This window comes from Cricetulus griseus, chromosome 2 (assembly GCF_003668045.3).
Source record: "Cricetulus griseus strain 17A/GY chromosome 2, alternate assembly CriGri-PICRH-1.0, whole genome shotgun sequence".
Taxonomy (NCBI): domain Eukaryota; kingdom Metazoa; phylum Chordata; class Mammalia; order Rodentia; family Cricetidae; genus Cricetulus; species Cricetulus griseus.
Window position 1 is genome coordinate 410,725,814 of NC_048595.1, and position 72,089 is coordinate 410,797,902.

Genomic DNA, 72,089 nt, shown 5'->3' on the forward strand with positions numbered 1-72,089 from the left:
GTTGGTTGTTCATTCTTACATAATTGCAAGGGAGTGTAATCATTCTAAATAAACATTTTTCAATAACACTGGTTAGCTATATTGTAATGTATTATTGTAGTGTGTTATGTAATGAAATACTAGGCAGCCATAAACATACAAGCATACTCATACAGAATAACCTCCCAAATATGTTTAAAATACAAAAGGAAACTAAAGAAATGGTACTTATCATATATTACCTACAGGTTAAAAAATTAAGGAAGCAAATATATTCTTTGGTAGGTATAGAATAGTTCTAGTATGCTACTCAAAATTTGGGAGAACTAACTGTTGCTTGCTCAGGGGAGGTAGGGTTTAACACTGTCTAGTAGTACTTATTTACCTGCTTATAGTCATTTGTACCCGTAGAACTGATGCCATATATATGTTTTCAAAAAAAACAGCCTAAAGAAGAATTATCATGTTTGGATAGATGGTTCAAAAGCTAAGAGAATTATTCCTTTTTCAGAGGACTGGAAATTTGATTACCAGTACCCACAAGAAGGTGCACACAACCTCATGTAACTCTATCTCCAGAGGATCTAATGCTCTCTATTGGCCTCTGTGGGCACTGCACACACACATACATACATACATACATACATACATACATACATACATACATACACACATAAACACAACATTTTTAAGATTAGATTATCTGTAAAATATGTAAATACAACTAAGGATTAGATGATTTCTGCTTTGGAGTTGGGTAAAGTTACTTGACATGGCCTCAAAGATTGGGAAGAAAATGGTGTGTGTATCTGAGAAAGACTGAATGAGGGAAACAAGGGATACTATGCTTAGATAGATCAAGCAATTTAGCCAGGCTTTGCTGCTGGCCCACAGGGCAAATAGACTGAAAAAGCAGAGCAAAGGTCATTTTGTGTACCCTGTGGGACCTTGTAGGCGATTCTTGGAGCAGCTTGACTTTTTCTTGACTTCAAAAACATCTTTGAAATACCCATGTTCTTAGGATTTTTTGGATGAAAGCTGTATGTTGGAAGGATTAGCAGAGTTACTTTATGCCATCGGCTAACATCTCTTGCAAGTTATCTGCCTTCTAATTGCATGAATGTCTTCTATGAACAATTTGGTTTTCATTAGAATTTATGTTCTTAAGCTTCATATATATATATATATATACATATATATATATATATATATATATTTTATCCTGATGACAGAAGTAATATATGATTCTTAGAGATAGTTTTGTAAATTATTTGGAAATACAAATATTTGGCTCATAATTCATTACTTAAAAGATTTTTTAAAAAAATTTAAGTGGGCTGGCATGATAGTTCAATAGACAAAAGAGCTTGCCATGCAGACCTGATAGCATGAGTTCAATGTATCCTCTGACTGCCACTGAATTCTTAGCTTGATTTTACTCTTTCAAATATAAGGATAGAATACCAGTGGTTCTTTGTAGGGAGTCACCCTAGCCCTGCCCAATAGTCCTGGGGCAGGTACCAGGTGGATCCAGGGACTCTCCCAGAAGGGCGTGGTGAAGGAAAGCCTGGGTGAAGTAAGGGAGCTTCTTAAGAGGCTGCACGTGGGGACCCTGGGCCCTTTTGTTCTGGCCGCGCTGGCTGGGTTCTATAACCTAGCTCTGGCCTGTGTTTTACCTTGGTGTCTTCTGGAATAAAGAGACATTAATCCTACAGTTCTTGGAATCAGGAGAAGGAGAATCAATCCCATAATAACTGGAGGCCTATTAGACAGCCACAGGCAACCACGTCACCTGCAATAGATATCACTGTATGTTTATTCTCTGATCTCATTGTGTGAGCAAATTGACTTGCTCCAAATCCCTCAAGTTAAAAATTCTGATATACTAACCAAGCATGTACATAAATTTGTCTCTTCTAAGAGGTTCATTGTGGCTGGATTTATGTTGAGGACTTTGATCCATTTGGACTTAAGTTTTGTGCATGGCAATAGATATGGATCTATCTTCATTCTTATACATGCCAGCATCTAGTTATGCCAGCACCATTTGTTGAAGATGCTTTCTTTTTTCATTGTATAATTTTAGCTTCTTTGTAAAAAATCAGGTATTCCTAGCTGTGTGGGCCCTTATCAGGGTTTTCAACTCCATTGGTCTACCTGCCTATTTTTATGCCAATACCAAGCTGTTTTCAGGGACTATAACTCTATAATTAAGGTTGAAGTCAGGGATGGTAATGTCTCTTTTATTGTACAGGGTTGTGCTGGCTATCCTGGGTCTTTTGTTTTTCCATATAAAGTTGAGAATTGTTCTTTCAAGGTCTGTGAAGAATTTTGCTGGAATTTTGATGGGGATTGCATTGAATCTGTCTATAGATTTCTTTTGGCAAGATTGCCAATTTTACTATGTTTATCCTACCTATCCAAGAGCATGGGAGATCTTTCCATTTTATGGTATCTTCTTTAATTTCTTTCTTTAGAGATGCAAAGTCCTTGCTATACAGGTCTTTCACTTATTTGATTAGCATTACCCCAAGGTATTTTATGTTGTTTGTGGCAATTGTAAAGGGTGATGTTTCTTTGATTTCTTTCTCAGTCCATTTTTCCTCTCTATATAGTAGGGCTTCTGATTTTTTTGAGTTAATCTTGTATCCTGCCAATTTGGTAAAGGTGTTTATCACCTGTAGGAGTTTCCTGGTAGAGTTTTTCGGGTCACTAATGTAGACTATCATATCATCTGCAAATAGTGAAAGTTTGACTTCTTCTTTTCTAATTTGTATCCCTTTGATCTCCTTTTGTTGTCTAATTGTTTTTGCTAGAACTTCAGGTACAATATTGAAGATATATGGAAAGAGTGGACAGCCTTGTCTTGTTCCTGATTTTAGAAGAATCACGTTGAGTTTCTCTCCATTAAGTTTGATGTTGGCTGTTGGTTTTTTGTATACTGCTTTTATTATGTTTAGGTATGTTCCTGTTATCCTTGATATGTCTAAGACCTTTGTCATGAAGGGGTGTTGGATTTTGTCAAAGGCTTTTTCAGCATCTAATGAGATGATCATGTGATTTTTCGTTCTCAGTTTTGTTTACATGGTAGCACAAACACTGAGACTGACTATTAATAAATTGTACCTCCTGAAACTGAGATGCTTCTGTAAGGCTATGGACACAGTCAACAAGACAAAATGGCAGCCCACAGAATGGGAAAAGATATTAACCAACCCCACATCTGAAGGAAGGCTGATTCCCAAAATATACAAAGAACTCAAGAAGCTAGTCACCAAAACACTAAATAATCCAATTAAAAAGTGGGGTACAGAACTACATAAAAAATTCTCAATAGAGGAATCTAAAGTGGCTGAAAGACTCATAAGAAAGTGCTCAACATCTTTAGCCATCAGGGAAATGCAAATCAAAACAACTCTGAGATATAATATTGTTCTTGTCAGAATGGCTAAAATCAAAAGCACCAATGACAGTTTATACTAGAGAGGATGTGGAGAAAGGGGAACACTCCTCCACTTCTGGTGGGAGTGCAAACTCGTGCACCCACTTTGGAAATCATATATGGTGGTTCCTCGGGAAAATGGGAATTAGTCTACCACAAGATTCAGCAATTCAACTCTTAGGCATATACCTAAAAGATGCACATCCACACAACAAGGACATCTATTCAACCACATTCATAGCAACATTATTTGCAATAGCCAGAACCTGGAAGCAACCTAGATGCTCCTCAACTGAAGAATGGATACAGAAAATGTGGTAAATTTACACAATGGAGTACTACTCAGCAGAAAAAAACAATGGAATCTTGAAATTCGCAGGCAAATAAATGGAACTAGAAGAAACCATTCTGAGAGAGGTAACCCAGTCACTAAAAGACAAATATGATATGTACTCACTCACCTACAATTACTAGACTACAATCCACACTGCCAGAGAAGCTAGGAAACAAGAAGAACCCTAAGATAGACATACATGTTCCCCTGGAGAAGCAGAAAGGGACAAGATCTCCTGAGCTTGTTGGGAGCATGTCAGGAGAGGAATTTAGGAGAAAGAGAAGGGGAGCAGAGGAGGGGAGAGGAAGACATGAGAGAGCAGGAAGATTGGATCAGGGGAAGAATAGAGGAGATCAAGAAAAGAGGTGCTATACATAATAGAGGGAGCCATTATCGGTTTGGTTCTTTTGATTTTGTTTTTGTTTTTTGTTTGTTTGTTTGTCTGTTTTGTTTTTTGAGACAGGATTTCTCTGTGGCTTTGGAGGATGTCCTGGAACTAGCTCTTGTAGACTATGGTGGTCTGGAAATCACAGAGATCTACCTGTCTGTGTCTCCTGAGTGCTGGGATTAAAGGCATGTGCCACCACCTTCTGGGGCCATTATAGGTTTAAAGAGAAATCTGACACTAGGAAATGTCCAAAGATCTACAAGGTTAATCCCCAACTAACAAGCTAACTAACCGTCAAGAGGCTACCTTAAATACTTTTCTCTGTTAATGAGATTACTGACTACCTTATACGCCATCCTAGAGCCATCATCCAGTAGCTGATGGAAGCAGAAGCAGACACCACAGCTAAACACTGAGCTGAACTCTGGAATCCAGTTGCAGAGAGGGAGGAGTGATGAGCAAGGGCTTAAGTTCAGGTTGGAGAAACCCATAGAAACAGCTGATATGAACAAGGGGGAGCTCATGGACCTCTGTTAGTGGATATTTATCCCGAGTACACAAATGGACTTTGGGAGCCCAGTCCATATAGAGGGATGCTCTCTCAGCCTAGACACATGGGGGTGGAAAGAGGGTCTAGGCTCTGCTCCAAATGATATGATAGACTTTGATGATCCCCCAATGAAGGCCTCACCTTCCCTGGGGAGCAGGAGGAGGATGGGGTGGGGGGCAGGAGGGGGAAGGGAGGAGGGGAGGGAAAGGGAACTGGGGTTGACACAAAAAGCAAGCTTGTTTTTTAATTTAAATCAAAAAAGGGAAAAATAATTAAAGCCAACTCTCATTTTCATCATATATATATATGTTTTACAGCATGGGAGATTTATGTTGGGACTTTAGCCTTATAGAAAAGTGACCAGGATGGAAAGGTTGAGTCAACATTAGACTTTTCTAAAATTGCTCAACTGGACCTTTCTCCCTGGAACTCTATCCTCCATACAAAGTCTCCCAGGGAGGGCAGGCTTTCTCGATTTCTGCTTCTATAGAACTGTAGGCACAGCTGAATCAAGTGAACATGCCTCTGGACTTTCTGAGTCCCATTTCCTTCCCCCTTCAGGTCCTATCCTGAAACTGGCATTTACTGAAGATTAACAGCATCATGAGCCTCTAGAGACATATAACCCTGGTGCTACCTCACATTCAGTGAAATTATTGCTGAGTCTTGTTCTGTGTGAGTGTGGACTCTTTTGTTTTTTACTTTTATAAGATAAGTTCTGCTCTTGAGACATTCTGGGTTTTGTCATCTGATAACGCCACGGGAGGCAGTTGAGACAGCTTGCAGAACTTACTGAAAGTGGAATTTTGTTTGTTTTAGTAAAAGAAAAAAAATCCTGAAAGTTCTTCTTACCAAATCAATGGCAATGTCAAGGACAAAACAACATCTGTGAGCCTAATGCATAAAATTAGGACTTGAAAGCCATATATCCAAAGGCAGAGTCATTACTTAAGTGCCATGGAGATTGTATGCTAGGACTGAAGTAAATAAGCCATCGTCAGTGAGTTAAGGAGTCAAGATTGTTTTCTCTGGGGAGAAACTTTGCCTGCTGCCATAGTCCTCCAAGCAGTTTAAAAGAAAAAGTGGTTTAAAACACACAAACAAAATGCACAATATGATATACATCGTAGAAATAGATGGGAAATGAAGTAATTTTAGTATTCACTAAGAAATAAGGTCTATGTAGATACCACTGTTACTGCATATGAAAGCCTGTTTCCACTTGGATTACCCTTGATATCCTGTGGGAATTATCTGAGCCTGGAGCTGATCACATTGCCTATGAATGGTGCAGAGCAGACTAGCACATACACCTCATGCTACAGTTGAAGTTGCAAAGAGTTTAGAGAACTCTGCAAGGCAAGCCCCAAGGGCTGGGAGGGAAGTTATGTTCCTAGGAGGGAAGATTGAAATAATCAATGCTAGCCTAATGGATTGAAATATTGGTGTATTAATATTTCCCTTGCTGTTATCGAAAATCTTTGAGTGGAAGGAATCTTTTTATTTCTCTCCATCAGCTAAAAACTTTCATCCACAGACAACATGCAACATTTGGGGGGAAGGTTGCCTATTGGATCCTCAGTATATCCCAGGCAGTCAAGTCTGCTTGAAGTCTAGGAGCTAAAAGACCACTCCACTGTGCTGTGTAACTGCTGTGTACTCACAGAAACAAATTCTTCGGACTGATGCCCGTGCTCTGCTGTCATGAGCAAACAGGTGATAGCACTCTGGTATTTGTCATCCCAGATCAACAGTGACAGTCATGCTGTCTGTGTTAGGATGCTTTCAGACACATTACAGTAGGAGGAAATGTGATTGTGGAAACGTCTGCTCAGTCATTTCATCTTTCTCTTCTCTTCTAGAACATACCATGTAAGGAGAGTAGCATCGTTCTAAGATCAATTAATCAGTAAAAAATCGTTCTCAGGCAAGGAAGCCTTCACAGGGGAAAATGATAATGGACACATAGCTATTTCAGGGAAGCAATGTATTCTGAAATGCACAATAAAAAAAATAAAATCTGCACCAGTCAAATTGATCATTGCTGGAATTTTTCTGTTAGTTTTAGTAAAATAATAATAATTAAGAAAAACAGAGTCCAATTGAGAAAAAGTACATATTTCTGTCATGCAGAGAACCATTTAGTTCAGATTATCACACTGAGAGTATCACCATAATTTCCATTTCAAATGTTGAGAATATATGCATTTTAATCTTATTTTTAAGTTCTGTTCATTTTTTGTTCTCTTCACATTGTCCAATGCATGATGTCTTTAAATTCTAAACCCATGTCATTAAAGAAAACCTGAACATCCATAAGGCTAATTTAAACACGGGAGAGATGTTAGTAATGGAGAGCTCTGAGTGGCTATATTTGATTTATAAATAGGTTGTCCTAGATAAAAAGGAGCCAGGAATCAATGTGCCAGATAAAAGAGACCAGATGCTAAGGAAAGTAGCCCTATTTTCTAGAAAAACTTCTTCAGTAGGGACACTGTGAGGGGAACAGAATTGAGTCTTGAGGGTCTATTTCAATCAATTTCCTGGTAAATAACTGGTAAAAATCAAATGTCCTGCTGACATGTTTTGGTGTTGGTCAAGGTTTCCATAATTTATGCTTAAACTCTTTCATGAATAAATATAAAAGTGCCTACATTTCCAATAGCATTTCTAAATTCATGCATACATTTGGAATTTGTTTTTTAAAAGGAAAAGTTGTTCCAAAAAGGTGCAGAATGGCAAAGTCAGTGAGTTGAAACATTTGCAAGAATGGAGCTCAGTGAATATCTTAAAGAAAATCCCTTCAAAAGTCTAGCTCAAGTTACACATTACAAATCACTTTGAAAGACTTTTTTTTTCTTTCCCTTATGGTATTCAGTCTCTTGATTATTAGGGATGATGAGCCCTAGCTTGAAAGCAGAAACTTAAATCAGTGACTCTATTTTTATTGCCAAGCAGAGATCTGAATTCATATAATAAGAGAGCAGTGGAGATGAGATATGACAGAATTCATTAATGTGCCAAGGATGTGGCCAACTTGTCTACAACTAGTTAAAAGGCAAATACACAGATTGATCATTTTTCTTTCCAGGACTGTACGTCACAATACACATGGCCTGTTTCCTAAAACCTTCTGTCTAATGTTTAATAGATTGATGGAACTTCAAAAACAGCACTGCCGACAATCCTGCTAGACAAGAGGGGCCATGAAGACGCAGTAGGTTAGAAGAGGGACTGTTTGCAATCTGAGCTCAGAAGAATGCCAGTCTCTACTCCACATTTGCCCCTTTAAACCAAGACGAAACTTTGGGTTCAAAAGAAGTAAAGACTTGAATCTGAGATTTGTATTTAAAAAAAAAAAGACTGACCTAAACCATTTTTAGATATATTTTCAGTTTTCTGTGCAGTAGACATTGCTAGATTCATCAAGCAGGTATGCATGGCAACTTTATACACCACCATCTTCAAGAAGCAGCATAGATTAGTGGTTAGAACTGAAAGTCCCCTGTCTCAAACCTACTGTGTCTACAGGATTAGTTAAAAATGGACGCCTGTGTGTAAGCCAGGGGTATTAAGGGAGGCTGCATTGCTTACCATAAGTTCCCTGAAGAGACAAATGAGACCTGCGTAGGTGAATTTTGGAAATAAGAATTATTCTAAGGCATCATGCTACCTTGCAAGTTCAAGTGGGATTTTTTTAGAAACTACACAAAATGTCATGCCTTCTATTCTCAGGAATCTCTGAAAGAAATGTCCTTTGTTATTTGAATGGAGAGTCAATAGATTCTGGGTTAGCCTCTGCTTGTCCCTCTCTCATTTGATGTGGGTCTCTGTGCCATTTTCCTATCCATTTTCAATCACTTAATTTTCTGTGTTCTGTGTTTGTGTGCTTCATTTTCTCCTGTTTTCAGTGTATTAAAGATTCTCACTGCAGAAACCAACAGTTCAAGAGCTCTAGAGTAAGACCTGTTTCACTCACAGCTCATGAACTTTCTCAATTCCCCTTTTCTTAAACAAATTCACAGAAACTGATAGACGGGAGAATCCACAGTTTTCTCTACAAAGTCAATTTTTAATAGTCTAATATTCAGCAAAAATGAATGTTTAAACATATCCTAACTTCTGGAGATGTCCTGAACCACCCAGTCCTTATCTTCTATTGCCTGGTTTTTCTGCTGAGGGAAGCTAATTGTCATGACCTCTCTCATTCCACCAAATGGTGAGCCTCCTACAGCCCAGCTTCTGTATTCTGTTTGCTTGGTACAATGTGTAGTTACACTCATACTATCCTGGATTTTAAATTACTTATATTCTTAAAATGTTCCATCATGTGCCTGTGTTTACATGTATTAGCACATATGATTTTGCAATGACTCTCTATGTCAGGAAACTTCCCAAGGCTTCCATCTTAAGCATGGAGAATCTGCTTTTCACAAGTCAGACAACTCACATGGGTCATCAAAGACAGAAGAAGCCTGGGGCCCTGTCTCCTGACTGCTGACTTGGCACTCGAGCAGTCATATGAGTCCCACCTTTATTTTCCCTCTGTCTGTTCATTTACTCGTGCAGGTTATTCTCCAACAGCACATCGGGGAAAGCCCAGATTCCTGCTTCAGAATAAGTTGCAATAGCTTTGGTACCTCAGTTGCTTTGTGTATAGATTTGGAAGAGCTAGATTAGATATCTTCCAAGTGGAAAGAGAATAAACAAGCCCAAGAATTACACAGAGCCTAAGTGCTGATCTTCCTTCCTGGCTGTAGAAATTGTGAGAAATTGCTGGGCGTTGGTGGCACACGCCTTTAATCCCAGCACTCGGGAGACAGAGGCAGGCAGATCTCTTTGAGTTCGAGGCCAGCCTGGTTTCCAGAGCGAGTGCCAGGATAGGCTCCAAAGCTACACAGAGAAACCCTGTCTCGAAAAACCAAAAAAAAAAAAAAAAAAAAAAAAAGTAATTGTGAGAAATTATATAAACATTCATTTGGGTGTCCTGGGGATGGAATCCAGAGCCTGCTATAGCAGAGTTAGAGCTCTGTCCCTAAGCTGTACCTCCACCCCTCCTTTTATCTAGTGTTTTGAGATAGTGTCTCACTAAGTTGTCTAGGCTCTCCTTCAACTCATTCTCCAGCTCAGGCTGGACTTGGATTTCAGAATTGCTCTGAGGGTAGCTGGGACCTGTACTCCAGGCCTGATCAAATTATATAGACTTTACAGTTATCAGCTTTCTCATATGTAAAGCCAAAGATGGTAACATTAATTTGAAGCAATCTTTTAAAAAGTCAGTAAAAGAGTATATGTAAAAACAGTTTGCCAAATGGCAAGTACTCAATAAATGTCAATTATTTCTTTTAGTGTTAACATTTATCATAAGACATATATATTATTTTAATAGCAGTTTTATCATTATAATATCGGTAAATGAATTTTACCATTACTAACCTCAAAGGAAATGCTTTAAATACACTAAGCATCTTAATGATCAAAATGGATATATGAAACACAATATTTTATTTTTTATCTAACAGCATTGATATGTGTCCTCAGAATTTCACCCAATAGAAGACTTATGAATCCTTTTTCTTTGTCTTCAGTAATGGAAATTGGATGTATGCTAAACAGGCAACCCAATCTAAAATGGAGCCTCACCCTCAGCCAGGACTTGAGGTTGAATGTTAGGGATGTGAGCATATCTTAATATGCTCGTCATCTCTCTCTAATAGGAATATGAAAATTAATAGAAAAATTCTACCTCTCAGAGAAGACAGAACTTTCCTGCATAGGCTCATTCTTCACACTGGCAAGTAGCAAGAAGCAAGTCCACGTGGGAAAGAAACAGCAATGGCCTTTGAAAAGATAGAGCCTGACAGTGGGTTTAAATGACTCTGTACAAATGTTTCATTAACATGGGACAGAGAACCATGTAGTTTATTCATAAAGTGATTTATTAAACTCTAGCTTTGGGAAATTGAACTACAATCGTTATCAAAGAAAGATGTATGAAATCACATAGCTACATCACCAAAAAACAAAAAAGCTACTCACCAAGTGCAGTGAGTAGGAAGGTTTTAATGGGTTTCTGGCAGGGCTAAGTTGGGTAGCAGAGAGAAATCACTCAGAAAAAAAATCATACATAAAAAGCTTTCACTTTTCATCTCTCTTGTTATAAACCAAGAAACATTTGGGTAGCTTTTTTAAATTTTAAATTTTTATTTTTAACATATATTAATTTGAAGCCTCATTTCAGGTCCAGGTGCCATGTGGAAAATGATTGATGTTCCAGGGATGGGAGAAGGATGAAAACTGGGAACCGTCCAAGTCGTAAGCATCCAGAAACCAAGGGAAAATACCTACTTCCTCTAAGGGTAGGTCCACACTGGGAGTCTAATTCTATTTTTGTTTGTTTGTTGCTTCATACATCCAAAGTAATATTATAAGTAGTTTTCAAGTAAACATAATTAATCTTTGACCCTATCAAAATGACTACCCAATTAGCTTATCTATATTTTTGTTTACTAAAGGAATAAAAGCCATGTTTAATGTATGTGGTTCAATACTGTTTATGTTTGAAACATGTCCTAATTCAATACAAAAGGAAGTTTGAATTTTTTTTTATTTTGCTCCTATGAAAAGTAAAGTAAAGCACTGTACCTTGGAAAATATTAGAAACTAAGCTTTAAATAAGGAGTACATTTTCATACATTTCATTTTTACTTCCAAAAGTCAATATACAGTTCTTAGTATGGTGATTTGAAAATTGCATGAAATCTGATGTTTTCAACCCAATATAAATTAAAGTGAGTTAAATGGTAAATATAATTGAAGATATTAAAATAACTATTAAATTTTCACATTTTCAAAAAGCCACAATCTTGATAAAAATTGTGGAAGTACAAGTAATTGTCAAATTCCTGAGAAAATAATTCAGCCACAAAATAGTTATAATATCTACCTACATATATTTATAGCACTTGAGGTTTGTGCTAGGAAAAAAGGGTCAACTTTAAAAAAAAATTACTATAGAGCCCCACTTGTAAAATACTACAATTCTCAAGGTTTCTATATGCCTGCTTTACAGCAAGCTTCCTTGGTGAAGTTCTACTTTAGTTCAGGATTGAAATGGCCCAGAATTGGACCTAAAGATGCAAAATTGTATAATAGTAGTAATGAAATCTTACTTAGCAATACACAGTTCATGTGAGCAGTCATGTCATAGACTTCAGTTCTTCTTGACCAAATTTCTCAAGAAATAATATTCCAGAACATGTTGAATGCATGTTAGGGTACTGTTTCCAATGTACTGTTCCCATTGAAATTAACACCAGATACTCAAAATACAAACTGCAAGACTCCTGATAAGTCCGATGATCTTTACTTAGAATTACTCAAATCATATCAGAGATAAGAGGAAAGTGGGGGGTGAAGAGGGTTGATGGTCTAACACTTGAGATGTTCCAAGAATAATCTTGATCTCAGTTATCTCCATCAAGATAAGCAATATGACTATGTCACAACTTAAAGATGCCATGTGAGCCATATACTTACTGCTCATGCTTATTTTATCATCTGTTGATCATTGATTAAAAATTAGGTCCATGGAGTTTAGTTAGTTCAGAGATAATGTCATTTTCAGTCTTTAGTAACAGATTAGCTGTGTTCTGTGTATTAAAATAGCACAGGCTGAAGGTACTTTTGAAAAACATCTTCAAGGACATGTCATTGGCCTCAGAAAAACAGCTGAATGAATCTAAGTCTCTCATCAGTAATGATCAGCACTGGAAAATAATCCTCATGCTGTCTAGGTTTTGAGTCAATGGTATCACTTTGGGTATCATTCAACACATATTAGGTCATTTATAGGAAAAGGACAATTAGATATCTAAATTTAAAATATAGATTTATATTAAGTTTATATGGCTCTTTAATGTCATTATGTGTTTTAGGCTTCTATGCATTTTAGCAAATTCTACTGGAAAATATACCATCATATGCAAATTGCCACTTATCTTCCACAGAACTATGTATGGACATTTTTCACTCCTATTGTTCAGTTCAGACTCTAAATGATTCAATGAAACTCATACTCTCAAATAACTCAAAAGAGTGTTAGAAAATATTTACTATCCAAATCATTTCCAATTTTGCTCATTCATTTATTGAGTGCCTCCTATGTGGCTGGAGTTTTCTATATATCTCTAAGAGGCTGTATTCAAACCAAGGCAATTTATACTAAATCAATCCCCACCTAAACAAATGCAGTGTTATTTTATTCTACTTAAAAAGGAAGGAAAACCTTTCTTGAGCTGAATTGTCTCTAGGAAGCTATATCATGTTATTCAGAGACTGAGACTGAACCTTACACACTACACTCCAGAGCTGACAATAGCTGTTAAAAAGAAAAAGTCTCTAGTTACCCAGCTCTGGCTCCTGTTCACTCTGTGATTGTTATTATAAGTCAAAAGTCTATAGCAATAAAAATGACATCAACAGGAACAACAATAACCATAATATGCACCAAATATTGTCTACAACCACATTAACAGTGCATATTCATTGCAGCAGGCTGGGTGGGAAGACTTGGGGACGAGCTGACTCAATAAAAGACCAATGAGGAACAAATCATGGTAGGTGTCCGACTTCCATAAAGTCACATGGCATATAGAAGAGGAATTCAAATCTGCTTTATGGCCTAAACATATAAGCTCCAAGTCATGGTTAAGAAGATTAGTCAACATCACATTGTAGGAAAATTAAAAAAAAAATAAAATCCCTTAGGTCATAAAGAGATCATGGTATTTTACAATCTGAACAACAAAAGAAGTATTTTTGCTCAACTAGGCAGCATGTTAGGCCAATAAAGAAATGGTACAAGATACGGAATGTCTTTGAGCAATGAACATTCTGTTGTCCTCTGAGGAAGGAAATAATACAAAAAGAAAAATAATAATGGAGTTTTGAATATAGCTTATGAAAGAATCTTCATTATATTTCTTTATAGTTGTGAGCTTTCTCAGTAATCATCAAATATCACTGAAACATGGTTTTCTTGTTTTATCTGCCACTGTCAAACTTTCTATACAACTGTAAAAAGGCTAAGTTTGAACACTCACAGAATATATTAGATATGTTCATATCTATCCCTGCCCATATTCAAAGGCACAGTTACTATATTACACATCAACCAATACATATATGAAACATGAATATGTAACAGTATACAAACATATAATGGATGGCATGCTGTTAAGGCATTTTTTTTTAGTTCTAGCAGCTGTATATAACTGTTAACATATAGTAATGTTCCTTTCCTTTTCTGGGAAAGGTGATCTTTTTCTTGCCCTAGATTACAGGCACCTCACTTCAGAAACCATTTTGTAGAATAAAAATTGCATGAAAGCAAAGCCATGGTCAGAAGGAACAGCAAGTATTGATCTGAAGAAAATTGAATTAACAATGTTTTAAAACAATAAGTAGAAGACATTGCTGCAAATAGATGAATAGAAAGATCCCATGTAGTTGCCAACCCATGCTAACACTACTGGTAAAATGCGCACCATTAAGAAAGATTGAAAAGACTACATGTATGTTTGCAAACAACACTGATATATTGGCAATGCAAAACACCTGAAGGTAAGTTTCTTGGCACTCATGTGTCATCTCTCTTTAGGGACAGTAAAACCTTTTAATATAAATTCTTAAAATTCTGAGAATTAGAACTAGGGTCTATTAACATTCACCTTCCTTATCCTCTCTTGTTAGATAATATTTATAGAAGTAATCAGAAGATTGTGTTCAAGAATCAAGTAAACACCTATTAATATTTCAGAAGTACTTGTTACCTAGCAAGCATGCATTACTGAAGCAGTGGTTTGTACTGATGAAAGCACAAACTCCCCTTTTCCAGATGAACTGGATGCATTGTGTAACCGGGGAGAAAACACACACACACACACACACACACACACACACACACACACACACACACACACATATATATATATTCCTAATTGCCATCTTTCTCCATGCTTCCCATCTTATTTGAAATAATGGCTTGTCCCTTATTAAAATATTACCAGCATGTGTATCAGGATGATTCTGCATGTTTCAACCACCAATGATTTATTTCACAAAATATTTGGCTACCAGCAAAAAGGGTAAAAAGGTTAAAAAGATGTATTTTAAATATCAACTCATTATTGGCAACGAAGTATCACCTAGAGCCACACTCTCCCCCATAAATGGCTTTGTTTTATAAGAACTCTGCCAAGGGATGAAATGGAAGCAAGATTATCACATATCTCATGAGACTAAGGCCATTTGAAGTTATACAAAACTCTATGAAGCAAATGCATCAGAGAGAAACTGTGCATCCTATAATTACAAGTATTTGATCTTTAAAAAGAAATGCAGCCAATTGTCGTATGGCCTGAGATTAATGCAAAAATATTATGGACTGAGATTTTAAACCAAATTGGTTGTGTATGCATTTACTTATCACCCAGTAGGCATGGCAGAACTCCATCTTATTATGTTTAAAAGTATAAATCTCAAATTTGTACGTCATATGGATGGAACATAGCCAGCAATAAATATGCAGTTTAGAGGAACCTTTGCGGTGCTGGAGAATAATTTGGACAGCTGGTGTTATTGGTTGATCTACAAGGTTTTTGGTGTTCTTATCAATCTGCTCTTTTACACTTAATTTAAATTTAGTATAAATATTCACTGTCAAAAACATTAAATTGGGGGAGAATAATCTCACATTTTAAAGTCAGGATACAAAACCAGAATATTAGTAGTACACATATAGGTGAGTCTTCATGGTTGTCATGTGTACAGAGACAAAGAAAGTGGGGAGTTGCTTTTGTTTGAGCAGACTTTGGTGAAGGTCAGAAATGATAAGGAGGAATATTCTAGTTCTTAGTCTTGTGGCATACATGCTCATTTTATTAGAAAAGCATTAAATTACTAATAACATACACCATTTGTTGAGTGTGTTCTACTTTCCAAAGCATTTACATATCTGTTATCTCATAACAGCTTTGGGAGATTAGAAATAAATGTAGCAAAAGGCAATTATGGCAGATAATTTGACATGCTACAAACTGGCCTTGGATTGATAGAGGTACAGAAGAAAGTCTTTAATCCTTACCACTCATGTTCTCCAGTACAGGCACACTGCAGCATGTCAACATATGTACTTACATAATGAATGCTAGGAGAATGGTTTTCTTTTGTGTTCCCTAGATATTATGGTAGTGACAGTGGTGTGGTTTCTGCAGAATGAAGGAACTGTTTGCATGAAGGTAAGTCATACTATTTCTCTTTGTTCTACCCACAGCATCAGTGCCCATCTGCATGGTATGGTCATTTCAAATTTAACCCTACTACCTTCAACACTAACTTAAATGTATAGAGAGAGCAAGTCTAAAACCCTCATAAAGTGACCAGGAATTGATAGGTTGAGAACAAAAGATCAAGGCAGATACATTTTTGCATGCTTTCCTTCTGTCAAATTCAGAGAAATATCACATTTGGCCACTTGGAACACAGAAACAATCATATCAATGTGTAAAGTGGACAGCCAACAAGAAGCAGCCACCCTGAGGCAGGTGGAGGCAGGAAGTCAGCTCCCATCCCAGGAGCCAGGTAGTGATGTAGAAAAATTTTAAGTTTTCTTCAGAGGTAAAATTAATTTTGTATTGACTTTCAAATCTACAAAAGGTGAAACTCCTTCAGTCAGGGAAAAACATGGGACTATAGAAATAGAATAGCAGAATCAACTCACCCTCCAATATAAACATATTGGTAGCTCTTTTCCAAGGTTTGATAATACCTATCACCAACACATCATTTCGTTAAACTGAGATAGTGTGTCACCATAGTATCAATGCAGAATCTTTAATGAGAATTCAAACTCCACTGGGACATGGAGGGCTGCATGCATGGTTTATACAAAGGAGTCATGAGGCCAACACATAATAGATTACTCAAACAAGAGCTGAAAAGTTAGTGTTGACAACAGAACATTCAAGAATGTGACAACTCAAAGGAAACAGCCAATATTACAACACAGCACAGTGGCCCTTAGCCTTGTTCAAGCATACAGAGTTTGTGTTTTTAATTCTAATCTTTTTATTTGAAGGATTCAGCATTTGGAGGAGGTTTAATCAAATGACAGTTACTCCTGGTTTCAGTTCTAATAAAATTAAGTGGCATCGATCTGAACTGCTGATGATAAAGATTGGAAAAAGCATTGAACAAAGACCATGCCCTGGAAGGCTGGGGACATCAAAGCATGCAATATGGCCTGGCAGGATATCTTAATGTGTGAAGGCATTGGCAGCCAAGCCTGATGATCTGACTTCAATACCCAGAACTTATATACTTAATAAATAAATAGATGATGGATAGATAGATGATAGATGATAGATAGATAGATAGATAGATAGATAGATAGATAGATAGCAAAAAATTAAACACTATACAATCCATATGACAAAGGAACTGGGAATTCTGGGAAAGAAAAAATATTGGAAGAGTGATTAACCATCCAATGTTTTGCCGGAAAATACTATCATATTTTATATGAATATAGCGAAAAGCATCTTAATATATACCCCCATTGGTATAACTCTGTAGAGCTTATTTTTAATTTAAAGAACTAACTTTATGTAATGTTTTTATTCTATCTTCTAATTCTCCTCAATTTTAACTTTGTATAATGTGTCTCTTGCCTGACCAGATGGCAGTGAATCAGCCAATAATCATGGAAGGCACACCGTAATACATTAACATCCTAATGACTTATTGCAGATCTGTTTCCAAAAATTATAGTCAATAATCTGGAAGCAAGATTGCAAGACCAAGAAAGATACTGATAAGGCATTCTCACTGCCCATATCTAGGAGACATTCTACTTGTCTGTATACTTGCCTTAATCAAATACCCCCAACAGAACTTCAAATGGTTTTAAAATGTCAGTTCTCTAATATATAACCCAAGCGACCTGAAGGAAGCTGTTTCAATCTTCATTCTAAAAGTAAGGATGATTGCTGTGATGACAGTCGCCTTGACAACAGTGGGTTTAGGAGTGTTCAGATAACCCATATGATCACCAAGACTACTGGCAACTTCAGGAAGAGTTATTCCCCCCCTCTCCAGTGTGTGTGTGTGTGTGTGTGTGTGTGTGTGTGTGTGTGTGTGTGTTTCCCTTCCTCCCTCACTATCTTTTCCCTTCCTCTTTTTTCTCTTTCTCTGCCTCTGAATCAAAAGTAAACAATCTTGAAGTGGCTGTGGTTGCTCTTAGTAGCTATCTACTCCAGGATCTTAGGATGAAGACAAAGCCAAGGAGACAGAAATGTGGTGTGTGGGAGTAGGAGTTTGCCATGCTGTGTGTGTGTGTGTGTGTGTGTGTGTGTGTGTGTGTGTGTATGTAAACAGATAAATCAGTTTACAGCCTCCCCACAACCGAAACATCCCTTTACATGTAGACATGTATTGATGATTTTATCTAAGACACTCATAATGGAATTTTCTGGTAATCAGAAATAAATTCAAATGCCACTTCTTCAAAAAATTAAAGTTTACAAGTTCAAAATAATCTCAATTTTATTTATTTTATCTTATGTACAATTTTAGAATTTGTGGTTCAATAAAATAATGATCAGTACCACTCCTTGTATTGTGCAGACAGATGCACACACAGTCTTGTGTTCTAGTGTATGTGGTTGCAGATTGTAAGGATATAAAGTGCTCAGAACTGAGGGTGAATGTCCTGGGGACTATATGGTTTTCAGGGAAAGCACTGTGAATGACAAAGTGCCAGGGAGGTGATAGACATAGAGAGGAAGTGGGTTGGCTACAGACTTGGAACGCACAGCTTAGGCACAATGTAAGCACACTATGGATACTTTTATCTGTCACAATTACCCATTTTAAGGTGGCAGAAAATTTTACAAAAAATGTGAACATTTACAATCTATTTAGTTTTTAAATTTTTCATATTCTCTCTTTTCTGAAAGAATAACTCAGCTTGAAAGATAGATAATGTTACAATATTTGTTATCAAGAGTTGTTCTTGATGCTTTTATGCCATTTAATCTCTAGAGGCAGCCATTTTTATTTCTTTATTTGAATGTTTTCTCAAACTATTTCAGTTTTTAAGTATCTCCTTGTTATATATTCTGTCTTGACTTTTCATTGTGAAAGTTTAGATTTGAGCCTATCACATACTACACATTTGCCACTTTATCATCTCAGCACGTCATTTTCCCAAGAAAAGGAGATTATAGATTGTAATTTTGAGCCCATACTTAGGGATTACATTCTTCCTGCTAAAATCTTAAACCACACTGGAATCGTGTGCTGATCAGCTATCTGGAGAGAAAAATCAAGTCTTGGTTTATATGTTTTAATGATTTCCATGATCTTAATACTCTTGCTTGGTCAATTTCAGAATACAGAGGCCACTAAATTTAGAATTCAGAAGAGATGGACACAGTTGGTTTTGAGCTGTTTCTTGATAGATGTCTAGTAGCCATGCTTGTATTTGCCTGTCCCATTTACTGCACAATAAGAACAATGAATAGCAACACTTCCAGACTTAAACTCTGCCCCATGTGTACAAATGTGCTAGACATTCTCTATTATTTTAGAAATACTACTTCCCTCACACTGTGTCCTACTTACTTTCTGTTCCTGCATACCACTTCCCCGAGATTCTCCTGTACCTTATTGTTGGAAGTGGCTTTCCCACCTGGCTCTGGGATTCTCTGGATCCCAGAGATCCCAGGATTTTTATTTGTTGTTTCATCCTAGCAGAGCACTTCCTCTAGAAGCTGCCAAGGAAGATCTTAGAAGTCTGCAGCCTATCTGGAAATACCTTTATTCCACTGTCACACTTGCTGAAGTGATTCTGTAACTGCAGCTTGTAAAGGGACTTCTCTTGAGAGGTCACAGGCTCTCAATGTGAGTGTGAAGAAGTATAACGACATTTTGACTGCTGTTGTTTGCATGTAATCTGCTTTTCTTTCTTGGAACTTTAAGGAGTTGGAAAAATATTTACTTTGTGAAGATCAGAATGCATTCAAATTATCATACTAATAATTTTCCTAGGAATTTCACAAACAATCCAATATTGCTTGTGAATAGAAGGAAATAGCATGAGATGATATATGCCCTATAAAACCCTATGACCATTTCACCATATATCCAAATGTATAATATATATATATGAATCTTGCATTGCAACAGGAAAACAACAGAAGTCTCAGAGGAGTTGACAAGGGTATTCCTTAGTTCTATACAGTGGTAAAAGAGGACGATTAAAGAGAAAACTACAGCCATTTGTAATTTTAAAAGAGGGAAACAATGTTTTTGCTTGAGTGCAAGAAAAATGAATTCTTTAAAAATGTTAATAGGTTTCTATCATAGAAAAATAAAAAATATAATACTATATCAGTGATAAATTTCTATTTAAATTTTACTTAAAATGAAAGTAATATATGGACTACAAAAGACATTTCAAGTGGTCACAGAATTATTATGAAAACCATATTCTTCTCTAATGTACTTTCCTATGACTCATAGGCTGTAATTTATATCCTAGAAGGTTAATAGTGTATTAAAATATTTAAAAATTAGCAGTGTTAGAATGGCATAATAAGATTCTGCCCCTTCTCTTGATAAACAATACAATCTGCATTAGTTCATGCAGGACTTCCTCATTCTCCATAATGGCAGCTTGGCACTACATTGCATTAAACAGGGATTAACAAATGATACTTAGAGTAAAATCTAACCCACTGCTTATTTTCATGAGTTTAAGACAGCTTTCATTGTATAAAATTATTGAGAAAAAAATGAAAAGAAATTTGATGGTTTTGCAACATAAGAAGCAAAATTCAAATTTCAGAGCTGAGGCTGTAACTGCATGAAAACAAGCTGGCATGCATGAGGCTGTAGGCTTGATCCTTGGCACTGAAAATCAATTTCAGTGTCCATACACTGAGTCTTCTTAGAGCACAGCCCGGTGTATTCTTTTTTGGGTTGGCTATTGTTGCCCTAAAAGAGCAGGAATAGATATGACAGATGTGTATAGTCTGCAAATCCTAAATATATACTACATGGCCTTTTTCATGACTTTTGATACAGACTACATAATAAAGTTACATTGAAGTAAGAATTCAGTGATTTTTCAGTTCTGGAAATGAATAGTGATATGCACAGGACTTCCGTTAAAGGTGGTGGATGATGCAATGTGAATTTCAGTAGGAGATGAGAAGGAGAGTCAGGCTGTGACATGTGCCATCATCTTAAAACAGTGAAAATCCTGCCTTTCATCTGGAAGGAAATTGGGAACTGTTGAAGGTTGTGAGCCTGGAATAGTGGCATGACCAGGGCTGTTAGTCTGGTTGTTCAGTATGGAATTATTGTTAACTGACAGGAAAACCATGTATGGGACAATTTTAGTAACTTCTGCTATGGATTGTGGGTTCCAGTGAAGTCACAAATTTTATACTATAAACATAACATTGAAGTAGAAGCTACAGTTCTGAAACTCAAAGAAAGTCTGTGACATGTTGCTTAAATCCCTTACAGTTGCTTATTTTTGTACACTAACATCAAAGGAATGATCTATGTTCCCATTGAAGTGTTGGTTCACTTTCAGTCCACCCAACTATGAAGACATAAGAACAACGAAAGAACGTGACTGACTCATATAATAGCTGATGAATTAAGCTGGTATAGCATTTGACCACTTGATTAATTCTTAATGTATTACTTGTAAACGTCAGGTTCCAAATGCTGCAATGAAAGATGTACAGGGTTGTCTGTTATTTCAAAGGAACAATGTGAAGTGCACATTATAATCTGCTTAAAAATCCTAAATAACAAGAATGCTGGTGTCCCAGACGGAGTAATTCTAATTAACCTTATAAAAATGAGATTTGTACCGTATGTAGAAAATTAAGGACAAAAACAACCATTAAAAGAAAAGCCTAATCACATTATTATAATTATGTTCAAGGAACACAATAGGCCACAGTCACATAACAGTACCATATTTTAAATTACATCATAAATAATAGGAAATGGAAATGTTTATACCATGTTATTATTTCAAATAATATTTGAAATTACCCATTTACATGATCAAGCAAGTTGTTCTATTAATATGGGCATCTGAATGTAGATCCTGTAGATGTGTAAGTAAAAGGACAGCTTGGACATTAAGTCAAGTTGTATTCAGATATGAAGATATAAAGTAAAAATAAGTGAACATTTGGAGACGGGTTTTGCATAAATATCAATACATCTTAGATTTGGAGTAAGGACAGGAGCAAGAAAGAAATTCAGTTCAGTTCCGCACAGCAGAAGTTTCTCTTCCTCCCTGCTCCCCCTCCTGCTCTTCTTCCTAGTTCATAACTGGCCATTTCAGTGTAGAAGTGTGTGGGGATATTGAATTTAGGCCCTGGAGACCGAAAGATTTGTGTTCCTGTGTGACTCCTGAAAGTTCCTCCTCTGCCTTCAGTCTCAGATTCATCATACACTAAAATGGTACTTCCAACTCCGAGCACAAAGGTCTCTTGATAGTGGATTGAGCTAGGCATTTGGGGAGAGGTACTTATTATTTGCATTATAATTGTTACTGCCTGTCTTAAACTGTATCCTCAGAAAAACCAAGTGGCCATCTAAGAATAAAAATAATGGAAGACAAAGAATTGAAAATAAAGAGTAATTAGAGAATTAGCATTTCGTATCCCTTTCCCACATACCCACTCAAATGTTGGCTTAGAAGAATATTAACATGTGTCGGTTGTTACTGTGACTTTTATGAACATGTAGTGAGAGTGTGTAAAGGGTGTCATTGAGATACCAACCAAAAGTTGTCAGAAGCTCCATGCCTATACTTTTATGAACTCCCATAGGTATTTGGCTTTGAAATCCCAAAGAAAGCTTTCTCCTCACTGAAAACCCTTCTGAGGATGGCATCTTCAGACACATCTGCCATCATGTCCTTCTTTCCTACTGTGCTGCTACATTGAGAGGGGTCTATTTATAAGTCTAAGGTGCTATGTCTTTGAAACACTGTGGTTCCATTAATGCAAAATGGGGACAGAAGTAACTGTACTTCTGTTACTGTGTCACACCTGAGACACAGTTTTTGACAACACTAGCCTCAACTTCATATTTTGATTAATTGATTTACCAGAATATGATTTTAAAGTCATATTATGATACTATGGTAACTGTGGTCATATATTTTTGAATCTCACATGGAAAGTGAGTGGTTGGTTAAAAAAAACGTTGCAAGTTATAGGTATTGAAGACAAATAAATACATGAAATTTAAAATGAATGCCTCAATTCTTAGCACATTTGGTGAGTGGTCACGGAATTATCTACTGCAGATGGGATGATCTTCTTTGTCCTCAGTAATATAATGTGCTTCACAGATTTGTGGACAAGAATGAGTCTCCAACCATTGAAGCAACCTACCCCTAGCCAACTCCTGTACTCTTTATCTCAACATGGCCTTATTTCTCTATTCTGGCATCAAGTGTGTTAGAAATTGTCATAATCTGATAAAAATATATGCCTTTAAATAAGTTAACCGACTTCTCAGGTTTTGTGCTAGAGAGAGAAGTAAAGAGGAAGTTAAAATTAATATATAAATTAGAGTAGATTGTTAAATTCCATGAAAACTTTCCATTTGCTTATAATGTGCAAACAAAAAGAAAAATTTGAATGAAGAATTAACTGTAATTGGCACAATGCACTGTCAAACATGGGCTAACAATTTACATAGGTGAAAGTTCATTGAATGTGGTTTATATATATTCACAGAATAATTACAACTCCAAGTGAATAAGTGATTAAGAGAAGAGATCAGGGGCCTGGTGTAATGGCTCAGTGGATGAAGTATTTAAACTTGATGCCCATATAGATCCATAGTGCCTACATTAAAAAAGAAGAAATCCAGAAGTTTGTCTATTATGAGCACTAGGAAGACAAAAGCAAAAGATCCCTAGAATCTACTGGCTAGTCAGTCTTGCTGAATTTATGAATCCCAGATATAATGGGAAACATTGTCTCAAGCATAATTTAGAGATGCAACTGAGGAAGACAGCTGACATTAACTGGCTTCTGCACAAGCAGGCATGGGCCAGTGCACTAACGTGAACACTACACTCACAGAGTGGGGATCAGGTGGCTATAAATTAAAACAAGAAAAACTATACTAATACTTTTCAAATTCATCTTTACATCAAGGGAAGCTAGCATAGATATACTTTGAGGACTCCATGGAAGGTGTCTGTAGTTTTTGAACAAATTTGATGTTAACAGTAGCAACATCATTACTAGCCCTATTGTTATAGAAAGATGTGAGAAGTGAAAACTCAGTGTAAGGTAAAATGTCTCAAAAGCAGATGAAATGGATTAAAAATACTAAAAAGCATTCAAGAGTGTTCACACATAACAATGAGAAGTCTAGGTCACATTCAGCTAACCCAGAAAACATAACTGGGAACTTGATGACAGCATAGCAAACTTCCAGATGAAGTTGCATTTTTTCTATTGTAATTCCAGGACACTGAGGTACAAGAAAATATTTTATTGGCTCTACAGAGTCCATCAAATATAAATAGGATGGGGGCAAGGGAAGCTGCATTGCTTCTAATGAATCTGGTGCTTAGCAGAATTCATAAATTCCCTGTACTTCAAAGCCTCAGCCAATGGGCTTTACAAAAGTCAAGAAGCTATTGTATTTATCTTCATATGCATTTGCCATATTTCATTGAAATATTTCGATTGGCTCTCAGATGGTGAATAGCTTATATTTAATTGATTTCAAACTTCAGCTCTAAATACATTTAGTAAAAATTCTTATCACTCTTATTCAACCTGGAGAAGTTAAGGATAATTCTCCTCAGTAGATGCCCATTAAATTTTAAGTCAAGTTAAAATATCCTGTGACAGCATACACTGCTGTCATTGATCTTACAATTTCAGTCACTGCTAATAGTTAAAACATATTATAGAAGCACATTCTAGAGGCTCCTCATTTAGTTTTTAAAGGCAGAGTACAGGGGTGTTCAGTGTGTCCCTGATCTCCATTCACAGGCTCCTTAATAACTAGGCTGCAATAGCATAAAATGGAGTCTGTTGTCAAGGGAGACAGTTGTAGGATATGAGATCTACAGATTCAATTGCATAATGCACATTTGTTACATAAGATGTGTTACTAAAACTGTGCATGAATAAAAAACAATCCTATGGAGTGGGATATATGCATTGAGAATGTTGAGTAAATGTATTTTATAGTTTTCAAAAATGTGCATCTCACCATAGATCTTGCTAGTTTCTAATGTTTTGTTTATATATTATTTATTTATTTGCCTCTGTGTGGTTTTCCCAAAAAGTGTCTATGCAATGGTAAATACATTCACTTCTTTTTTTCAAGATTCTTCCTAAATGGCACAAATGACCCAGTAATAAACATTTTAATGCAAAAAATGTTTCCATAGTAACATATGAGGATGTTGTTCTTTGTGGTGAATAGAATATAAAAGTGCACAGTTGAAGGCTACTTGAAATCTAGCAGTTAGACATGAATAGGGATAATTGGGACATGTTAAGAGTTGACCAGAAATTGATCTTTAGAAAATGCCTCTTAATCCTCCCTGGTGCTCTACTGTTTGTGAGACTTCAGCTCAGAAGTTTTCTTGCGTTGCAAAGGTAGGAGGGAGGCTGAAACACCTCCAGAGTCATCAATGAGTATCTTTTATTGTTTTCTTCTCTGGGATTCTGCATTTTATGGCATGTGGTCAGGTTGTCAGAAGGGCTTCAAATGACTCAAGCCAGCATGTTGTTTTGTGAGTGCATCTAACCAACATCATAAGAAAGGTAGTGATTTCAACTGGGTTAGGGCAGAGCTGCTTTGCCTGCTTTTGTGACTGCCCCTTCTCAAGCCCTCACTTCTGATCATCTAACACACATAATAGTGACATACTGTGACATCCACTACACATAATAGTGACAGCCACCACACATCATAGTGGCATACACTATGCATCTCTTTCAACCTGAGGCTAAGTCAAGGGTCAGACAGAGAGAATGTGGCTCAGATTCTGGTTTCCAGCAATAATATGGCTCATACAGAAAATAAATTATTTCTGTCTGCTAGCAAGAAACAACTGTGAGATGAAATAACATTGATTTAAATCATGTAAAATGAAGTAAACTGACAGACACATATTCAAGACTTTAGATACTCAAATCCGCAAAACATAATATATATATATATATATATATATATATATATATATATATATATCAGTAATCCTAGGCTGAGAGATGAATATTGTTGAGGTGTAGTTTATTTTAAGATGTTGTGTGATTTTTTTTTTGGCTCCCTGCTCATAATAATTGTACTATAATGATACCAGGTTTTGCATTAGGGGCAGTTCAATTAAAATATTTATATATGGTACTTTGTCATCTTGCACATTTTCTGAGGCTTTACATTATTTCAAAATGAAACAATTTTCAACCTTCCATCAAAGTTGATTAACAGATTATGACACAGTAGCACCTATGTAGATAGAGTGGAAACTAAAACTGACTCCAAAGCTGATACAAAAAGACAAAGGATTTAAATATGCAAAGTAACACATAGAAAAGAGACGCAATGGAGTGTTTACCTACCTGGTTCTTGGGCTTGCTGCAAAGGGGAGCAACACGGGGCACCACTACAGTCGACAAACAGCAGTAAAGAAGAAAGAGAACACAAAAATAGATCCGTGTCGATAATTGTTATTTTATGTGGAGGGCACCAGAAAGGTGAAGTGTTGTGTTGTGAGCAAATAGCAATGAAATTCCTGCAACTGATGAGGCAACAGCCTCAGTTCTGATCTTATGTTATCCACACAAAGAATTTCAGCCAGAATGCAGAACTAAAACTAAAACCCAAAACCCCTAAATTTCTAAACAAAAGTGGTGGGGTAGATTTTTTGGGACTTGGGAGAAAACAAAATAATAATAATAATAATAATAATAATAATAATAATAATAATAACTATAAAGACTTGACTAATTGATTTTTATTTTATAAAACTTTCAAAAGCCATCCCTGTGCAGTAAATGTCATCATCAAACATCAAGGAAGCATACAGAAAAATCAATAAATTGGGAGGAAATAGTCACTATATACATGTGTATGACAAAATAATAGTATGTGGGAAAAGATAACCCAAAATGAAAATAGACAAAATAAATAGATAAGGCATTTGTACAAATATGCAAGTGGCTAATAAGCCCTTTTAAAACCACTATGCATTGTTAATCAACAATGGCATGTACACCAGACTACCTTAAAACATCAACATAGAATATACTGGCATATCCTAGAATAGCCAAATTCAATGACAGTGAGGATGAAGAACAACTAAAACCCTCATTCTTTACAGACAACAATCAGTGACTATTAAGGAACTGGGGGTTGTCCCATAGTTAAAAACTAAATGCACACATACCCTGTGATCAGCCATTTAACTCCCATGCATTTCCCCAGAGAAACTAGAATATTAGCAAAGAACTTGTACACCTGTGTTCATAGCAACCTTCTTTGTAAACAAAGACTGGATATCAATAAAACATGGCATATCAAGTTGCAGTAAGACTAAGCACCTCCCCATGTATCAAGGTTAGGCAAGGCGACCCAGTATGAGAAGTAGGGTCCCAAAGCCAGTAAAAGAGTCAGAGACAGCCTCTGCTCCAACTGTTAGGAGTTCCACAAGAGGACCAAGTGATATAACTGGAACATATATGCAGAGTGCCTAGGTCAGTCCCATGCAGCCTAGTTGTCAGTTCACTCTCTGTGAGCCCCTGTGAGCCCAGGTTAGTTGAGTCTGTGTTTTTTTTTTGTGGTGTCCTTGACCCCATTGGCTCCTACAATCCGTTCTCCCCCTCTTCTGAAAGATTCCTCAAACTCCACCTAATGTTTGGCTAGGGGTCTGCATCTGTTTCCACCAACTGCAGGATGATGTCTCTCTGATGACAGTTGGGCTAGTCACAAATTTAGTCATAGGAGATGGCCAGTTCAGGCTGCATATCAGCTATTGCTAGGAGTCTTATTGGGGTCATCCTTGTAGACTCCTTTGAGACATGTTTTCACCTTACCCAGAAATTCTGTCTTTTCTTGTAGTCTCTCTCAATACTCCCCCCTTCCATCCCCCACCATCTATCTGATCACTCAAGGTCCATGTCCACCCACCCTCAGTTCATTATAAAATCTTCTCTATTTCCTCTTCCCAGGAGCATCTCCCCATGAACCCTCCTTGTTACTTAGTCTCTCTGGGTCTGTGGTAGTCTTTCTGGGTCTGTGGATTGTAGCACAGTTATCCTTTATTTAAAGCTAATATCCTCTTATAAGTGAGTATATGCCATATTTGTCTTTCTTGATCTGGGTTATCTCACTCAATATTATTTTTTTCTAGTTCCATGCAGTTTCCTTCAATTTTTTTGGTGTCCTTTATCTTTTTTACAGCTGAGTAGTAGTCTGTTGTGTAAATGTACCACATTTTCCTTATCTATTGCTTGGCGGAGGGGCATCTAGGTTGCTTGCAGGTTCTGGCTATTACAAATAAGCCACCATGGACATAGTTGAGCAAGTGTCCTTGTGGTTTGATTGAGCATTCTTTGAGTATATGCTAAAGAGTTATATAGCTGGGTCTGTGGTACGTTGATTCCAACTTTTGTGAGAAACTGCAACACTGGCTTCCAAAATGGCCATACAAGTTTCACCATCAATGGAGTAGTGGTCTCCTTGCTCCAAATCCTCTCCAATATGAGCTGTCACTTGTGTTTTTGATCTTAGCCTTTCTAATAGGTATAAAATGGAATCTCAGAGTCATTTTGATTTGCATTTCCCTGATGGCTATTAAGTGTTACTTGGCCATTTGATATTCTTCTGTTAAGAATTCTCTCTTTAGATATGTATCCCATTTTTAATTGGATTATTTAGTTTGTTGATATCTAATTTCTTGAGTTCTTTATATATTTTGGAAATCAGCCTCTGACAGATGTGGAGCTGGTGATGATCCTTACCCATTCTGTATTCTGCTGTTTTGTCTTAGTGAAGGTATCCTTTGACTTACAGAAACTTTTAGTTTCTTGAGGTGCCATTTATTAAGTTTTGATCTTAGTGTCTGCACAATTTGATGTCCTGTTGATGAAGTGGTCTCCTGTGCCAATGCTCTGTAGGTCGTTTTCAACTCTCTCTTCTATCAGATTCAGTATATCTGGGTTGACTTAGACATTGAGTTTTGAGCAGGGTGATAGATGTGGATCTATTTGCATTCTTCTGTATACAACATCTAGTTAGATCAGCACCATTTGTTGAAGATGCTTTCTTTTTTTCTGTTGTATATTTTGGCTTCTTTGTCAAAAATCTGGTTTCCATAGGTATGTGTATTTACATCTGGGTGTTCAATTGGATTCCATTGATCAACCTGCCAATTTTTATGCCACTACCATGCAGTTTTTATTACTACAGCTCTGTAGTAGAGCTTGAAATCAATGATGATGATACCTCTGGAAGTTCTTTTATCGTACAGGATTGTTTTAGCTATTCTGGTTTTTTGTTGTTGTTGTTTTGTTCTTCCATAGGAAGTTGAATTTGTTCTTTTAACATCTGTAAAGAATTGTATTGGGATTTTTTTTCCTTTTTATTTTTCTTTCCTATTTTATTTTATTTTGCATATTCATGTTTTGTTACGTCCCTTATTTTTCCTCTTTTTATTTCATTTTACATTCCAACCATAGTTTTCCCTCCCACCCTGCTTTCTGCCCACCTCAACCTCCTTCCAACCACCCTCACCTCCCCCGTAGTCCATCCCGAGTCCACTCCTCCTCTTCAGTAAGGGCTCCCATGAGGGGTCAACATAGTCTAGCACAATTGGTTGGGACAGGTCCAGACCCTCTCCCATGCATCAAGACTGAGAATGGCATCCCACCATGGAGAGAGGACTCAAACAAGCTAGCTCATGTACTGGGATAATGTTGAGCATGCCATTCCCATCTAAGGAATGAGCTCCAAAAAGCTAGCTCATGTACCAGATTTGTATTGTGGTTCTACTGCCAGGGGCCCCTAAGCCAGTCCAAGCTTCACAAGTGTCTCCCACATATGAAGAGCCTAGTTCAGTTCCCTGGAGTCTCCACAATTGTAGGTCTTGAGTTCATGAGTTTCCACAAGCTTGGTTCAGCTGTTTCTGTAGATTTCTCCATCATGATCTTGACCTAGTATGCTCATATATTCCCTCCCTCCTCTCTTCCACTGGATTCTGGACTTCAACCTGGTTCTTGGTTGTGGGTCTCTGTGTCTTGTTCCATCAATTACTGGATAAGGAATCTATGATGATAGTTGGGATATTCATCAATCTGAATTCAGGGATAATCCAGTTCAGGCATCTCATCTATTATTGCTAGGAGTCTTAGCTGGTGTCCTCTTTATGGATTCTTGGGAGTAACCCTTGCACCAGATTTCTCCCTAAGTCCATGGTGGCTATCTCGATTAAGATATCTCTGTCATTGCTCTTCCACTACATCGCTTCCCGACTCAGCCATCTCATTCCCTCCTATTCTCATCGCCCCTCTCCTCCCCCTTATGGCACCCTCAACCCCAGTTTGCCCCATAGATCTCATCTAATTTCCCTTCTTAGTGTCTTCCTTGTTACCTAGCTTCTCTGGAGTTGTGGATTGTGGGTTGGGATTTTAATGGGGATTGTATTGAATCTGTAGATTGCTTTTAGTAAGATGGACATTTTTACTATGTTAATCTTACCTATCAATGAGCATGAGAGACATTTTAATCTTCTGACATCTTTTCCAATTTTTTCTTCAGAGATTTGAAGGTTTTGATATACAGGTCTTCCACTTGCTTGGTTATATTTATGCCAAGAATTTTATATTATTTGTGGCTATTGTAAATGGTGCTTTCTCTGATTCCTTTCTTAGCACATTTACAGTATGTATATAGGAAGGCCACTGAGTTTTTTTTGTTAATATTGTATCCTGTCACATTACCTCAGATGTTTATCAGCTGTAGGAGTTCTGTGATAGAATTTTCAGTCACTTATGTAGACTATCATCATCTACAAATAGTGAAACTTTGACTTCTTCCTTTCTAAGTTGTATCCCCTTGATCTCTTTTTGTTGTCTTATTTCTCTAGCTAGAACTATAAGAACTGCATTGAATAGTATGGAGAGAGTGGACAACTTGTCTTATTCCTGATTTTATTGGAAGAGTTTTGAGTTTCTCTCCATTTAAGTTGCTGTTGGCTGTTGGTTTGCTGTATATTGTTTTTATTATGTTTAGGTATGCTCCTTGTATCCCTGATCTCTCCAAGACCTTTATCTGAAGGGGTATTGGATTTTTGTCAAAGGCTTCTTCAGCATCTAATAAGATGATCATGTGTTCTTTTCTTTCAGTTTGTTTATATGGTGGATTACATTGACAGATTTTCATATGTTGAACCATCTCTGCGTCTCTGGGATGAAGCCTACTTCATCATGGTGAATGATTTTTTATGTGTTCTTGAATTTGGTTTGCTAATATTTTATTGAGTATTAATTATTTGCATCAATGTTCATGAGGTAGATTGGTCTGTAATTCTCTTTCTTTGTTGTATCATTGTGTGGTTTGGGTATCACTGTAACTGTAGACTCATAAGAAGAATTTGGCCATGTTCCTTCTGTTTCTAATATGTGAAACAACTTGAATATTGGTATTAGCTCTTCTTTGAAAGTCAGGCAGAATTCTGCATTAAAATTGTCTGGCCTTGGGTTTTTTGTGGGGATGGTTAATAATTTATCTCTATTTACTTAAGGGATATAGGTTCACTTAAATTGTCTGGTCTTGATTTAACTTTGGTAAGTGGTATCTATCAAGAAATTTGTTCATTTCTTTTAAATTTTCAATTTTGTCAAGTGCAGGCTTTTGAAATGCGATATAATGACTGTCTGGATTTCCTCTGAGCCTGTTGTTATGTCTCCCTTTTTAATTTTTGATTTTTTTTCATTTGGATATTCTCTCCCTGCCTTTTAGTTTACATAAGGGTTTATTTATTGTTAATTTTCTCAAAGAACCAATTCCTTGTACCATTTATTCTTTGTATTGTTCTCTTTGTCTATATTTTATTGATTTCATCCCTCTGTTTATTTCTTGACATCTACTGCTCTTGGATGTGTTTGCTTTTTTTGTTCTAGAACTTTCAGGTGTACTGTTAAGTTGCTAGTGAGATCTCTCCAAATTCTTCATAAATGCACTTAGTGCTATGAACTTTCTCTTAGCACTTCCAATAAGTTTAAGTATGTTGTGCATTAATTTTTCACTGAATTCTAAGAAATATTTAATTTCTTTCTATATTTCTTCCTTGACCCAGTGGTAATTCAGTAGAGAGTTACTCAGTTTAGATGAGATTGTGGGCTTTCTATTGTTTCTGTCATTGTTGAAATCCAACTTTAAACCATGGTGGTCTGATAAGGATACAGGTTTTATTTTTTTCAATTTTCTTGTGTCTACTGAGACTTGCTTTGAGAATGAGTCAGTTTTGGAGAGAGTTCCAAGAGGTGTTGAGGAAAAAGACATATTCTTTTGTGTTTGGGTGGAATGTTCCTTAGATATCTGTTAGGTCCAATTTAGTCATAACATATGTTAGTTCCATTATTTCTTTGTCTGGATAACCTGTCCATTGGTGAGAGTGAAGTTTTGAAGTCTCCCACTATTTATGTGTGGCTTTGCTTCAATGTGTGATTTAAGCTTTAGTGAGGTTTGTTTTACAAATGTGAGTGTCCTTTCATTTGGGATATACATGTTCAAAATTAAGTCGTCTTCATGGTAGACTTTTCCTTTCATGAGAATGAAATGTCCTCCATCTCCTTTGATTAATTTTGGTTTGAAATTAATTTTGTTGGACATTAGTATAGCTAACACCCCTTGCTTCTTAGATCCATTTAATTGAAGTATCTTTTTCCAACATTTTATTCTGAGGTAATGTCTATTTTTGATAGTAAATTGAATTTCTTGTATGCAGCAGCAGGATGGATTCTGTTTTCATACCCATTCTGTTCATCTGTGTCTTTTAAATGGCAAATGGATTCCTTTAATATGGAGAAACATTAATGGCTACTGATTACTTGTTCCCATTATTATGTTGGTGGTGGTGGTAGTGGTAGTGTCTATGTGTGTGTGTGTGTGTTTCCCTTCCTTAGATTTTGTTGGTGTGAGACTATCTATGGCTATTATATATCTATTATATATTAAGTATGTATTTATTTGGGTTTAATTAACTTCCTTGGGTTGGATTCCTTCTAGTACCTTCTGTAGAGCTGGACTTGTGAGTAGCTGTTGTTAAATTTGATTTTGACATGAAATGTCTTATTTTCTCCATCTATGGTGATTGACAGTTTTGCTGGGACTAGTAGACTACCTGGCATCTATGATCACTTATAGTCTGCAACATATTTGTCTAGGCCCCTCTGCTTTAGGGTCTCTGTTGAGAAGTCAGGTGTGATTCTAATAGGCCTGCTTGCCTTTATATGATAGTTGGCTTTTTTCCCTTGCCAATTTTAATATTGTTTCTTTGTTCTTTATTTTTAGTGTTTGGATTATTATATCAAGGGATTTCCTTTTCTGATCCAATCTATTTGCTATTCTATAAGCTTCTTTTCCCTTTGTAGGTATGTCCTTTAGGATTGGAAATTTTCCTTGTATGATTTTGTTGAAAATATTTTATGAGCTGCTTTTGATTTGGGAGTCTTCTACTCCCTCTATTCCCATTGTTTATAGATTTGGTCTTTTCATAGAGTCCCAGATTTCCTGAATGTTTGGTGTTAGGAATGTTTTAGATTTAACATTTTCTTTGCCAGATGAATTTATTTCCTCTGGCATGTCTTCAACACCTGAGAGTCTTTCTTCCATCTCTTGAATTCTGTTGGTTATGCTTGCATCTGTAGATCCAGTTAGCTTATCCAGGTTTTCCATTTCAAGGATTCCCACCATTTGTGTTTACTTTATTGCTTCTATTTCCATTTTTAGGTCTTCATCAGTTTCCTTCACACATTTTTTTTTTTGTTTGTTTGTTTGTTTGTTTGGCTTTTTAAAGAATTTATTGATTTCCTCCATTTTTTCACCTCATATTTGTAAGGAATTATTTTTTTCATTTCCTCTTTAAGGATTTCTATTATCTTCATAATGCCATTTTAAAGGTTATTTTCTTCTGATTCAGCTCTGTTGGATTGCTCAGGTCTTGCTATCATAGGATAGCTAGGCTATGCTTGTGGCATATTGCTCTTTCTATTGTGTTCTTATACTGGTGTTTAGGCATCTGGACTGGATGTTGAATCCTGCATTTATCATTGTTGGATGAGTTTTGTTCATTGGTTTCTCTTTCCTCTCTGGTCTTCAGACCTAAATGGCCAAGAGTTCTGGTGACTAGTGAGTCTTCAACTCTACTAGGGTATTCCCTTTGGGGCTTAGGGGGTCTGTTGTCCATATATCTGGCCTGGCCTCTTGCAAAGCCAAAGTCTTCTTCCAAAGTTGTAGATTAGGACATGAAGCTTGGGGTGTGGTGGGTCACTGTCTGAGGTCCCTAGATCTGCCCTGGCCTCTGGTAGAACAGAAGTCTGAATTTATAGGCTAAGATGTGGACCCCAGGGGAGAGTTGCAGTCTAGGCTTATTGGGCAGGCTTCAAAGGGTTTAGTGGATGGTAGGTATCTTAATGGGGTTCCTAGGACCACTGTGGCCTCTAGTAAAGCTCTGTGGCCCCTAGACCCAATCTGGCCTATGGTAAGGTTGAAGTCTTCTTCTGAAGTTGTAGGCCAGGAGGATATGAAGTCCATGGAAGGGGTGCAGTTTGGGTTGTTGGGCAGGCCTAAAAGGGTTTAGTTGGTGATAGACCATGTTTTCCTTGGGATTTCTAGGATCATTCTGGCCTCCAATAAATCTGTTGGGACTATGGGCCCTAGTGAAAGCCCAGGGAAGGAGCACAGTCTTGCAATGTTAATTTGTTTTTGAAGATACTTGCTTTTAGAAACAGAAAGAAAGAACACAAGGCAAACACATAAAGTTTCACCATTTACAGTGGGGTAGTGTGTCCAGAGTCAGAGTATAGATTCAAAATTATATAACTGAGAGCATGACTCAAATCAAAAAGCCTCGACATTCCAAGAGAAGCAAATGAAATGAAAGGAAAAAGATTTGGAAGAAAACTTAATGGGAAGTTGATCTCCAAAATTTACTTTTAAATTTATTTAGTGGGCAAATGACCCAATAAGTTACAAAATACGTTAGTTATAAATAATTTTCTTTTGAGACAGGGTTTCTCTCTGTAGCTTTGGAACCTATCCTGGCACTCGCTCTGGAGACAAGGCTGGCCTCAAACTCACAGAGATCTGCCTGCCTCTGCTGGAATTAAAGGTGTGTGCCACCAACGCCCGGCTAGTTATAAATAAATTTAAAAAGACATAGATGAACATTCCTCCAAGGATAACATAAAAGTGAACTGTAATGCAAATGTGATTTCTGATAAAAGGATAGAATGAAAACTATTCATGAAACACAAAGAACTATTTGGTAGGAGGTAGGAAGAGCAGGGTTGAAATATATATATATATATATATATAATATATATATATGGAGAGAGAGAGAGAGAGAGAGAGAGAGAGAGAGAGAGATTTGCACGATACTGACCTAGTGTAGCACAATATAATTTTCAAAAGCCATTTAATGAATTTTGGCTTGGGATTAGAACAGAATTTCCAACAGTTTCTATAATGACCCTAAGTCATTTTTGTTGGTAGCATGCTTCAGCATTAATGTGTATAAAATCAAACATTAATCAACCCTGAAAAATACTGAAGCTCTTCTGAGTCCTAGTATCAAATATGTATGACAAAGTTTATTCTCTTCTTCCATCTTTCCCCCATCTTTCTCTTCCTCTCTTTCTCTCTTTATCTCTCCATCTCTCATATATAAATATATATGCATATATAATCCATCTATCTCTATCATTTATCTATTAATCAATCTATCATCAATCAATAAACCTATCTATCATCTACCTAATTTGGTCTATCTATCTATCTATCTATCTATCTATCTATCTATATCTGTCCTTGAGACATGGTCTCATTTGTGTAGCCTTGGCCTTGATTTCAATATGTAGCTGAGGATGACATTTAACTTTTGATATCTCTGCCTGTACCACAGGACTGGTGGGATAATAGGGTTCTGATTATCAAACCAGGGCTTTGTGCATAATAGGCCAGTACTCTATCAAGCTTCCTCTAGTCACAAGATTTAATTCTTTATGGAAAAGTAAGCAGTCATACCCATTTTAATAGTACATACATTTTATTTCATATGTAACAAATAACAAAAAATATGAATACTGAATAATTGCTTTAAAATAAACTGTTCATGATTTTTATTGTCAACAAAAATATGGAAAACAACTATATAAAATGGTACTTAGCAGCACTAACTTTCAGGGAACAACAAATGCAGCATTACAAGATACCACACATCTGGAAGCATGGCTAACAACAAAAGCCTAAGTATAATAATTATAGAAGAAGGTTGGAGAAAGAAATTTCTGTATGTTGGAGGGAATGTAGATTGAGTGTAGGCAGACAGAAACAGCAAATAAATTACAAACAGAACTACTGTGTTGTTTAGTAATTTCTCTCCTAAGCAGTGATGGAAGTGAAATCTCCACTGTAGAGAAAGTACCTGCACACTTATGCCCATTGCAGAATTATTTACAGTACACATGTTCAGATAGAGAAGTAACTCTGTGAATTTATAGACATATGTATTTGTACACATATTATTCTGAATGTTGTGAATATTAATCAGAATATTGTTATTTAGGATTTTATTATTATTAATATGATTCAGACAATAAAAAATTACATTTTCCACAACACAGGTGAATCTGGGAGAATATAATGCTAAGTAACATGGATAACATACAAAGACTTATAGTGGGAAATTACCAATACAGAGCCAAGTAGAAGGGTATTTAATAGGGAAAAGCCTTACTTACAGAGCAACCTAGCCAGCTGGCATGGCAGCAGTCTGTCCAGCAAGTACAAAAGTGAAACCGAAAGAGAAACGCAACGGAAGTTAAATTGCGCTATATTGAGGACTTCCATCCAATGGATAATTTATCTTGACACAAAATTTAGACCAAAAATAGGTAAATGTGCAAGTGGTGCATAAGTTAATTTACTATATAACAGGAACCCTTCATCTATATTACCCATTGTATCAGGCTGTTGATTTTATTACCTTAACTATAATGTTATTTTTAAAAAATAGGATACAAGGCTTCCCAAAGCTAGAAGAGTCTCTTGACTTTTTCTTCTTGTTGTCCATTTAGCTACCAAAATCTGTTTATTAATTTTTTCTAAATCTATTCACATTACTATTAACTTAAATTATGTGCTTGCCTAGGGGTATTTGTCAAAATTAAAAATCATGGAAAAGAATATTTATATATGAGTAAAGGAATTTTGTGTTTACAATTAAATTACATATTTCTTATGAACAATTCAGTTTATAGAAAAGGCAAGGATTTAAGGAGGTGTGATGAAAAATTTTGAATTAGCCTTAATCTCTGGAGCATCAGGGATCTAGGTTTCTTCCTTCAAGGGCAGAAGACCCATAGCACAGTTCACTATAGGGAGAAGAGGACCCTAGAAATCTGAATTCCTGGATGGACATAATAAATAAATAAATGTTGAAGATCTGGTTAGAATCAGGCAAGGAGAAATGTAATAATAAATCGTGTGTATTACCAACATGACCAACTGATCAATGTGCTAATACAGTATGACCACGACCAGTATCACCAACTCAGAGCAGAATATAGGAGCACCATTTGTTGAAGATGATTTCTATGTTCCATTGTATAGCTTTAGCTTCTTTGTCAAAAATCAGGTGTTTGTAGGTGTGTGGGTTAATGTCAGGGTTTTCAACTCGATTCCATTGGTCTACCTGTCTATTTTTGTGCCAATACCAAGCTGTTTTCAGGACTATAGCTCTATAATAGAGCTTGAAATCAGGGATGGTGATGCCTCTGAAAGTTCTTTTATTGTACAGGGTTGTCTTGGCTATCCTGGATCTTTTGTTTTTCCACATAAAGTTGAGAATTATTCTTTCAAAGTCTGTAAAGAGTTGTGCTGGGACTTCGATGGGGATTGCATTGAATCCATACATTGCTTTTGGCAAGATTGCCATTTTTACTATGTTGATCCTTCCTATCCAAGAACATGAGAGCTTATTCCATTTTCTGGTATCTTCTTTAATTTCTTTCTTTAAAGACTCAAAATTCCTATGATACAGGTCCTTCACTTTTTTGGTTAGTGTTATCCCCAAGGTATTTTATGTTGTTTGTGGCAATTGTAAAGAGTGATATTTCTCTGATTTCTTTTCAGTGTATTTATCATCCATATATAGTAGGGCTACTGATTTTTTTGAGTTAATCTTGTATCCTGACACTTTGCTGAAGGTGTTTATCAGCTGTATGAGTTCCTTGGTGGAGTTTCTCAGCTCACTTATGTAGACTATCATATCATCTGCAAACAGTGAAAGCTTGACTTCTTCCTTTCCAATTTGTATCCCCTTGATCTCCTTTGTTGTCTTATTGGTCTAGCTAGAATTTCAAGGACAATATTGAAGAGATATGGAAAGAGTGGACAGCCTTTTCTTGTTCCTGATTTTAGAGGAATAGCTTTGAGTTTCTCTCCATTTAGTTTGATGTTGGCTGTTGGCTTACTGTATATTGTTTTTATTATGTTCAGGTATGTTCCTGTTATTCCTGATCTCTCCAGGGCCTTTATCATGAAGGGATGTTGGATTTTGTCAAAGGCTTTTTCAGCATCTAGTGAGATGATCATGTGGTTTTTCTTTTTCAGTTGGTTTATATGGTGGATTTCATTGATAGATTTTCGAATGTTGAACCAACCCTGTATCCTGGGGATGAAGCCTACTTGATCATTGTGGATGATTTTTCTGATATGTTCTTGGATTCAGTTTGCCAGTAGTTTATTGAGTATTTTTGCATCTATGTTCATAAAGGATGTTGGTATGTAGTTCTCTTTCTTCGTTGTGTCTTTGTGTGGCTGGGGTACAAGGTAATTGTAGCCTCGTAAAAAGAGTTTGGCAATGAACATTCTGCTTCTACTGTGTGGAACAATTTGAGGAGTATTGGTATTAGCTCTTCTTTGAATTTCTGGTAGAATTCTGTACTGAAGCCATCTGGCCCTGGGCTTTTTTTTTTTTTTTTTTTTTTTTTTTTGGTTGGGAGACTTCTGATAACTGCTTCTATTTCCTTAGAAGTTATAGGTCTGTTTAAGTTGCTTATCTGTTTTTGATTCAATTTTGGTAAGTGATATCTGTCCAGAAAATTGTCCATTTCCTTTAAATTTTCCAATTTTGTGGAGTACAGGTTTTCAAAGTATGTCCTGAAAATTCTCTGGATTTCTTCAATGTCTCTTGTTATGTCCCCCTTTTCCCTTCTGATTTTGTTAATTTGCATGTACTCTTTCTGCCTTTTGGTTAGTTTGGATAAAGGTTTGTCTATCTTGTTGATATTCTCAAAGAACCAACTCTTTGTTATATTTATTCTTTGAATTGTTTTCTTTTTTTCTACTTTATTGATTTCTGCCCTCAGTTTGATTGTTTCCTGGCATCTACTCCTCCGGGATGAATTTGCTTCCATTTATTCTAGAGCTTTCAGCTGTGACATCAACTCTCTGGTGTGCCTATTCTCTAGTTTCTTCATGTGAGCACTTAGAGCTATGATCTTTCCTCTTAGAACTGCTTGCAAAGTGTCCCATAAGTTTGGGTATGTTGTGTCTTCATTTTCATTGAATTCTAGGAAGTCTTTAATTTCTTTATTTGTTCCTTGACTAAGGAATGGTGCAATTTTGTGTTGTTAAATTTCCATGAGTTGGTAGGTTTTCTGCAATTTGTGTTGTTTTTGAATTCTAACTTAAAGCATGGTGGTCTGATAAGACACAGGGGGTTTATGCTGGAGAGGATGTAGAGAAAGAGGAACATTCCTCCACTGCTGGTGGGAGTGCCAACTCATACAGCCACTTTGGAAATCTGTATGGTGATTCCTCAGGAAAATGGGAATCAGTCTACCACAAGATGCAGCAATTCCATTTTTAGGCATATACCCAAAAGAACCACATTCATACAATAAGGATATCTATTCAACAATGTTCATTGCAGTATTATTTGTAATAGCCAGAACCTGGAAACAACCTAGATGCCCCTCAACTGAAGAATAGAGACAGAATATGTGTTACATTTACACAATGGAGTACTACTCAGTGGAAAAAAAGGAATGCAATCTTGAAATTTGCAGGCATATGGATAGAACTAGAAGAAACCAGTCTGAATGAGGTAACCCAGTAACAAAAAGACAGGCATGGTATATACTCAATCATATGTGGATTTTAGGCATAGAGGAAAGGATTGCCAGCCTGCAGTCCACTCTGCCAGAGAGGCTGGCAAACAAGGAGGACCCTAAGAGAGACATACAGGGCCCCCTGGAGAAAGGGAAAGGGACAAGATCTCCTGAGCAAATTGGGAGCATTGGGGGAGGGAACTAGGGAATGAGAAGGGGAGAAGAAGAAGGGTGAGAAAGACATGATGGGGCAGGGAGATTGAGTTAGGGGAAGAACAGAAGAGAGCAAGATAAAAGATAATATAATAGAGGGAGACATTATAGGTTTAAAGAGGAATCAGGCACTAGGGAAATATCTGGAGAGCTACGAAGATGACACCAACTAACAATCTAAGCAACAGAGGAGAGACTACCTTAAATGTCCTCTCCTCATAATGAAATTGATGACTAATTCCTATGACATCCTATAGCCTTCATCCAACAGCTGGTAGAAATAGAAGCAGACACCCACAGCTAAACCTTGAACTGAACTGAAATCCAGTTGCAGAGAAGGAAGACTGATGAGCAAAGGGGTCCAGACAAGGATGGTGAAACCCACAGAAACAGCTGACCTGAACAAAGGAGAGCTCTTGGTCTCCAGAATGATAGCTGGGAAACCAGCATGGGACTGATCCAGACCTCCTTAATGTGGGTGTCAGTGAGGAGACCTTGGAAATCTATGGGACTTCTTGTAGTGGATCAGTACTTATCCCTAGCATAGGAATGGACTTTGGGAGCCCATCCCACATGGAGGCATACTCCCTGAGCCTAGACACAAGGGGGTTGGCCTAGGCCCTATCCCAAAGAATATGACAGACTTTGAAGACCCCCTATGGAAGGCCTCACCTTCCCTGGGGAGCAGAAAGGATATGGGATAGGTAGCATGTTAGTGGTGGGTGTAGGGGAAGAGGGGAGGGCTAGGGACCTGGGATTGGCATGTAAAATAATTTTCTTTCTTATAAAGGAAAAACAAAACAAAACAAAAGAATATGGCCACAATCATTTTTTCACTGCCCAAATTATTCCTTCTAAATATAGTGACTGTTTAATATAATGACTAAACTACCTCAAATTTAATAACTTACTGTTGAACATTCTAACTTTATTTTAGGTACTACATCCTTCTACTCTTATTAAAATGTGACCTTAAGCCAGGTGTGGTGAATAATGCCTTTAATCCTAATACTCTTGAGCAGGTGGACTCTGTGAGTTCAAGGCCAGTATAGTCCATAAGACCAGTTTTAGGCAAGACAGAGATAATAAAATGTTATCTAAAAGCAAGCAAACAGACAAAACAGAACAACAACAACAATAAAAGAGCAGGCAAGCAAATAAAACACCTGAAATTCACCTATAAAGCATAATGATTGTACCAGGTGTCAATAACATGGTACTTGGGAACAATATTGCATCAACACACATTCCAAAAATATAAGGTATAATATTCATTGTAGCTGTGGTTAGGGGATGCTCAGTGGACAACCAGCATATTCAGGCTTTAAGCCTTGACATCAGCATCATTATTAATATCTACATACTTAAGAAGTTGAACAAAGCATAAATAACATGTATCCTTTAAAAGTTAGCAATTTAATTAAATAATAATTGAGAGTACATTTAATTAACGCTTTTATTTTTAATTAGGTGTAGTATTTATTCATGTATGAATATGCATACATGAGTGTGTGTGCTTGTTTGAGTAGGTACACAGGTATGTGGGTGCCTGTGTATGCCAGAAGAAGCTGTCAGATCCTTGAGGCTAGAATTGCAAGATGCTGAAAGCCACGCAACATGGATGCTGGTACCTAACTTCTGTGTTCTGCAAGAAGAACTCTTAAGCATTGATCCATCTCTCCAGCAACTACAATGCATTTTTAAGTAGCTGTAATAAAACCATGAGGTAAAGCTTGACTTTCATCCTTATTAGAATGTCATTCTATTTTCTACTCTGTCTCAAACTTATTGTGTTCGGCTGATGTGTGGAACCAATCTTCTTTAGGGTGAAGAAACAAAACAAAATATCACAAAGGGATATGCTCCTGGGATTCTGGAACTTTCTTTTCCTCCTAAAAAAGAATTCTAGCTGAAGTCTAATATAATGTGATGATTAATTTTGCAGAGTTGTTCTTGATCGATGCCACTATAGCAATGAAAATAAACTGAAACTAGAATTCAGCCAGAGGGGAAAAGTTCATTAAGAAATAAAAGTGGGGACAAAATTGCTCATTAAATGGCTAACCAGGGTTGTTTTATGAGAAGATGCATTTAAAAATAGTGGAGGGTTGCCATGTATTTTAAAGAGATGAATTCAAATATGACTCATAGATTCCGGTTCCAATAAAATCTTGTGGAATATAAAAGTTTTGTTCCATGGAAAAAAGGATAGTTTGTAGGTCCTATTATAACATTAGAAGGATGCTAACATGAAACTTGACTTGGCCACAAGCTCAAGATGTATACTATTAACTTTAGAACAGTGAAGAAAAGAAAAGAGCATAGTTATTTCCTTTGCCTCAAGCATGGTCATAGGCAAAGAAAATCCCACTCAATATTCTTATTTTTTTTTCTTACAGGGATAGAAAGATGACTCAGTGGGTTAAGTGCTTACTGTGCAAGAATGAGGAACCAGAGTTCAGCTCTCCAGTATCCATACAAAAGTTGAAAGTGGTGGTTATTATCTACAACCCCAGAGATGGAGTCAAATCTATCCAGTTGGTGAGCTCCAGGTCCAATGTGAGACCCTTTGTCAAAACATAAATTGGAGCACAATTGAAGAAGACACCCAGTGTTGATCCTCAGCCTCCACATGCATGTGAACCCACACGCACACATGTATAATACACATAAACAAGCACATACTATCTTCACATATATGCACAAAAGCTGAAATTTAAAATTAAAAGTCAAACTGGATTTACTACATAACTATAAATTTGCTCTTTTTAGAAAAATTGGAAATGATTTTTAGGGGTTGCAACACTGTGACAAGAACTTAAAGGATTTGCCTTGACAATGATTTGCTATGATAGAAGCTAGTCAACCCATGTAATTGAATATTTTCTTAAGCTACAACAAAGTAACTCCAAAATTGAATCCTTAAAATAGTGACACATTAAAATGGCTTATTTTAATAGATATTATATAGACAGAAGATATATATGTACATACTTGCATAGGAAGATACATAGATGATAGATAAATGCATACATACATGAATAGACAGATGACAGATGGAGACAGATGAATAGAGAGATGGTAGATGGATGGATAGATGATTGATGTAAACAAATGGATAGATAGATGATAGTATGTATATATAGAGAGAGTTAGATGGATGGATGGATATAGATGGAGAGTTGGTGGGGAGGTAGGTAGGTAGGCGGATAGGTATCTTTGCTTTTGAGAGTTAAATAAATATTCAAAGGATGTATGCTATGCTACACTCTGTTTTCCAAAAAGGCAAACATGCCTCCCTCCTGGTTTTTTTTTTGTTTTGTTTTTTAACAGAAAACGTCTTAGTTCATTTCAAAATGTGAATCAAAGCTTTGTATCCCGTTGCATCTTTAAAAGATGATCCTAGATCTGAGTATGACTACTTTTCCCATAAATTGCCATTTGATATTTGAAAATGTTGTGTGGTAAAGTCAGGAGTCTGAGGAATTTGGTCTATAAAATCTGGTCCAAACTAGCTATTCTTGCTAGCTTATAAATATGTTCAGTATTCACTTGACTCTAGATTTTTGCCCACTGTGATCCCAGGATTATGCCCAGGTTATAGGAAGTTGCTAGTGTAGAATTCATAATATAGCAAAGATCAGGCATAGGAGGAGGAGGCTCAGCTTTCTTTCTGATGAATGGACACAGGGTTTGGTGAAGAGGATTGGTGTTCCTTGGAACATCTGGGAAGTGTTTGTGAAAAAAAGAAAACCCGAGTAGTTCTTTCAACTCCAGGTGGGCTAGCAATGGCTACAGGAATGTAGAAAGCTAGACTCCAAGGCTAGTCCTAGTCCAAGTAGGATCTGTGTTTGTTGAGTAAATGTTACTGAGAAAACTGAACAGAGATAAAAAGTAGGCTGGAGAAAATGATTAAAATGACTTAGACATGTATTTCTTGGGAAAAATAAATGTCATCACGGTAAAAAATGTCATTAATATTCCATTACTTCTTGTAAGCTCTCCTTGATGTGGAATGATTGCAAATTTTAGAGATGCCAATACAGAAAATTACAAACTGGAGCCAGTTGCCCAAGCACACAAGTGCAAAGCCACCAAGCCCTAAGTGGAGACCAGGGTGGAATGTGCCTGGCTTATTCGGGGACTATGTTACTGTGTATGGAAGGGAACAGGTCAATGTGACACATCTGGCAGGAAGATGTAAATGGTTCAGAGTCTAAAGCAACATTGGAGATGGTGGGGATGAATAATAAGATGCAAATTCAATTCTTACCCATCACAAGCTGATCCAAGGGAAGTGTGTGGTCCGCTGGCCCACACTATCACACTAACTTCTATTTTTTTTAGCATCCCCCATGTTTATTATAAGTTTTATTGCTCAATTTGAGTTATTTATCCTGAAAATTAATTATATTTCCTTTTCTTGGTTGAGCGGTGTGTTGGAAGAAAAATTGGATTGAAATCAGAGACCCTGGGCAGAGACTTTGGTAGTTATTGTGGCTTGTCTGGGTTTATCTTGGGCATGGTTCCTTTTCAAGGCTCCCTAGGTTATGATTATACTCTGTGCCAACCACAGTTGCCCAATATTAACTGATTGTGCCACTTCTGGATTGTTTCTTGAGAAACAGTTTTATTTCCTTTATTATCTATGACCCCACAGGAAAGCACATTGACTAGGGAAAACAAATATACTGTGAGCTAGTGAATGCCTGTCCCCCAACTCTTTTTCTCACTTCTCTTTATCCTTGCAGTCTCCATCCCAATCCCCATCTATTTGTGTTCAGCTGATTATATTGTTCTTTTATTTAATTTTTCCCTGGCATTTTCCATTCACTTAGGACAGAATCCCATATTAAATGAGGCTCCAGGCTTCACTTAAGGATGCATTTGGCAAGCCAAATAAAGTAAAATCATCAGGAAATTCCAAATGTTTTATTATGCTCCTTTACACATGTAGGAACTCCAGAAAGGCTCTACTTAGGAAACCAATTCCAAGACAAGGATTCCAGACACAATTAATAATTTTTAACTGTGCCATTTAAGTACATAAGCAAGATCAACTATATTCAACTTAGAAGATAAAAAAATGGTCAGAGACAATTTGCATCAGCAGAATCCAAACTAGAACTTGTCATAAATTACTTAGCATACCAGACAATTCTGAGTTAAGGATAAAATCAGGTTTATTCAAGGAAAAATAGGAGGGAGGCAACAGGGATACTTTCATAATAGCCACCCTCTGCTTATCCTGTGTTTTAGTGTTAGAATTTGTACTGAGAAAAGAGATGGCAGACAGAACACTGTCAAGGCTCTTAGAGATGAGAAAACTCAGTTCACGGAATCAACTATTTGATGAGAAGCAGCAAAGAAATTATCATGACCTCCTGACTTCTGATAGAAACAAAGCAGTCATCTCACTCTAAGTTACCATTCAAATTTAAGAGTCAACCAACAAGAGGAGTGGGGGAGAGGAAATGGAGGAGTAGAAATATTGAGTTGGGGAATGAAAAGAGGAGAGAGAGCAGGATGAGAGAGCCATTATAGGTCCGAGGAGAGATCTGGCACTAGGGAGATTTCCAGAGACCTACAAGGATGACACGAACTGACAATCTAGGCAATGGTGGAGAGGAGCCATTATAGGTCCGAGGAGAGATCTGGCACTAGGGAGATTTCCAGAGACCTACAAGGATGACACGAACTGACAATCTAGGCAATGGTGGAGAGGATAACCTAAACGCCCTTCCCCTAAAATGAGATTGATGACTACTTTTTGCCATTTTAGAGCCCTCATCCAGTGGCTGATGGAAGCAGAGTCAGACATCCACAGATATACTGAACTCTGGAACTTAGATGAAGAGAGGGAGGAATGAAGAGCAGAGGGGTCAGTATCAGGTTGGAGAAACCCACAGAAACAGCTGGCCTGTACAAGGGAGAGCACATTGACCCCAGATGCTGTCTGGGAGGCCAGTACCGGACTGATCCAGACCTCTGAACAAGGATGTCAATGAGGAGACCTCTGTACTCCAGGGGGCCCCTGGTGGTGGATTAGTATTTTTCCCTGGTGTAAGAAGGGACTTTGAGGCCCCATCCCATGTGAAGGGTTACACTCTTGCCCGGGACACATGGATTAGGGCCCAGACCCAGCCAGGATGATGCGGTGGACTTTGTGGAGCCCTGGTTGAGGGCCCTACCCTGCCTGGGAAATAGAGGGTGGATGGGTGGCGGTTAGGTTGGGGGAGGGGGGGAGGGATGGGGTGAGGAGAGGGAGAGAGAGAAGGAATCGACATGTGAAACAAGCTTGTTGCTAATTTGAACTAACAAAAAAAGAGTCAACCAACAGTTGAGCACATCTTCTTCAGTGCTTTATGTATCAGATTTCCATCCTCCCAAGTTTTGTTGCCTTCCATGTTTTCCAAACTCATAATATTTCTTATTTAAAGTAGCAAGTTCATTCTTGATCTGAGAGATGAGAACGTCTGCATCCGTGAGGGGGAGTTCTTACTGTAAACAGCTTTGCAGTCTTGGGCCAGCTTCCTTGCAAGTCGCAAAAGATGCCCCTTTGTCAAACAGGATGTCCGGGACGGCAAGATATGCTGGGACATTCTGTGGGTTATGATCTTGTCTTCCAACTCTGTCTGACAGAACACCTGGCAAGGAATAAAGTTAAGAAAAAAGGGGGGATGTTATTTTGTCTCTCAGTTCCAGGCTATATTCCACAGTGGTGAAGGGGGGTAGAAGCTTGAGACAGCTTTTTACATTACATTGGAAGTCAAAAACCAGTAAGAAATGAATGTCTGCATTCAGCTTGCTTTCGTCTTTTCAGTTAGTCCAGCTCCTGGCACATGGATGGTGCTGCCAACAGCTGAGATAAGAAGGGCACAGTTAACCTAATCCAAATAATCCCTCGCAGGCTCCACCAAGCCTGTCTCCTAGGTGATCCTCTCCGGATGACATTATTAGCCATCAAATGTGCTTCTGTTACTCCTTTAAGTAATTACTAGAGGTTCAAATTTAATTCAAACTCAAATGTGGCTACCAATGCTATAAATATTATAATACAGCATTTGAAGAGAGATGTTTCTACATACATCTAAGCTTTCATGTAACAGAACATCATAATACAAGATGTAACATCTCATTCTCAGGATCAACAAGTTCTTTTGATATTGTATATTTCAGTACGAAGCATTCAAGTGTAACAGTTGTACATCTTGGCTTCAATGCAACATCACATAGATAACCATTTTTTCTCCATTTTTACAGGGTTCAACTATTCAAAGGGTTTTTACCTTCTATTAGTGTGACTTTTGTGTGGCCTTGATCTCAGCTTTTCCTAGTTGCTCCTATCAGTCTCATATCTCTCCATATATATATATATATTTGCTTTAATAGCTCTCCATAGTCAAACCCTCTATTGTCGCTCACTATACCTTAGTATTATCAAACATAGCTTTTGAAAATGAAGCTCTCTTCTGACACTCCTTTGCTATACATTAGCTGTTCAAATCCGTGTACTCTGGCTTCACCAGTTAATAGAAACCGCTCTATTTTGGGCCATAAAGAATTTCCTTTTCTTTCTTCCTTTCTTATTTATTTATTTATTTATTTATTTATTTATTTATTGGTTTTTCAAGACAGGGTTTCTCTGTGTAGCTTCAGAGCCTAATCTGGTACTTGTTCTGTACCAGGCTGGCCTCGAACTCATAAAGATTATTTTCTTTTCAGATGTGTAGGGAGTAACCCTAGCCCCGCCCAATAGTCCTGAGGCAGGTACCAGGTGGACCTGGGGACTCGCCCATAAGGGCGGGGTGAAGGAAAGCCGGGATGACGTAAAGGGGACTTCTTAAGAGCGGCACGGGAACCGCGCGCTCTCTTTGTTCTGGCTGCGCTGGCTGGGTTCTTAACCTAGCTCTGGCCTGTGTTTCACCCGGCTGTGCTTGGAATAAAGAGACTTTAATCCAATACAGATGTTTTTATGTTTACGTGTATAAGTGCTTTTCTGCATGTATATATGTATTCCATGGTGCACCTGGTGCTTAAGGAGGTCAGAAGACAGCATCAAATCCCCTGGAATTGAGTTGCATCATGGTTTTGAGCTGCCATGTAGGTGCTGAGAACTGAACCTGAGTCCCCTACAAGAGCAGCAAATGTTGTTTACCACTGAGCTATCTCTCCAGGCCTGGTAATAAAATTCTTATTGGCAAAATTTACCACTAGACTTTTTTTTTCCTCTAAGGGAAAATACTTTGAAGTGTAAGAATAGGGAAAGACTACCTAAGAAGGACTCCAATAATAATAGCCACAACTGAAGGATGGGATTGCTTCAAATGAAGCTTCTGCCCAGCAATGGAACTAGCCAACAGTGACAAGCATAATTTCCAGATATTCATCTGCAGATAATTTGTATGCAAACAACAAAAGAACAAATTACCCAATCAATAAATGATTCAATGAACTAAACAGTCAATTCACTAGAGAGCTAAGAGGGCCATATGAGATGGTTGGAGAGAAGAAAGGGAAGGTGGAAATGATGTAATTATAATTTCCAAAGTAAAAAAGAAGTATAAATGGATTCTATTTCAAATTACATAATAAAGAACCTGTCTCCTTATTTTTCCCTATACATTAATCTATCTACTTTATTTTTTTGAATTTTTATCTCCCATTCTATATCTCTATAATTATTATGTTCTCTGCTTTGAATTTTCAAGTTCTGGCTGTTGAATTTCATATACTTTCACAACTCTGACTTCCATCTTTTTGCTTATGAGTCTTGCATTGCAATTATAAATTCACTTACCTTAATTACTTACCAACCAGAATCTTCAACTCAAAAGATATTCATTTTATTTGTTAATTCCCTTCATACCTTTACTGAACATTTTTTTCTCCCTTTGAGTGGGTGGCACAGCCATCAAAACATCACCTGAAACATCAGCATTCAATGCTACTGAATCCATATACATATGACTCTATTAACTTAGTAGTCTATCAATCCAAGCCTATCAGGATTATTTTCCAGCCTTTATTTATTTATTTATTTATTTACTTTTATTTCTTTTATTCTTTGTCTCACACAATCATACTTCAATCACATATTTCTTAATAACTAGTTCTTAGCATGTAAATTTCTGTTAAAAGTTAGTATGAGTTCTCATTGCCTTCAAAATGGAACCTGTTAGAGTCTGTATCTTGAGTGATACCTAAAGGCTCATGTCTTAAACACTTGATCTCTAGACAAAGACACTATTAGAGGTATGGGCCCTTTAAGAGTTGGAATCTAATTGGAAGTCATAGATTGTTAAAGCACTCCCTCAAAGAGGCATGCAGGAACCTAGACATTCTTGCATACCGGTCATGACATGAACAATGTGTTTGGTTATGTGTACTCCACTGTGATGTACTATGTTGCAACAGAAACAAAAGCAAAGGAGCCAAGTGACCATGAAATTAAGCCTTCATAATGTTTTAAGTAAAAAATAAATATATTCAAGTTGACTATTCCAGGTGTTTTGATCCAAGAAGCTGACAGACAGAACCTCAACTGTCTGACTTCAAATTTCACATTCTTTCACATTCTTACTGAGATAATGTGGCATCTGGGCTCAGACACTGACAATGCTGGGCTGGAGGAAGACAGGATTTTTTCTCCCTCAACTAAGCTGACAAAGCAGCTCTTGCACATCCTTAATTTTAAACAATATGAATGTATGATTTTTAAAAAGAAAAGAGAGGAAATTGGTTAATAAAGTTGAATTTGATTAACTTCTTCCCTGTGATGTGTCAGACATACTAAGACAATGGCATTTTTGAGCCATCTCAACATTCATGAAATAAGGGAAAAGCCATCCAAATCAGTTACACCCTGGAGTATTTTCCAGAAAAAGGAGATATATGTTGATGTCGTGCCTGCCTCTGAGCAAGACAGGCATCCCCATCAATAATATGTGCAGAAAGCCTGTAATTGCCCCAAAAGAAAGATCTTGCCCCAGGCTACAGATGGGCTTGGGGACATGACTCCAGTCATTTTCAACAATGGATGAACCAGACATTTCCCGGTAGGAGGAACTGATTCAGTGATGATTTGGAAAGGGCTTTTCAGATCAAGTCACATAACTGTCACCCACATTCAGAGGGCCTAGCTTGGTTCCTTGCAGGTTCCCCAGCTGTCAGTCCATAGTCTTTGAGCTCTTACTAGCTCGGGTAGGCTGTCTCTGTGGTTTTCCTCATCCTGCTCTTGACTTCCCTTGTTCATATGATCCCTCCTCCCTGTCTTCAACTGACCTCCGCGAGCTCAGCCCAGTGATTGGCTATGGGTCACGGCATCTGCTTCCATTAGTTACTGGATGTAGGTTCTATGATAACAATTGTGGTAGTCACTAATATGATTAAAGGGGAAGGCCTGTTCAGACACCTTCTCTACTTTTACTAAGAGTCTTAGTTGAGGTCATCCTTGTGGATTCCAGAGAATTTCTCTAGCATCAGGTTTCCGTAACCCTATAATAGCTCCCTCTGTCAAGGTATCTCTTGAAGACGGAGTTTCTGTCCCACCTGGTCCCACAGCTGCTTCACCCCAAATAAGCACACTGAGGCTTAAATTAATTATGAACTGTTTGTCCTATGTTTCAGGCTTCTTATTGGCTAGCTGTCTCTTAATTATTAACCCATTTCTATAAATCTAAGTATCTCCATGTAGTCTTGGCTTACTGGAGAATGCCCTATCTTCCTGATAGCTACATGGTGTTTCTCTCTGGCAACTGCTTCCCAGCCTCTTTCTTCTTCCCAGAATCCTCCTCGTCTGGTAGCCCCACCTATACTCCTGCCTGGCTACCAGCCAATCATCATTTATTCATCAACCAATAAGAGAAACATATAATCACAGCATACAGAAAGACATCCCCCATCGATTTCTTTCATTGCTCTACTACTCCGTGCCTTCTCCAAATCAGTCTTCTTGATCCCTCATGTTCCCATCCCTATCCCATCCCTTCTACCCTGCCTCCCAGTTTACCCAGGAGATCTTAACTATTTTCCCTTCCTGGGCACGAACTGCCTTTTTGGAGCCCATTGGCTATGGAGGGATACCTTGCTTAGCCTTGATGGAGGGGAGGAGCTTAGTGGTGCCTGGGCCTTTTTGGAGCCCATTGGCTATGGAGGGATACCTTGCTTAGCCTTGATGGAGGGGAGGAGCTTAGTGGTGCCTCCACTCCATATTCCAGACTTTGTTGACTCCCCAAAAAGGCCTTACACTATGAGGAGTGAATGAGGGGGTAGGAAGCAGGGAGAAATGGGGTCTGGAGAAGGGGAGGGAGAGGGAACTGGGATTACTATGTAAAATGAAAAATAAAATTTTAAATAAAAAAAGGGTTTTCCAAGTTTGTTTTCTGTTAGCCCATTGTTGTTCATCTACTATGATGGTAAGGTATTTTATCTACTGATGTAGAAATTATGGGTATGTGCATATGTTCATGCCTCTCTTGGAAACTAAATTTATAATAAGGAGTTTTAAAATTCAGTAATGAATTTTACCCTCTTTTTTCAGGTGTCAATCAATATTTTTTAAAGTATCAGTTTTCATTTTTTATATTAATGGTAAGTATTGTGACTTTGGTTACATACATTAATTCATAAAGGCATCCAATGATCTGCTGAATCTATAGATATCAACAGAGAGAAGGAGGGAGCTGGGGCAAGTAAGGTTTTCCTAACCAGTGAGTCCCAGGGAGTTTTGATCATTCAGTTATTCAGACAGCAAATGTACATGAGCAAGGCCTGTTATGTGCTTGACAGAGGGACAAAAACTGTGCTCTGCTCTTGAACTTCTCTCAGTACCCGAACATCAGGTAGGGTCTCAGCACACTGCCTATGCCAGTTATAGCCTTAGTTATTTAAAGGGACAGATACAGAAGACAGATGTATAAGCAAAGTTTTGGGAAAGGCAGCCATCACAGGAAAAATACAGATGGTACCATCTATGAACAGCCTGTTCAGTTTCTGGATCTTGGTCTCAGAACCCACATACTTTCATCATGAGGCTCCATTGCTTGGTGAATGGAATGTAGTGCCCTACAAAAACCAGGACCCTTGAGCCTCTTCTACCTTATCAAAACATGCCTGCTAAGCTTGCCATTATATGGGTCTCAGAAATAAGAGGCCCCAAGGAAACTATCTTGGTAAAAATATCTGAATATGTCACCATCCTAAGAGCATGGTCATTTTGTCAGTGGTATCTTAACAACACTAGTACTGTAAATTATATAAGCATTTCAAGTTGAGCAATACTGACGTGAGCTAGATATGTAGTATCCCAACCCTAATAGAGCCTTGAGTCTGACAGGAAAGACAGACATTGATGGGTAAGTGCAATATGATACTGACATTTAAAAGGGTGAAGAGAAGAGCAACGGGGATTTAGAACAAGATAATTTAACCAAAGTTATTGAGTCAGCCAAGACTGGTGGCAATTGGATTTAAATTAAGACTTCTGGATAAATAAAAATTATCTAGGTTAAGGAAGAGAGCCAGGGTTGTTGTAAACAGGAATACTGGCTCCTATTTTTAATTGTGTGTGTGTGTGTGTGTGTGTGTGTGTGTGTGTGTGTGTGTGTGTGTACACATACACATTGCCTCTTTTTTAGTTGTCCATTTTTAGGGGAAAAATGAAATTCTTTTAAGCCTCAATTTTCATGTGTACAAAATAAAGAATACAACACAAGCCAGCCTCATAATTTCACATGATATGCTTAGCACAGAGTTAGTGTATAATACACGTGGGATGACCAGTAATTACAGTGATTGGGAGGGTACCAGTGGTAGTGGTATAACAGCTCAAACAATGGAATACTGATTTCAGAGAATGGGAAGAACTTACACAGATCTCCACAGGTAAGAAGTAAGGGGGGGTGTATAAACCTTAGGCTTTCATCATCTAGGTAGAAGCTATTGGAGTAATTAAAAGCCCTGGATGAGCAGTGGACACAGGCATGCCACCCTTGAAATATAGGTGGCAGATGAGGAGACTGCACCTTGCAAGTCTGATGCTCAACTACAACTGCATGTCCACACAGCAGTAGATGCCAGGACATGCTGTAATTGTAAAAGTTGTTGAAATTTGAGGCTCCTGTTTTGTTGTTGAAAGGTGAGGCTCCTGTTTTAGTTAACTCGTTGTCTTGGGTATTACTTTTGACTAGCAGACTTCCCTTGTCTTCCCCAGAGAGCATAGAGACTTTTGAATGTTTTAATTGGAGTTCAAAAAGGTTGATGGGAAAACTAAAACAATGCTCTTTTATTAGGGTGTTGTCAGGTCACATTCTTGGTATTGACCACACAAATGTGACTAGAAACTACTTTGAGAAATCCTAACAATTCTTCCACGCTATTGATCAATTGATAAGCAATAAGTGACTTTGCAATCCAATGTTTCCCAAGCACCAGTGGAAACCAACACTTCAAAGCCTGCTCATCCTTTTTACAGAGAAAGGAAATTATAGTTTTGATCATTATTTCCTAACAATGATAATAAACAGGCCATTGTAAACTCTTTCCACTTCTTAAAATGGTCTGGCATTAAACAAATTCTGCCCAGTGTCCTAAGAATGCACCAGAACAAAAGAGTCCAATTATTTCAAACCCTAAGAAAACTATTTCAATGACTCCATAGCCCTAAGTCTAAATAGCCCTTTAGCCTGGGTTATGGGCTTCTGATTCCATCACGTATTACTAATTTCATTTACATATGATTCCCAGATATCCCACTGAACTAGATTACTTTGGGTTTCCTATACTAAGAAGCTTCCTGTCTCTGTTCTTGGTATTTCTTCTGCCTGTAACAATATCCCTATCTATAAAACCCTAAAACCCATCACATCTATCCCTAAAGCCATCTTCCTTTCAAGATCATTAAGACTTTTTTAGCTGCAATGATACAGCCTTTCCCATAAGCCTTCACATGTTCCAGGTGAATTCCATCTCTTTTCTTTATTTTTCAGAAATTCTACCTGCTCCCCATTTTCCTCCTTCAAGTTTGCCAACATCTCCCTCAACATGCTATTCTCCCAACTTCATGTACTTTACAAAAACATCATTTACTTTATTTTATTTCTATGAATAATTTGCCTGCATGTATGTATATGCACCACATACATGCCTGACAGCCATGAAGGCCAGAAGAGAGGGTAACATACACTTTGGAACAGGGGTTTTAGGTGGTTGTGAGCTCAAATGTGAGTGCTGGGAATTGAACTGTGGTCCTCTGTAAGAGCTGCCATTTATTAACCACTGATTCATTTCTTCAGCTATTCTTCAATTTTCATAGCCCGTGAGATCCAGTTAGTCCTGGCCATATGTTCATGGTGGTAAAGTCATCCATCCACTGGAACATGGATCATATCCTCAATAAAGTATGATTCTCCTTGCTGAATAACTATCCATTGCTAATTTTTATGTTATCTGAGTGTCAATTTTCCTTAGCTGCCTCATCTGTCTTTCTGTTCTTGTGTTCTAGCACCACTTTCCACATTGTCTTTTCCCAGAGTGTAGTATACAGATTGAGAGCAAGGACTTTGGAGCCACAGAGCTGGACAGGTGTGACGTTGCTCTGTTTGAACTACATGACTTTGGGAAAAGCCAAGCTATTTAAAACCATCTTTTTTTTTTCCATTGGAAAAGCATAATGGTATTAAATTTTCTGATTGTGGTTACACTTTAACACACTGAGTGGCCTCTGACACTCAAAATGGATTAAGCTATCATGAGTCAAGTGACATCTTTTAGCATCTCATGAAGTCCCTGTACATCACCCCAAAAGAAACCTGTGTGTATTCATTTTTACAGACTTCGCCTTTATCCACTGGTATTTAAGAATTGATGGTTTAAAATTATTATCTGCTCTTACAGGTCCACAAGACCCATTCTGGTTACATATGAGACCCATCCTATTTTCCTAATCATATTCAGACAATATTTACTTTTATTTCTGAAGTGATATTTGTATTGATTCAAAAGTCATAATAATGGGTAAAACCATTGACCCATTGAATCATGTGAATCGAGTCTACATTGTGTTCATTGTATTCTTTATTAGTCATTGTTTTACACTGCAGTTGCAATCAGGAGTCAGTGTAGTCTGAGAAAGTCTTTGATGAAGTAGTACAAACTATTACTTTTATGAGGCTTCAAACCTCAAGTCACACTGTGTGGATGAAATCCTAAGAACATGCCCTGCTGCTGCCACTGCAAAAGTGCAACAGTTGCTTTGGGGAGAGGCGGTTATGCTTAAGCTATGACCAGAGTGAAGTGCCTTTCCTTTATTAGAAGACTGTTTTCACTCTTGATAGCCAGATCATAGTTTGGGTATTTGGTGGGGGCGGGAGAGGATTTTCTCACAAATCCATAGTTACTGACACTTCAAGAGAAAAAAAATGAAAAGCATTTGGTACCAAAGGTAAAATTTGAGCTTTGAAGCAAAAAAAGAAATTTATTTATTTATTTTAAAAATTTTTATTTTCATTTATTTTTGAAATTATATATAATTACTTGTCTCTGTTCCCTTTCCTCCCACCAAACACTTCCTTGTACTGCTCACTCCACCCCTTCGAATTCATGGCCTCTTTTTCTCACTAAGTGCTATTTCATACATGTATGATATGCTTATATATAAGACCCGTATCCTTTGGCTCTTATAATCTTTCTGCCCCCTCTTCTGCAATTTTCCCTGAGCCTTAAATGTGGGAGCTTTTTGTTGATGTATCCACTGGGACTGGGCTTTACCACTCTGCATTTTGATTGGCTGTGGTTTCCTGTAGTGGTCATCTGTTGCAAAGAGAAACTTCCTTGATGAGGGTAGCGGACTACACTTATCTGTGGGCGTAAGAGCAAATTTCATACATTGATGTTAGAGATTATGCTGGTTTAGTAAAATGCTGGTTGTATATTCTCCTCCAATAACCAAACTTCACTAGTATTCAATAGTTAGTTAGATTTCCAGTGCCAGACATGAACTTCCTTTTATTGAAAGGCCCTTAAATCCAATTATAGAGTTGTTGGTTGCAGCCAAGGTAAACGTGCCCCTGCTATACTCTTAGGGTTATTATACCATGCTGATCATTGATATGATTCATAGGTGTCACAGCAGGGTAGGACAGCAATAGGATATGTTTTGGGAGTATCTTGACAGTCTTGCTCAGCAACTAAAAAGAGAATTTCTCATGTCTGGTATTGGGGGTTTTGTTAGGTGGTCTTTGACTCTTGAAGGGTGCACCATCAACCCAGGTAAGAAAAGTTCATTAAAACTACATGTGTACATTTATACATGGGATTACATGTATTATAGGTTCCTTTTAGGCAAATAGCTAGTAGTTAGATAAAATAATGTGGGTTTTTCAGACATCCTTATTATTATTACACCCACTCCCTCCTTCTTCTATGCTTACCTCTCTACCCCTCCCTAAAGAGCCACTCTTTCCCACCTTCCCTATCAGACATGTTTATCCTGCATAAGTCTGTGTTCAACATTGTGAGCCTGTCAGCTTCCCTAGACATTCCCAATGAGATCAAAAAAATATGACAAATATGATTTTAAAATATGTTGTATTGTCAAATGTCACCAGTTGGAAGTTCTGTATAACTCAGTAGAAAAAAACATTTTTTTTCTAAATGACCAATACATGGTGGTATAAAAGCATATGTGGGTAAAACCTCACTTAAACCCAGTCAAATAAACCAATGTATATTCAAATTATTTTTGAGATTACATCACAATTACATAATTTCATTTCACTTTCCTCCCTCCAAATCTTCCTATATATCCCCTTTTGCTCTTTTTCACATTCATGACCTCTTTTTGTATTAATTAGTGTCACCAAGTTTGCTGTGATACTGTGTATCCTAGGAATGTCAGAAGCTAATCCAATGCATTTTAATCTAACAGAATGCAAATGCCATTGAAGACAAATTAAATCACACAGTACCATTATTTTAATGAACAATTATTTGTACAATTTTGCTTTAGGATTAAATCAGAGTACTCACAACTCTGTAAAAAGCAAGAGAAACAAAGTTCCCTTTTGCAACTCATAGTTTTGTGAGGATAGATTTAGGTCCTGGAGTCTTCCTTTTGACTGAGTCTCTGTGTTGGAGGAAAGCAGGTAAAATGAACAAAGAAAGACCCACAACCACCACCACCACCAACAACAACAACAACAAAAAAGTGTCAAAAATTACAGTAAGTTACTACTTATTTACATATCCAGAAAGTCCCTAAAAGTATAGATACAATTTAACTTTTAACACAATGAGATGAAATATTTTGTGTAAAGAGAGCACACACCTATTTCAGGTCAATGAGAGTGCTCGGTGAACATTGTGAACTGAAGAAAGGTGACAGTGAGCTTCACTGTGCAAAATCACACCGTATTTCAGTTCAGCTAGACCCTGTGTGTGATCACACCTGGACGAGATGGTGCCAGATTCCTTCATGATTTCTATGAAATTCCTGGAAGAGTTTACCTGGTGAGGTTGAGTACAGCCAGTTCAAAGTGATGACATGTGCCAGTAAAGCTCACTGGAGAGCTGGCAGAGCAGAGAAAACCTCAGAAACATGGGATTTGTTTAAAAATAAACTGATTTGGGTCAATTCAGTCCTTAGAAACATCACATGGTAACTTTGAGTAATGTGATGTTTGGAAAGTGTCTCTTGACAGGGTCAGAAAGCCCCAGAAGACAATGGAGCCAGTGGCTGGACTTTGTGCCTTTTGAGGTATTGTGCTTGCTGGGTAGGCAAGGAACACAAGTAAATCAGTGTGCTTTCTGCTCCTTTGTTGAAAAGGCTTCTTCATGGACCCAGTTTTTGGACTACAGCATCTCAGCAAGCTTCCCCATCCATCTTCACCATTTGGCTGCATATGAAACACTTTGAAGGTGAAATATGGGTGACCATGTGTTGGTTCCAAAAAACATTCCATGTCATGAGTCCTGCCCATGGAGCCAGATCCAATTAGGTAGTCCAGGAATTTTATCCCAAATATGTCCATGATGAAATGAAGTATAGCAAGGGCAAGTAATGTTTGCGATCACACAGCTGGCCAATTCTACCACAGTATCTCTCGGAGACCAGGAGAGGTCAATGACACTGCCTACTTTATAAAGAAATGTGAGAAGAAGTGCCACTACAGGGTAGTGAGTATCAGAGAATATTTTCAAAGCTTTTATTTCATGAATAACCAGTATTAGTATGATCTCCTATGTAAAACACTATGGTGTTTCGAAATATAGGTGTGTGTGTGTGTGTGTGTGTGTGTGTGTGTGTGTGTGTGTATGTGTGTGTGTGTATGTGTGTGTGTGTGATATAAGTTCACTCCAGATTGTATGCACTGGTAGTAGTCATGTGTGTTAAGTTGCATGACAGACATTTTGACAACCAATAAACTCTGGTTCAGTGAGGAAAAAAAAAAACTTTCTCCATGGTAGCAATGTTCCTAGTCTTTAAAATGTAAGTAATTAATTATTATTAATTAGTCTAATCTAATGGATGTTTTATTATCTTGGTCACATGACCCAATTCTGGCTAAAGAGACTTAAGGAAAATTAAAAAGTGGAAACTGGAAAATATTTCACTCCTTATATATGAAGGGCCTTGTGGTGATATCTTTTTTGTACAAATAAAACCTGTCTGAAGGTCAGGAGAATGGAGCTTGCCACTCACTAACCAAAGATGTCTGGAGGTCTGTACAGAAAGTGAGATAGCTGGGCAGAAATAGGATATAAGAAGGGAAAAACAGAAACTTTCTCTCTTGTCTGTGGAGATGCTAAGGAGATAAGATGTGGCTGTGGCTTGCTCTTTCTTCTGTCTTATCTCTCAGCATTTTCCTGTATATCTGACTCCAGGTTTTTATTATCTAGGCCAATTAAGAACTCCATTTACAGGGCCTCCTAGGAGGTGAGGGTTGTGGATCATGCCATGTGAAGATATGATTTTTGGACTTGTCAAAACCATTTTTGAAACTGTGTAGTGATGGTCCTGACCATCAATAACACAAAACCAAGTGTTATTGATGGCAGAGTAAAAAGATAAGAAGGCCTGGATCTGTCCTTCAAGGCTTAGTAGCCCACAGGACTGACACTTTACAACTATGCTACTCATTTAACAGTGACATTTCTAAAAAGTTAAAAAAAAAACATTTTATCATTATCTGTATTTTGGAAGCATCTTACTACTACCTCCTTCATTTCAGTCTTGTTCATAACAATATGTGAAACTTCTCTTGTCAGAACAGCATGATGGTAATTCCAGGCCATTGAGAATATGAAACTCCAGTGGACTGCCCTACCTGCTGTTACAATTTCTCTTCCTATGGGATTATAGTCAGAGGAGATCAGCATACAGATGCCAAGGCAGTATTCTGTGAGGCAATGTTTCAGGGACCCAGCCTCAGGAGATGCTGGCTTTCCTGTGTTCTGTGAAGATAGATCACCTATGACATAGCTGCCTCCTTTCAACAGCTCTGTGGGTCAACTGATGAAGTCAACCTCATGGCTGTCTGAAGCTCCCACTGTACCGACATGGTGGTGTTATAAGACATTTGAAGACAAACAGCTCAGGGAAAGCAGAGTAGCATTTCCTTCAAATTGGATATGCAATAAAGATAAATGGAAAGCAACTTCAGAGGTATGCAGAATTCCATGACTATGTTCTTCTTACAATCTCAAAACAGTTATAGAAAGAGCACTCATGTTCACATTATCGTTAGGTATTATACATGTGAACCAGAAAAAGAAAAGCCCACTCACTGTTAAGGCTCTCTACTACTTTATGTGTGGTGTGTGGGTGTGCTTAAACAGCATGCCTATTTATATTCAATCACATATGGATGCTATATATGAATTAGGTATCTATAATGTAGATATTTTAGATATTTGTTTACCACCAACTGTTTAACTGGGATTTCCATGAATAGAATAAAATGTATGTGCTAAATATACAATGTAGTTGTACATGAGAATCTGGTACAATTTACTATTATTTCTTTTTATGGTCCAAATAGAAAAAAAAAGCCCACTAAATTTCTTAAATAATAATATTGTTGCCACTTTTATCTCAGACAGTATACATCACACATCTTTCAAGAAGATGGAGAGGAAATTATCTAGAGAAGGGAGGAATCCAAAATAAGACAAATTGTCATAATGGAAAATTAATTGTCCCTTCTTGGTAGGAAATATTTGTATGTTTAAGTTCAGCAAAAAATGTAAATATTTCAAACAAATAAAAACATGCCAGGGATAACAATAAACTATTTCTGAGTTATGGAGGAGAAGAATCTGCCAGGAATAGGCATGTATATTTTTAACCATACTGCTTCAAGACGCAGGATGCTAGGTTGTTGCATCTTTAATTTTTTTGTTAATTATGGATGGAGCATTGTTGTGAATCTTGTCCTCAAAACCAAGCTCAGAAAATAAGAGCAGATGCTCATCCCCAGGTCTGGCTCATATGGGAATTGAATGGAACATATTGGTTTATAATTAATGTAATTTGTTGGATTATCTTTTGTGAAGGAGTGAAGGTAAACAACCTTGCTACATTGTGCTAATATCGTTGGAGCTTGGAGCTGCTGTAGATGTATGGGAGGAAATAAAGGATGAATAAGAGAGGGGGGAGCTCTTGCTGGCAGATTATGTGGAATTTGGAGATGTCTGTCACATTTAAATAGACTTTAATTAATTCAAAAGGAAAAATCAGGTGTGAGACTCTAAGGAAATGTATAATATGTGCAAAGTGGGAGTCATTGGTTCTTCCATGGAGAATTTTAGATGAATTCTCTTCTCCACATGGGTCAGTTTTATTGTGAAGTAAATCAAAGAACGGAAAGGAAATGTTTCCTTTTTCTCTAAACAGAAAATTGTGCACAATGCAAAACTCATTGATTTGGCTATTTGCCTTTTTTTCAAGACATTCTGTTATTAGTAAAATTCATAATGCCATTTTTCTCAAGAAAAAGATTTTCATCCTTTACCCCACCCCTAGAGGCAAAGATGTTATCTTTATTTTTGCATAAACTCTTTCATGAGAAGAAAGAGCATAATTCTAAACTTTTTCTGCATTCAGCCTAATCATAAGAAATATCCTTGGGGTGACCTTTTATAGCCCGGAAAAAAAAAGTCCCTTCTTCAAGTTGTTGTGGGCAAATACACATAGCTTCATGTCTTTAGCAATCTTTAAATGATAATTTTGGTATTGCATTTATTACCTTTTCATTGGTTGCTTGACTTTTAAAATAGATTGAATTTGAATCTAGATGCTAAAACTTCCAATGCATAATGGAGGATTGATTCGCCATTTTTTTTCATTTGGTTTGTATTTGATTGCTACAAATAAATTGCTGTTCTCAAAATCCTTTCTAAGAGTTATTTTATTTTTTAATGCTGTGTATGTGTATGTATCTGTATGTGGGTGTGTGAATGAGAATGCAGGTGTCCCCAGATCCCCTGGAGTTAGACTTATAGGCAGTTGAGAGGCTCCCCTACATGAGTGCTGGGAACATCACTCAGGTCTTCTACAAGCATGGTGTATATGCACTCATAACTTCAGTGCCATCTCTCCAGCCACATCTTTTCCAAGGGATTTTACCTAGTTTAAGACTTTAAGTTGTATACTTCAGTAGCAATTTCAAAGGGTAGATAGATACACAGATGATTAAAGACTAAAAATTTTATTTAAGGCAAATGGCATGTAGATGTTTTGAAAAAGCAGTTGTGTAAATAATAATCCTATCATATTATCAAAAATTAATTGTTATATTCTGGGAATTGTGTCCTCTGGAAATATTGTCAAGAATATTGAAGAAGAAAAAAACTGAAGTACCCTTTTCTTTATACACTTGTAACCAGTTCTTACCCATGTTCCATTGTTTACAGTGTATTAACAAAATTGCATGTCTCTCTGTCTGCCCTACTAAACTTTGACTTTTACTTGTTTGTTTTGAGCACTGAAGATTGAACCCATGGTTTTGCATATTCTAGATGAACATTCTACATCTGAGCTATACTCCCAGTCAAAACATGAATTCTTGATGCAAAGAATAATTCATTTTATTAACAGTTATTGCTCTTTATTACACTGCCATTTCTTTAAAATCATGGTAGTATAGGTTCTCATCTGATCCTGGGAATGTAGTGATAAGGGCAACTGTTTATTAACAGTTAGCACTTCTCATTTTTGTACTGTAGCCCTGTTATGGAGGACCAGAGAAGCCAGAGAGATGCCTGAGGAGGTAATTGCATTCCTCAGTTTTTGGAACACTTACTAGATGTCTGACAGCTAGAAAAAAGGGCTCCTAGCATCTAACTCTCCTTGGTCCTCTATCTCATTGCCAGGCACACAGGAGTACTGCTGGTGATTGGGCTTGATTTATTATTAGAAAGCCACAGGTGATCCCAAATCCAACCATCAATGAATACCAATCTTTAGACACCGGTACTCATGAAATATAGTGGCTAAAATGGAGAAGGCCATGGAGATAAAATCAAGCATAAACAGCAAGTGGCCTACCTAGGTAGCTCTAGGCAGATACCAGGACAAGTGCCTTTATTCAGATTTTCTTATAATCTTTACTGGATTTACTCAAGCCAGGCATTTAACCCCACATAGTATAAGAAACAATAAATTGAGTAGCTTTCCCACAGTAATACCATTAGTCAATTATAGTGCTGGTTCTAAATCCTGATTTGGTGAGAGAATAAGAAACTAGTTTAAGTCATCTAGTAAAGCAAAGTCTTAAGTAGGAGAAGCAGAGATGGTGGGGTACTGCATAGTGAGAGGCACGAAGCTTCAGGTGGAACTACATTAACAGTGTCAAAAACTCTAAGAGGATCAAGGTGACTGCATTCAATTGGCACTGTTTTGGACAACAAAGGTGGTGAATTTTGACCCTCAAAGAGTCAGTGACGCAGATGAAAACCATGTTTCAGAGATAAGCACAGAAGTTAGGAGAAAGCAGTGGTATAGGTAGAGACCTATCATTAAAAAAATAAGCAGGTAAGTGGGCTGGAACAGAGTGGAGCTAAGGTCATGTGAAGTATTTCCTTGAGATAAAGAAATGCTTACTACTCAAAACATCAGAGGGAAAGATTGACCTGAGTGGATCAAATGTATGGGAGGTGGTGAGCACTTACGGTGCTCTTGTAAGGCTGGTGAAATGTGAAGAGATGCCTGCAGAAGCAGAGAAAGGAGGGTGAAGTGAAGACATGAATCAACAAGGGATAACCTTGATCCCTTTATTTTAAGAACAAGGTGAGCTCACCAGACAAGAAAAGGAGCAGGGACAGAAGTGTTGAAGGCTGGAGGAGAAACAGAAGCTGCTGCAGCCGAAATGGCAAGGATTAAAATCTTCCTTCCACTCTTCCTCTACATAAACCTAACTGCATCTACGGTAGCTTCCTTCCTGATCAAATAACATAATCATTATCTGGCTCTTACCCATCCCCAAAGGACTTCAGGACAATCTGGAGGCTTGAAACGACAAAGTTTTCAGAGAGGGAATAGGAAAAGAAGAAGAAAGAAAAAAATGTGGACAGATTGACCAATATAGAAATCCTGGCCCTTTTCCAAAATTACAGCATGTCATTGGCAAAAATTGGAAGTATGAGCCAGATCTCTATTCAATCCTATTTCTGCTACACCCTACTGCTTCTCACAGAACATAGGTATTTATGTATGTTAAAACAAAGAGCTATTTTGAAAACCTCCGTTATGTGTTTACAATGCTGTGTGAAGTCTCTCTGGTACTGCTTTAGAGGAGCCTGATTGGCCTCCTTATTTTATTATATACAATATGTCATGCATTTCTTAAGATCAGAATTTTTCCCAGATGCTGATTTGTGGCTGTAAATACTAAAGCACTACTACACTGCCATGCCTTCTGATGTGTGCTCATTTTTCAAGCTAGTGAATGCTCTTCCGTCTGAATTTTTGGTTGAATACTAACTCATAGTAAGCAGTGCACTGCATTCAGGCAAATATGCACAGTGGGTCAATCATGCTCCCTTTTGGAAATTCTCTCCTGATTATATTTCTCTCACAAAGCCTAAAACCCTACTCAATTTTCAGCTTCTTCAGTCCTTAGACATCAACTCCTCACCACCACATCCACAGGACTGTGAGGTGTAAGAAAGATGCTGTAAGCAAACCACACATTGTTGTTTGGGATACCAAAATCTAGAGATTACTTACATTGAATATTAAACAAACAAAAACAAGTGGTAGCAAGAACACATTATATACAATGTCCAAGCAAAAATTAAAATCTTAGGGCAAGAATTTTTTAGGAGAGTTATCAAAATGCAAGGGCTTTCACAAACTACCATAAAAAGAGATCAAAATACCAATAGCAGAAATGAGGAGCAGAATGCATAACAAGACAATTTAGAAGAGAGGGCTATCATAAATCAGAATGTACAAAGAGACATGTGACTTCACTAATAAGAAAGAACAAGTGAAACATGGAGTTAAATGGCAAACTCTTAAGTATCAACAAAATGCTCATTGCAACTAAGGATGAAGAACACCACATTCAAAGGCATTGCTGCTAGAAATGTTAGTTTACTAAAACTTATAACTGGGTATTTGGGAATATGTATATGAAAAGTGTACATATTCTTTGACCACCAACTTCTCATTTAAACATTAAAAAGAAAGATTGAATGGTACATAAACATGTGCAAAGTACAGACACAAAAAGTTTTATTTATAGAAAGATGGATTGGGAGGTCTTATCAAACACAACTCATTAAGTAACTCAGAAAACCTCACCATGGACCTACCTATGTCCCATTACAAGGATGATGTTTATATGTGATCATTCATATGGAAGTTATTTTAGACATTTTTAAAGTATGTCAAATTATAAAAGCATCAATATATGTATGTATGTATCCTAAAGATGGGAGAGCAATGTCTAATGGAAGGTGTACTCTAATGAATACTAAGCTGTATGTTCTGTTTTGAGGAAAGGTCTTGAACAACTTCTAGAAAATGCTTACCGAGCTTCCTAAGAGAAAGGCTGAGTTTAAAGTATTCTGTATAATTTCGGTATTTCTAAAGCCCTTAATAAATAAAAGTCTCACAGAGAAACTTAGTATTTAGAGCTTGACGAAGACTGCCGTATCACCAGTTCTGTGTTTTTCCATAAGAAAAATCCAGAGATTGGAGTATTTCAGATATGATGGATAGATGGGCCTCCATGCTTGCATAGTCTCTCTTTCTTGCCTGACTGTGAGTGTTAAAAAAATCCACAGGGGAAAAGACTAATGTAGACATCTGTGAGTAATGGGAGAGGGTTTGTATTTGGTTTGTAGTTCTTATGGTTTAGCATATCAACCCTCTATTCAAAAATAGTGGCCCAAAGTTAACTCAAGTAAGATGTGTTTAGAGAAATAAAACCACGAAAGCCAGTGATGATCCCCAGAAGATTTATATTTGCTGTTTTCAGGAAATCTTTTGAGACCCTATGAAACATATAATTCACAGAAACTTGAATGAAGCCACAGCAACAGCAATAGATTTTGTGGCCCAAATAGTAGGCTTAATGTCATAAATGGACTACATTTTCAGTTCAGAAATGTTTGTTTCTAGTGAGTCACAGATGCAACTGTTATAATAGCTCCATGCCATTTTCACAGGAAAAAAAAAACTGTTCAAAGAGAATGGGAAACTTACTGAAAATTGATGACTTTCTGATATGTGGTGTTCAAAATTTCAAATCCTTATAAATTAAGAAATACTAGAACAAAGTGGCCAGATGCTCAACTTCCTTTCTAGAATTTCAAATGTGTGTGTGCATGCATATGTGGAAACCGTCCCTCTGGTGAGCAGAGATTTCTCGGCAGATAATGTGTGTCTTCTTATGTTGTCATCGGCCTGCATTTATTATCCATAAAGCTTACATTTCAGCACTTGGCACTTTATGTTTTATTTTATACCAGCCACACAGATTTCAGAAGTCATGCAGAAAGAAAGGCAACTATGTTTTCCCTACTACAGTTTAGGAAAGTCTCAGAAAAGTTTTGGGAAACCACGCATAAAGCTCAAGAGGATTTACAGATAGTGCATTTGCTTACATTTATATGCTAGCATCAGAAGACTCTGAAAGGTAGATAAAAAAGAAACTGGTGGCAAGAGAGTCAATCCCCATCATTTCATTTCACAATCATTAATTTTTGCTGTCAATTTGACACCAACTGCAGTAACCTGGACAACCTTGATTGAAGAATTGCCTCAATCACATTAGGCTGGGGCCCTATCTGTGAGAGATTGCCTTGATAGAAAATTGTTAAGGGAGGGCTGAGTGCATTGTGGGTGTCACTGTTCCTAGGCAGGTAGACCCAGTTTATACAAGAAAGCTAGTTGAGAATGAGCCAGGGAGTGAGCCAGTAGGGAGTATTCCTTCACAATTTCTGCCTCAGTTCCTGCCCTTACTTTCCTCAGTGATAGATTTTAAACTGGAAGTGTAAACCAAATAAAAAGTTTCCTCCCAAGTTGCTTTTTGTCAGAATGTTTTATCACAACAACAGTAAGCAAAATAGAACAATCATCATGTCCATTCTCTAGAAAGTTTTTAGTTCACCTGATAACCATAAGCGTCAGAAAAATGGGACTATTTTCTCAGAAATGAAACCACAGCACAATTTATTTTGTTTAGCCATTTGAAAATGGATTTTTTTCTTAGTTAAAGTTTCCTTCCATCTCCCATACTCCCCTCATGCCCTTCTAACCTCCCCTAACACCTGGATTCAATCCCTTTCTGTTCCTCATTAGAAAGCAGAGAGACTTCTAAGGGATATTAACAAAATGAAATGTAGAACAAAAATAACATATCAGTATTGGTTTAAAGAAACAAACAGAAAGATATGAGCCCAAGAAAGAGAAAGCACAAGAAACAGAGACTCACACTCATTTGCACACCTAAGAATCCCATAAAAACACTAAGCTGGAAGCCATCTGCAGTAGGATGAAGCTTCTCAAATGATGGATGAGCAAGGCACTGATCAATGAGTATAGCAGAATGTTGTTTGGAGCTACTTTGTTGTTATCATTTTAGAACGGTAATATTAGCTTTACCCTATGTCCCTAAGCTATCTGTTTTCAGGTTCTTGATTGCCCAAGAATTGCTGGGTATGAGTTCCATCTTTTGAAGCAAGCCTTAAGTCAAATCAAATATTGGTTAGTTATTCCTACAAGCTTTGTGCCACCTTTGAATTAACATTTCTTGCAGGCCGGACAGCATTGTAGCAATGGTTTGTAGCTGGCTTGGTGTTTACATTTCTCCTTTGGTAACATGCAGAAAAACTTTCAATAACAAGGGAAGTAGCATTAGGGACAAAAGGTTCCCTGTACACACCAGCTTGACTTCTCCTTGTTCAATGAGTTGTGTGTAATATTCCTTTACCCTGTATAAGTATATGTCACTGTGATTGGTTTAATAAAGAGGCCAACTGGCCAATACCTGGATGGGACAAGGTTAGGTGGAAGAACTATACTAAGGACACTGGGAAAAGGGGCAAAGTTTAAGAATTCACCAACTAGACAGGAAGGAAGTAGGATATGAAGGAGGGCTGGGCATAGATTAATAGTTAATTTAAGTTGTACGCACTAGTTATTAATAAGCCTGAGCTATTAGTTGAGCATTTATAATTAATAATTAGTCTCTGTGTGTTTACTTAGGACAGATGCCAGAGACAGAAAAACTGCCTACAAATAGCACCCAAGTTGGGAAACCCACATCCAAATAAGACCTGAGAAAGCTTTAAAAAGTTCTGAACATAAAAAAAAATGAGCCAAACATGGCTTCCTAGTCTCTTTTGCCAGCCACAGTATAGAGATTTGTCTCCTGAAGCTGCTAGCACACCATGAGCTAAGCTGTATGATGAGTTCCCATAGTCTTTCACATGGACTGAGGTACTGAGAGGAGTCTTCTAGCCACTGCTGGTAGGCATGAGCCACCAGCACACTGCATGGTACCTGTGGGATTTTGCTCACACAGACAGAAAAGCTTATAGATGGTCAGTAAAACTGATCAATACCCAATTTGCTTAGGATATTTTTGTCCCTTTCCCCTTCTCCAGGAGAATCTGTATGTTTCTCTTAGAGTCCTCCTTACTTCCTATCTTCTCTGGCAGTGTGAATTGTAGGCTGGTAATCCTTTGCTCTATATCTAATATCCACATATAGTAAGTACATACCATGCTTGTCTTTTAGTGACTGGGTTACCTCACTCAGGATGGTTTCTTCTACTTCCATCCATTTGCCTTTCGAATTTCAAGATTCCATTGCTGTTTTTTTCTGCTGAGTAGAACACCATTGTGTAAATATACCACATTTTCTTTATCCATTCTTCAGTTGTGGGGCATCTAGGTTGCTGCCAGCTTCTGGCTATCACAAATAATGCTGCTATGAACATAGTTGAACAGATGTCCTTGTTGTATGAATATGCTTCTTTTGGGTATATGCCTAGGAGTGGAATTGCTGGATCTTGTGGTAAACTGATTCCCATTTTCTTGAAGAGTCGCCATACTGATTTCCAAAGTGGCTGTACAAGTTGGCACTCCCACCAACAGTGGAGGAGTGTTCCACTTTCTCCACATCCTCTCCAGCATTAACTGTCATTGGTGTTTTTTTTTTTTGCCATTCTGACAGGAGTAAAATGGTATCTCAAAGTTGCTTTGATTTGCATTTCCCTGATGGCTAAGGATGTTGAATATTTTCTTATGTGTCTTTCAGCCATTTTAGATTCCTCTATTGGGAACTGTCTATTTAGTTCTGTATCCCACTTTTTAATTGGTTTATTTGGTATTTTTGTGACTAGCTTCTTGAGTTCTTTGTGTTGGTGAATATCTTTTCTCATTCTGTGGGCTGCTGTTTTGTCTTGTTGACTGTGTCCTTTGCCTTACATAACAGGAGGTCCCATTTATTAACTGTCAATCTCAGTGTCTGTGCTACTGGTGTTATGTTCAGGTAGTGGTCTCCTATGCCAATTCATTCACTGATACTTCCCACTTTCTCTTCTAATGAGTTGAGGGAGGGGAGTTTATGATCCACTGGAAATGAGAGTGGCGTAGGAAGGGAAGATGCAGCAGATAATTTGCTACATAATACCACAGTTTTTTTTCATAACATCTAGCACATCCCCCCATGCAGACCCCCAAAGCTCAGGGAACATTATAGAAGAAAGTGTGAAAAGAATGTAAGAATCCATGTATAAAGAGGAGTGCTCTGAAGTGCTGCCTTATAGACATGGCATGACTCTAGCATTTAAGAATTCCCAGCAGCTATGGCTCCCTGCAGGAGACCAATTCAGCCAAACTTCTGGCACAGATGGAGGAGGACCTCTTGGAGAAACATAAGAGAAGTTTGAACTGGACATAGTGGATTATCAAAATGGAGGTGGGTATAAAATTTTGACAGTGCCATCTTTTGGAAGAAGTTTGGTGCAATTAAAGAGGGAAATGGCATGCATATAATCATATTTCATTACATATGAGTCCGAAATTCTCAAGAACAAAGAAAACTTAACATATAAAAAAGAATTCTAATTTCTGGTAGTATGGTGCATTTGTGAAAACACTTCTGTATCTGCATAACTGTGCCTGCATCACTGTGTCTGCATATGACTGTATTAGGAAATGTTTGGAAGGACAGTTGTGTAATAAACTTCCAATCTCTTTTTTTAAGTTTAGCATTGGCTTTTTTTATCTTAGGAAAAAGCACATATTATTAAGTAATAGTCATGGCAAAATTCTCCCCCAAAGAACATCCTATAATAGTCACTGCTGCTTTATTTCCAGCCCTTTTCTAATCCACAGCTAAACCTTTATTTGTCAAGTTTTCTCAGAAAGAAAATGAAAAACAAATTGTTTCTTGGCTGAGACATTGAATTCTTAGCAATTAGCATAATAAAAATAAATTCACCTTTTATTGATTTACACATACTACCATAACAAGGCAACAGACTATTTTTCTTATAGTGTCATTTTCTTTTAAGATGTGTATCTCCAGTAAGAGGTGAATCACATGAATTATGTGATTATAGGATGTCTGCATTTACTGCCCCATAATGCTGCATTCCAGAGGTATAAGTCCAGTCTATACTGGCCTCTATCTTGAGTTGACTGATTTGAGAAACAGAAGTATCTTCTCTATGATAACCACAAAAACTATTCCCTATGCAAAGCTGAAAGTCACATCTTACAATAGCTTGAAGTTTAATTTGAAGAACAGTTGCCTAGTTGTGGAACAGCTGACCAAATGAGTGAAAGTGTAGAGAGAGACACTAAGGTCTGCTGGAGGTAGTAATCATAAATACAAGCTATCGTGGACATTTTGCCAGATCATCTTCTCCCCAATAATGACACAGAGGCTTCTTATAAATTATGGAAGCTTGGATAACAGTTTAATCTTGTTTCCAACTAGCTCTTCTAACAAATTAGCCCATATCTTTCAATCTACTTTCTTTTACTTGTCTCAGTTACCTTTACTTTGTAATGTTCATGCTGCTTGCTCTGTATCAGCTTATTTCTGTGCCTTCTTGTTCTCAGCATCCTTTCTGCCCCCGCAATCCTGCATAGCTATTGGTTGTTCTGCTTTTTATTAAAGCAATCCAAGTGACACATATTCACAGTGTCCAAAAAGATTACTCTACAACAAGCTATCTAGGTAAAGTAGAAGGAAGAAGGCCAAGATGCAAAGGTGATTAAAACTTTGAAGACTTGAAGTTCACAGAGGCAAGGGCATAGCATAGCTGGTGTCTCTGGTTGTCAGAGAAGGCTTGATCTCTGGTTGTTGAGTCAACTATAAATTGGATTTGAACACTGTTGTGTAAAGGTGCTGCTATGGTAAAATATGAATGGGTTACACTACAAAGGCAGGCTAGAAGTGCACTAAGAATGTGATGTTGTAAGAATGTATGTTATAGGATGGACTCAGGAAATTATAACTTTTCCATCCTCTGTCTAGTGTCTTCTGAGGGCTAAGCAAAACAGATTAGCACAATTAGCAGAGTCCCCAAGTCAGAGGCATGAAACTGGAAAGGGACCTTGAAAGTAAAACAAAATAGCATATGAACTGGCACAAAACTTTAATGAATTGCTTATTATTCCTAAAAAAGAATCATGGAAGAAAAAATTCTTTTCTGCAGTTATGGCATCTTCTAAATAAACCAAAAAAATTTTAAGTCCTAGATCTTTAAAAAAGAAATAATCATTTTATTTACAGAAATGTTATGTGATTCCTTCCACTTAAAGCCACTTTTTCTACAACAGGTGTTTATCAATGACTGACATACATCACAAGGCATTGTACAACACTTGGAATATGCCAGGGATTGAAAGAGGCAATACTCTTACATTTTAGATGATTCCTTTACACATGTGAGGTTCATATCAACAATAAGAAAAATACAGCAGTTGATGTGATGAGTATATTTTTCATACAGTCTGCTATTCTTTGTACTGACCATTATGACTTTAGGTGCACATAGGAGATAGTGAGATGCTAGAACCACATCCAGATACAGCCATTTTAGGGCTCAGATATAGTTTGCCCAATATCTTCAAGTACCTCCAAAAGTATGTAAGTGTATTTTATAAGTGTTCCAAAATCCTTAAAATCTTTCACTCTTAATAAACCACATCTGACAACCACATAAAAAGAC